Genomic DNA, 69278 nt, shown 5'->3' on the forward strand with positions numbered 1-69278 from the left:
TGCCCCGTGTCCTCCGACGCTGGATGACCGACAGACGAGATGTCATCACTGATCGTTTCGGTTGCAGGGAGACGAACGACCAACTCTCCAACTGCGGGTGGAGCTTCTTCGTTTTCTCCCTCGTGTGAGCCGACCGGTGCGATGCCCAGATCAGCCATCTCCTTAGCTGTCGCCGCCTCTACCTAGGCAGCCTTCAACCTCATCCGCTCAGTGGCCTTGGCACGCCACATGATGTCGGCTGCATAAAAGAAGAACAAATCAGTTAGACCAAAAGGAAGGGGGCGAGGAAAACGCTTACCCATGCTGCTCGGAAGCTTCGTTCGGATTGGGCTCAATCCGAATATGTACAGCACACCCTCACGAAGCAGCTTGTGGATGTTGAATCTCTGCCCGGCCAGCAGATTGGCTGCGTGGAGGTAATCTGGCTGGCTCTTGTATTTACCAAGGTCTGGCGTGGTCGGCACGGTGGTTTTCCATTTAGTTCAAAAAGATGGCTGCTCGGGAAAACGAAGGTAAAAGTAGTTCTCCTTCCAATGTTTGTTTGAGGTTGGCATTTTGTTGAAGAAAACAAGACCGATCCGCGACTGGAAGAGGAAGGTGCCCCACTCGGACTGTTTGGAATAGTAGAAATAGTGGAAAGTCTTAGGGACTAAGGAGATGTCGTGTAGCCTAAAGAGGACAACTACCCCGCACAACAACCGGAAGGAGTTTGGGACGAGTTGGCCGAGCGAGAGGCGGAAGTAGTTGCACACTTCAAGGATGAATGGATGAACAGGAAAACGTAGACCGGCTACAAACTGGTCTCGGAAAAAGCAAATAGTGCCGATCGGAGGGTCATGTGGCCGATCAGATGGGGTAGCTATTATTAGTTCATGGTCAGAAGGAAGTTCGAAGGTTCGGACGAGGCTCAGCGCGTCCCTCTCATCGAACCGGCTTTCCGTGGTGGTATACCAGAGGCCGGGGGCGAGATCGGACTGGCGAGAGGAACTGGCCATTACCAGGACAAGGGACAAAGCAAAAGAAGGCAAGGGTTGACGAGAAGAATGGTTGGAACAGTGTCAAAGGGGCGAATACGGCGAGAATGCAAAGAAAAACGCAAAAGAACTGAAAAGAGAAGGACAAAGGGGCCTTACAGAAAATATGACCGACGGAGGAGGCGAGGGATCGCCGGAACGCAGAGAAACGAGTTCGCCGGAACACTGAACGAGATGAAGCAGAAGCCTTCGGATGCACACACGCAATAACGTGAAGCGGCTGGGGAAGAAGAGACGTCCTTATAAGCGTTGGGCTCGATCGACTGGAGCCGTCCGATCCAGGTCACAGGATCCAAGGAGCAGATCTAACCGCCAAATTCGAAAGGTCAAAGGTCACATCAGCCCTGACAGCTCGAGCGAGCGGTGAAGGCTGCGCGACCACGTGGTGCCCGCTCATGGGTCGCATTTAATGAGCACCATTATGCGGGTGTGGTCGCATGTTCAGCCTTAATGGCGGTGATTTGCATGAATTCCGAGGAGATTTTAGGGATATCAGCGTTGGCCAATGCCGGAGCGGCGGGGCAACCTCTAGCAAACAAAACTTTCCAAGTGCTAGCCTGTGTCGCGCCGATCGGCATCACCCACTTGCGCAGTCCCCGATCAGATAGACATAACATCGGTAGCCGAGCGGCAGGCGTGTCACCAAGCCAATGGTCCAGTCAGTCGGACTTGCCGCCTCCTTTAACTAGACTTGAAGGGAAGACACGTGATCCGGTGGTAAGGATCGGGGGCCCACATAGGAAGGGGTCAATGACACGAGAGAGTCAAAGCTCCGGCTGAGGGGGGAGGAAGTCACCTGGCCGACCGACCGGAGTAGATCCCGGGCCGGCACGAAGTCAGCTCGACCTCGGGTCGAGCTTCCGACGCTCACAAGCTCCCTTATAGAGGAACCGCTATGCCGAGTGGCCAATCTGCTCGGCCAAACTGCAAAACAACTGGCTTGTACCTTGTCCGAGTATGTGACCGAGCGGCCTCCTCGCCCGGTCTGAGGTGCATGTATACCCGAGCACCCTGGAGGCCGAGCGACCAACCCGTCCGACCCGATTAGAGACAAAAGGCTTAGAATAGGACAAAAGGGGCAGCTGGTGATATCATTCTCGAGACACCCGCCGCCGACAAACAGCATGGTCGATGGCCGGGCCGTACCGAGGATCGTACGGGGGAAGTTTTCGCTGCCGTGGCAGAGATATGCTCGGACAGTTGTGGTATGGCGTCAGACACGCTTTTCTGACGCAGCCATTCTGAGGTATGTTTTGAGGAGCGTGCATGCATCGGGAAACATGCACGCGCCTCTACGAGGTCCTATATAAGGACCTCCTGAGTTCAGCGGAGGTATGATTTTTCTCCTCATCTACTATAGTCACAGTCTCTCTATTCTGCCTCTGTTTCTTCTCGCCATCGCCTGACTTGAGCGTCGGAAAGTCGTCACCGGGAACCCCTTCCCGGCCCGGCTTTGTTGCAGGTTCGCCGGAGGTCCACCTCATCCCGGCGTCTACGCGGAGCCAGCAGAGAGCGTCACGCCCCCAACTTTCATCAACTCACAGTTCGGACAGGATCAATATAAATTCCCTTCATACTTAGAGCATTAAATCATTTAATTAACGTTTAATTCTTTAATGACATAATTATTAGTTGTTGTTGTTAATCAAAGGTTAACCCACCAAACAGTCAGTGGCTGCTTCAGTCAATTCTGTAGTTGCTAGAGACAACCACTCATACAAGGCACACAAAGACTGGATTTTTTTTGGGTAGAAAGAATGACATAATTCGAGAACTCAGCCTTTGCCTCTCAGTTACTGATTTTTAAAAAAGCTGTATCATTCATTGTCTTACAACAACTTTTGTGCAGAGCTTCCCTGTTGCTTGATGCAGATTGCATTGGACCACACTTAGATTTGCCATCATTGATTGAATGAGCTTGGCTTGTTGAGCAACTGACTGGTCTGAAACACCAGCTCCACGCCAGTCATCAACTCACGTGAGGAAATCGTGTAGCATCCAACAGTGTTTTTTTTTAAAAAAAAAATAATTGATATTAAACATATAATTTACACGGACTAATTTTAAGGATGATTCATCCCATCCTACCATGAAGGTAAATAAAAAAATACTTACAGTGGACCATTCATTAGCTCAGTATTTTTAGATCCGACCCGTGTGTGGTTATGTTGCATCCGACCCTTGCACGATTTTGTTACATACCTATATAGACGAATACGCTCGCCCCCAACGTCCCCGTCAACCTGTCTGCATGCCGAGAGAGAGAGAGAGAGAGAGAGAGAGAGAGAGAGAGAGGAGTTTATGTTTGTGAATTAGCTTCTGCCACTTCGCAAAATCTAGCCAAAAGTAGTAGTGTCAATGGACTAAACTTGGTGCGACTCACTCCTTTTTGGATCATGCTCATGTCCACCATAAAAGAGCCAAGGTCAGTTCCAGCCTAAGCTCGAGTCTCGGTGTAGCAGGTTGTGCTCAATGGGGCTCAAGCTCATCGAACTTAGTGAATGGATCGAGTCTCGATGTAGTTCCACCCTCAAATTGTGTCATGTACTGTCAAACAGCTCAACTTACTCAATACCTCTAGCCAAACTGAAACAATTGAGGTTTTAGAGGAGTTAATTGAGAGAAGAAAATGAAAGAAAGAACCCATTCATAAGGTCTTAAATGTGAGAAACAAAATCAAACTAGCTAGACAATACATTCATCACTGAAAAAGAAAAAGACATCATTAATCCATGAAACAATTCCACTATTGTGCCTGTGCCTTTGGGCTATGTAGCATTGGAAGTCCCCATGAAGAGGTTGCAGCATTTATCGACTGAATTAATAAAAGAATTATAAGGAAAATAAAACAAAACACAATGATGCAAGTATCAAAAACTAACACTCTTTGAATCAGTAAACGAGTGATCAGACAGAGTTGGCATCATTCGCCTGCCACAGAAGAAGAAAAGAGTTAATAACAACTCATTAGCTCATGAAGCATAATACTTTCAGCTACCTTTAAACTATCACCCTTATTTAGTATTACAAATGAAAAACAATCAATATTCATATGTTCGATAAATTATCGAGTATAAATATTTAATATAAACACCAGGGCCAGTGCCTGCGCCTGCGTGCTTACAGAGAACAATGTTGGGAGCATAATTGAGAATTGAGGTTAAATCTCCTTATCAGAGCTCGGTCTGGCATTACATGTTGGATCATATACCAAAGAATGACCATCTCTAGGCTGCTTCAGAAGAAGGAATACCATGATAGGCGTGTGAGTGTTCTGAACTCACCGGGTTAGCATGATACTGACCATAGAAGGCATACATCACAATTGCGATCAAGCTGACTATGATGAATCTGAACCATGCTTCTTCATGAAGCTGCAGCACCATCAAAAAGAGCATTAGCCACAGTTTGTTGTGACAAACAAATTGCAAAATGGAAAAAATAATATTTAGTCCGCTGAAAGAGGTTTAAATGGAATTGAGAAGCTAACATGAAACATGAAAAGTTCAGGAAGCTAACCTGTGCAAACAAGAACATATTGAAGAAAACAGAAACAATAGGGATAACAGGAACCGCGGGACAAGAGAAGCCAGGGGGATCTGCGTAATCCTGCAAATGCAGAGATGTTGTCAAACACAAGAATTTCAAATACTCGTGGCATGAAATTAAGTTGGAAAGCAACTTTGGTATTTCAATTAAATATGACATGTTCCAATAACAAATGCTTGATCCAGAATTACATCTTGCATTATCTTCCATTTTAATAGATTCAACTTCTATATCTATAAAATCTATTTGCGCAAACTAAGGGGAAAGGCTGTCTACCTATGATTAAAAAAATAAAAATAAAAATCTATTGGCGCCTATGGACATTGTCTTTATTCAACATATTTTCTCTCATTTTATTATCTATTGGAACTATACCTAAATGTTATCATTTTATCATGTAACATTTTATTCAACATATTTGCTATATATCACTCACTTGTCGGAACTGTAGAGCAGCTGCTCCAAGAACTGCTATTATTATAGCAAATATCATAAGAATAATCGAGGCATTGAAGCGGTAGCACAGTCCAGCAATAAAACCACAGAAAGCAATTGCAACAAGACAAATAGTGCCTTCAGATTGAGAAGTAATATATTTTTGAGAAACTTGATTGGTCACTTTGTCCTTCCGTCGAAGTGTTATTACACATGCTGAAACAACTGAATAGCCAGTCTGCTCCATGGGAAAACCAAAGAATGAGAGAAGTATATCTATACTGCCACAGATTCATCTCAAATAGCAATCATATGATAAACTGGATAATGTAAAAAAGAGTTGAATTGTTGGTGGTAAGGACATACCAGGGTACCAACTGAGAGAATGTGAGACAACTGATGAACATTAAACAAACCAGCCATAATAGTGGCAACAATACCAACCCAGACCTGAGAATGGATAGGAGTATGGCGCACTAGATGCACCTTAGAAAAAATAGCTGGGAGCAAGCCATCCCTTGCAAGCCCAAGATACAAGCGGGACTGTTCATTGTAAACAATTATGCATTTAGTTTTTGACTAAAATATTTGAATTGTAGATAAGGTAGTAGCTCAACCACCTGAACATATAAACCAACAAGAAGGGTTGTAGTGAGGCCAGCCACAGCTCCAATGCTGATTAACACAGTAACAAATTTCAAACCTTTAGCAGTAAATGCCTCAGCTAAAGGGGCTTCCTCACCAAGAAATTGGTATGGAACCATTCCGGTTATTACTAAGCAGACGGCAACATAGAGCATTGCACATACTAGAAGGCTTGCTAGAATGCCAATAGGCAAATCCCTCTTCAAGAAAAAAAGGGAAAGTGGTAAAGAATTTAAGATTTAATGATTCTGTAATTACTGCTACTGTTTCTCTGATACAAATAATGAACTACCAAATTTTGAACCAAATTTAAAACCCAACAAACAAAATGGATGCTTAGATGTAAGATACCTGGGGTTTTTTTGATTCTTCAGCAGAGTTGGCCACAGCATCAAATCCAACATAAGAGAAGAATACAACTGTTGCTCCTGTGACAATTGCTTTAAAACCATTTGGGGCAAATGGGGACCAATTTGATATATCCACTTCAAAAGCACCAGCAAATATCACAATAATGACAATGACTACCTGTAATATATCTCACAACATCAATTATCATGGACAATTATATTCTTCTTTTGATGAGCAATACCTTATGCAACCCAAAGAAAATGCTTGATAGTAGCTTGAAGAGTAAGGTAAATAAATTTCTAAGGTTAAGTGAAAATCATAGGGAAATACAATCATTTTCAGAGAAAATGATAACAGCTTATGTACAATATCAGTTGTATTTAACAAAAGAAATGAAACAGCAGAAAAATACCACCAACACCCTGTGAAATTTATAGAAATCATAACTTACTCTTTTTTTTTCCATAAAATTCTGTTTGATTTCCATTAAAATAAAGATAGAACAACAAATTCTAAAATTGTTGATATGCAATATTCATATCTGTACAAGTTTTCATTCTCTGACTATCTAATTAATCCTATTCATTTTTGTTGGAAAAAATAATAAATTCATTACTTGTTTTAATATATGGCATTGTATTTGAACATAATATTTACATATAGTGAAATAGTGATAAATCTAATGAATACAATTACATTTTTTTCTCCCAACTAGGAATCAGAAGCTTCAGAATATCCAACTCTTATATCCTGTCCTCGCTCCCAGCCTCCCACTCTTCCCCTAGTGTTGTTTACCGCCTTGTTATGGCTTTCTCTATCTGTTATGGAAATTCAATTAGATGCAGCTCGCTTGGTGATGGCTGACCTTGTGATTTGATTTTGTTCAAACCTGTGTTTTCGTTCATTTCTTGACCAAGTTGCTATTGACTTACTGAGTTGGCAGTTGGCACATTTCCATTCAAAACCTTCTTTGAACTATTGAGACATTCAACACCTTGTAATTTTTTTAATAAAAGGTACCATTCTTATTAATGAACTTAGTTCTATATTCCATGTTATTTAAATTTGCACAGCACACATTTGGGAACTGAGCTTGATCTCATTCCTATTCTATACCGTGTCCTGCTAAAATTGTGATTCACTGTGATAATCTATGTTTTCTTTTTTGTTATGCTCACTGTGACATGCCATTCATAAACTATTGTTTACATGAAATTCATCAAACATGCACATTCCTTTTGTGGCCAAATTCTGAACAACAATAGCATATGATACAACAAAACCATATAACCATATACCCTAGAAACTGAAAAGAAACTAGTGAAAAAAAAAACTAGAAAGTTCAGCAACTAATTCTGGTGGCTATCAAAGGTATGAAAAGCCAAAGAAAAGACAGTGTATCCCACTGTTTAGCAATTATTCAGTCATAATACACAAGCATTTGCATACACACAGTCACAGAGGATACTAGTTAGTTATGATATACAATTCTCAAGTATCAGCATGAGCTGAGATTGCTTTGAAGGGTACAAAATAAATATCCTAACTATAGAGTACCTTTAAGTGAGAAACAATGGACCTGCTCATAAAAAAGCTTAATGACAACATTTGTACAATGACTACCACTCAAACTAAAAAGTTACCGAGTTGTTAAATGCAAATTCACCAAAATTCAGATTGCAGATTGCCTAACTCATTCTCATCGATTACCAATGAAATGACAAATACATTGCAAGATCTTCATAAAAATAAGATCCATATTGCTTAGAGTATTGTTGAAATAAAATATTTGTAAGAAAGAATAATTAGAATACTTACCTTCGTTGCAGTCATAAAAGAGTTCACCACTGATGATTCCTTGACGCCACAGCTGAGAATTACAGTTAAAATAACCAAAAGGATGGGAGCCAATATGTTAATAGACACAACTCCTCCAAAAAACTCTATTCCCCCATGCCCAATCCAACTAGGAAAATGCCCCTTGAAAAAAGGAAGAAGTTCCAAGAGGGATACAAAGTAACTAGCTAAACTGCGGGCAATACTTGCAGCGCCTATATGATAGTCCAGCATTAGCTGGGTAAAAACTAGAAAGGCAGTGAGTTCGTTAAATGCAGCATATGTGTATAGGTATGCTCCACCAACCACTGCAGGGAAACGGGAGGATAGTTCCGCATAACACAAGGCATTTAGTACACATGCAGCTCCAGCAAGAGCAAAGCTAACTGTAACACCTGTAACAAAGTGTTTGATGGGTCATATAAAAAATTGATAGACGGGTAATGCGAAAAAATTTTAAAAATGGAAAAATGGAAATCAGTTGCAGTAAAGGGAACAACTAAATACAAAGACAAATTTTCAGCTTAAATTTGGTAGTTAATTTTATTAAGACAAAGAAGCCAAACTTGAAGCATTATACAGCAATTCTATCTCATCTGGTATACCAGTAATAGCATAATAACAAGATATATGAAAGGTAAAGGAAAAAAAAGTCTATGATACAGCGATTGAGGTGGGGCCTAGAGTCGGGTTAGAGTCCAGGAAGGGCTGATATGGTTGTCAAAGTCAAGGAAGGGTCAACCCTTGAAGTCAGGGCAGTCAATTGTCGCGGCCAAGAGGTTATCCGATATTAATGAATAACTCAAGACTAAGTCAACATTCTCTGGAGCCAAGACTCTTTTGTCATTTGAAGATAGCACGATTAACTAGCTTAGTCGAGTAGTCCAGCCGATCGGAACTATAGTCCGATCAGACAGAATAAACGCCCGGTCTGATTGAACTCTTTGGTTAAACAAATAGACTGAGTGAGGGACGAGTCCTTGACAACACTCTATAAATCCGATCGGCTTGCCCTTACAAGCGATTGTCGATCGAGTCATAGGAGGAATTTGGTCAGCTTGCCATGTAAGCATATTGTGGGCTCCTCAATCCAATGGCCTCATATTCCTTTTTGGCATCTTGTGCCATAGAGAACAAAGAATATTCTGTATGCTACATTAAATGCTTTCTTTCTGCCAAACACAGAGATTGCGGGTCTATTTTGGGAAAAGTGTTAAACCAAAGATGGTCTGTCCTTTTTTTGGAAACGCTTTGAGATTCGTGCACAAACAAACAATGGTGGCAAAAGGCGAATACGCTCGTCTCCAGCGGCCGCGCCAACCCGTCCCAGGGCCAACATGGAGGAGGCAAATCACAAGCGGCTACTAGCCTTTGGAATAGTGATTAGCACATAAGGGAGACATTTACCTCGGCTTTACTAAGATTTGAACCCCAGACCTCATGGTGGCAACATCTCATGCGCTAGCCACTAAACCGTGAAGACAAACAATAACACTATAGAAGGGGGTCTCCATCTACATGCACGGGTACGCAACGCGATGCGACGCTACACAACTTTAGATACTCATAGCTACTATTCATTTACGGTTCATCATCTTCAATCGGATCACTGACTTCAGCGTCGAAGGGCCTATGCCAGGGACCCCTCTCTGACCCGATTGCTAATGCTCCTTTTGACATGCAGGACCGCTCGGAGTCACTTTTTGCTGAATCAGAGTTTTCAAGCCATCAACATTAGAGTCACCTTCCCAGTCAACCATCTTCTCTGCTTTCGGACAGGATCATATTTGTCGTCTATGGAAACTTCACCTACATCCGAGACGTAAAGATAGACGAGACTAGATGACTCACCGTAGTAACTTTGTCATAGGAAGATTTCGAATTGTTAATAGCCGCCCAAGCAGCTAGATTGGTGCAATAACAGTAAGCAGCGACCGGGTGCCCTCCTAATAACCCGGCTATATCTGTAACCGGCCTGCAAGCCGAGCGCGGGACCACAGTGGAACACCCGACTAGATTCCAACAGATCCACCCTCCCGCGGTCACCATCCCGCTAGCACCTTGCAGCCGACCAACCTTTCGCCCGTGCCTCCATCGCCGATTGCATATCACCGAGCGTTGTTCCGAACGCCCCTTGATGACATGGGTTGAGCGGAAAGGTCTCAACGATCATCTTCTGAAAATGCACCTGCCAATGACTTGAGGAAAGGTAAAGCTCCGATGGCCAACAGCTCTCCCGAACGGGCGAGCATGTTGTTCTCCCAAGAAATCTTAGAAGATAAGTTGTCGAGTCATTTCTGACCCTGTCGATCAGAGAATACGGAGGAGCGACCGACCTGGAAGACTACCTGCTCAAATTTGAAAATGCAGCTATCCTCCATCAATACACAGACGGAGTCAAATGCCGAGTGTTCCTCACCACCCTATTTGGCTTAGTACAAAGTTGGTTCAACCGGCTCCCGACCGAGTCCATATGCTATTTTAAGGATTTCTGCAAGGCATTCCTTCATCACTTCGCCGGCAGCTGCCGCTACCATAAGACAACGTTGAGTCAAACAAGGACCCAAGGAGACGTTGAGGGCTCACATCAAAAAATTCAATCAAGTGGCCATGAACGTCCCCTTGACTATCCCGGAGATTCAAGTGAGCGTCTTCACCCGATGGCTCATATATGATGATTTCTTCTAATCTCTCATTAAGAAGCCTAGAGGGCCTTTGATCATCTGCTCGGACGAGCCACCAAGTACATCAACGTGGAAGAAGCTCAGTCCGCTCGGAAGAAGGAGGTTGCTCCTTCTGCTCCCGCCTCTGCTCCTGAGCGTCGAGCGCCCCCTCTTGCATTGCTTCCTAAAGGACCTCGACGGAGCCAATTGTCACATTACCATGAGCCGAGGCCACCTGCGGTCTAGCATGTAGAAGTCGAGCGAATACGCTCCCCTGAGCCCTGACAATGGACTCCTATGATTTGCACCTACCACCGTCCGGGAACACACAACACTGAAGATTGTTGTCATTATAATCAGGAAATACGTCACGCGGTCGATCAGGGGTTTCACCGACGATCCCCTTCGCCCAATCATCAACGTCATCGACGACCGAGCTGACCCAATGCAGAGTCCGGCAAGGGCCGATCGGAATCAGCAAAGGTCCCAACAAAGAAATAACCAAGCACTAGCATGAGCCTGTGCAGAACAGCCCCGCCAGTTGACTCGGGAAGAAGAAAATCGTGGCAATGTCACTCGGGACGATATTGGTATGATTGTAGGAGGTCCAACCAATGGTGATTCCAATCGGACATGGAAGTCACAAACTCTTCAACAGGAGATGTACGTGGTCGGATATTGCCAAGAGAAGGCACGGGGCCAGGAAATCAGTTTTGATCCCAAAAATTTGGAAGGGGTAGAGATACCTTGTGATGATGCCCTAATTATTAAGGATGTGATAGCTAACTATAACATTCATCGCACTTTTGTTGACACAAACAACTCAGTCAACATCATTTTTAAGAAGACGTTTGAGCAATTTCAGATAGACAAGAGCGAGCTCCATCCAATGACAACACCTTCGTACGGGTTCAATGACAACAAGGTGTAGCCGATCAAACAAGTCTAGTTGGCTATCTTTCTTGGGGAGGAGCCCCTTATGAGGACCCGTCCCTCAAACTTCATTGTGGTGGATGCACTTTCGACTTATAACGTAATTTTGGGCCGACTGGCGCTTAACGAATTTCGAGCCGTCATCTCCACCTTCTGCCAAAAGATAATTCCCGGTCGGTGACTTGGTCGGCGAGGTAAAAGGAGATCAACTGCTGGCACGAAAATGCTATATGGAAGTGGTGAAGACCGAAGCTCGTGCCACTCGGAAAACTCAGTGAGTAGAGGTTAACGTCATTCAAGAAGCTCCCCCGACCTTAGTTTATGAAGAAAAAGAGGAAGAACAGATTCACCCCGACCGACCAGAGGTCATCACACAGATTGCAGCCTATCTGAGCCTTGAGAACAAAGCAGAGTTGATTGCCTATTTGATGCACAATACAACGTCTTCACTTGGGCGCCATATGAACTCACGGGTATCTCACCGACAGTAATGAAGCATGAGCTTCACGTCTGTCTGGACACTCGATCGGTTAAACAGAAAAAGAGAGATTTCGGAGCCGAACAGAACCAAATTATCCGAATATAGGTGGACAAACTACTTGAAGCTAGGCATATCCGTGAAGTACAATTCCCGAGCTAGTTAGCAAATGTGGTGTTGGTGTCCAAGCTAGGGAACAAGTGGCAAGTATGTGTTGATTTCAGAGATTTAAACAAGGTATATCCAAAGATTATTATCCTCTGTCGCGCATCGATTAGGTGATTACTGGTTGCGCGATATGTATGTTAGATGCATATCAAGGCTATCATTAAGTCCCTCTGGCTAAAGAAGATAAAAAAAAAGTTAACTTCATTATTACTGAAGGGCATATTGTTATAATGTCATATTGTTCGGACTAAAGAATGCAGGAGTAACATATATAAACAAGGTGTCCTGAAGGCAGATCGACAGAAATATGGAGGTATATGTAGATGATATACTAATTAAATCCCTTCGAGCTGCTGATTTATGTGCAGATGTAGAAGAGGCATGTCGAACCCTAAGGAGGTATGGACTCAAGCTGAACCCTAATATGCATATTTGGGGTTAAGAGCGGACGCTTTCTCTGCTACATCGTGACCAAGCGGGGAATTGAAGCCAACCCGAGCAAGGTGAAGACTCTCTACGACATGCTCCCGCAGTGCAATTTGAAGTTAGGACGAATCACGACTTTATTCTGATTCATCTCAAAATCGTCCAATCGGATTTTATTATTTTTCAAGATACTTCACCGAGCTACAAAGTTCAAGTGGGATGTCGAGTGTGATAAGGCTCTGGGAGGGCTTAAGAATTATTTATCTTCTCTACTTGTACTTGTAAAGCCCATGGTTGGTGAGTCGCTCTGGGTATACTTATCCGCCAATAAAAGGGTTATCGGATCGGTGTTGGTAGAGAGGTCGGTAAGGAATAACAACATGTGTATTTCTTAAATCATTTATTAAAAGACGTTGAATGTTGTTATACTGCTCTCGAGAAGTTTGCGTATGGGTTGGTCTTAGCCGTTCGGAGGTTACGCCCTTATTTTCTTTCTCATTCTATAATTGTATTAGAAGGGGAGCCTTGGCGCAATGGTAAAGTTGTTGCCATGTGACCAAAAGGTCACGGGTTCGAATCCTGGAAATAGCCTCTTGCAAAAAGCAGGGTAAGGCTGCGTATAATTGATCCTTCCCCAGTACCCCGTATGGCGGGAGCTTCGTGCACCGGATTGCCCTTAAATTTATCCTATAATTGTATTAACGAACAATAATTTGGGCCAAGTGCTCATCAATCCAGAAACATTTGGAAGATTAATCAAATGGATCACGGAACTAAGCGAGTACGACATACAATACCAACCTCGATCGACCATCAAAGCTTAAGCCTTACCCGATTTTGTGACGGATATACAAGGCCCGAGCCGGATGAGATTTGGAAGATTTATGTGGATGGATCGTCCACTCGGCAGGGTAGTGGAGTCAGGATCCTTATGATATCGCCATGAGAAAATAGAATGCAACAATCCGTTCGACTAGAGTATCGGGTCACTAACAACGAAGCGGAGTATGCAGTAAAACATGTGGGAGCTTCCCGAGTCTTGATCTACTCAGATTCTCAACTAGCAACTCAACAACTGTTTGGCAATTTCGAAATAAATAATGATCGATTGAGGTTATATGCAGAGGCATTTGAAAAGTTAAAAGCTGGATTTCAAAAGGTAGTGTTACATAAAATTTCCAGATCAGAAAATCAGTATGCAGACGAGTTAGCCAAGTTGGCTAGTTCCCTAAGCCCCAGGAAGTTGGATAAGTCGGTCGAGCAAACGTTATTGATAGTTGACATTGAGGAACAAGCTGAAGAAGAAACACAAAGTGATTGGCGAACGCCTTTGTTTTCGTTCCTTCAATAAGGAATTTTACCGGCCGATTGAGAGCAAGCACGTATGATGAGGAAAAGAGTTGGTCGGTTCACATTAGTGGGAGATCACTTATACAAGAGAGCCTTCTCTCGTCTGCTACTCAAGTGCGTCGGATCGGGCGATGTACGGTATATTCTACAAGAAGTACATCAAGGTTCATGTCCGGGCGGTCGGTCACTTGCTCGGAAGATCCTACTAGCCAGGTATTTTTGGCCCACTCTGTAGGCGGACTCGGCTCGGCTTATAGCAATTTGTTTATCCTATCAAAAACACCAAAACCTTCTGCATTGACCCACGGAACTATTAAAGATCTCTATCGTCTCCTGCTCGTTCAATCAGTGGGATATGGATATTGTGGGGACCTTTCCAATGGCATTCGGTCGACAAAATTTCCTCCTAGTAGCAGTGGATTATTTTTCCAAATGGGTGGAAGCCGAGATGCTAGACAAGATAACCGAACCCCATGAAGGTGGCAGCTCCTCGGTGTTGGCCGTCGCGTCACTCCTCTCCGCAGCTAGGCTCGTTTCCTCACCGTTGGTCAGCTCCTCAGATGGGCCGATCAACGACAACCCATGGATTTCTAACTTGGCTTCCCCCGAACATCCATCTCTTCATCCACTAACTTTGTCGAGTCACTCAGCAAGGCATTCCACATGGTTTTCACTACAAAATAAAAAAAATAAGTTAGATCCAACAGCAACAAGAGGATGAATTTTGCACCAAAGCTGTCGGGCAGTCTAGTTCAGATGAGACTTAATCCAAATATGTACAACACTCCCTAAGTCAGCAACTTATGAATATGACACTTCAAACCGGCTAACTGAGCGAATGTGAGGTAGAGCGGCTCCCATTTGTACTTGCTTAACTCAGGAGAGTTGGGCAATTCCATTTACCACCCAGTCGGGAAGGTTACAGGATGAGCCGGTAGGAGGAAGAAGTAGTGGGACTTCCAGCCTTTATTAGACAAGGGCATTTTATAAAAGAATATCGCACCCACTTAGGCTTGGAAGATAAAAATGCTCGACTCGAACTTCTTCAGATAGTAGAAGTAGAGGAAGACTCGAGGATACAAGGGGACTCGATATAGGTGGAAAAGTACGATGATCCTGTACAGTAATCTAATGGAGTTAGGCGCTAATTGTTGTAAAGGAATATGAAAATAAGAACAAACTTCGGAGAAAAAAGGGTGCAAGGGAAAACGAAGGTCGGCTATGAGCTGATCCTTGAAAAAGGCCAGAAAGTCGGTCGGAGGAAGATGGGGACGGTCGTAACCAGAAAGGACGACGATTCGATAGTTAGAAGGAATGTGGTAGGAAAGACGCATCTCGTTCACCTCCTTGCCATTAAAATCAGGGGCGATGGAGGTGTACCAGAGCCCATGGACAGCGACAAGAGGGAAGGACGTCATGATGAGAGGACAAAGAAGATCAAAAGTGAGAGAGAAATGGAACTTACTAAGAGAACAAGGAGTTTGAACAATCGTCGGCGACAAGAAGAAGAAGAAGAAGAAGATGATGAAGAGAGGAATGCGAAAATGATGAAGTGGCATCAAAGCGTAAACCTTAAAAACCCTACAGAGGAGCCCTGAGAGTCATTCGATCAAGGGCATAGAAAAGAGAGATTAATCTGGATCATCAAATTTGAATCGGCAGCAGTCACATCGAATCTCAATAGACGCCTGTCACATCATATATTCTCTCCATCAGCGTTTGACACATGGCAACAAAATACCAGCGACATTTATGAGGGATGGGGTCAATAAGCAGGCGTGCTTATCATGTTCAGCATTAATGATAACTTACGTGCCCTGTTTCCAAGGTATTAGAGTGATGTCAGTTCAAGCCGAGTGGCAATATAACGAATGAGCGTCTGATCGGGAAACAGGGAATCCCAGAAACACTAATAGCTAAGTGTAACATCAGTGTTGAGCCGATTGACATTAAAGAGAATGAACGCCCGATCGGAGGACAAAGAACACAAACAGCACAACTATCCAGTTAGTTGGACTTATAGTCTCCTTCGACTAAACTTGAAAGGGAGGCTTGTGATACGACGACTGAGGTGGGGCTCCCCGAGTCAGGTTAGAGTCCAAGAAGCCGGCTGACATGGCGGTCAAAGTCAAGGAAAGGTCAACCCTTGGAGCCAGCACAGTCAGTCGTCACGGCTGAGAGGTTATCTGATCAAACCATCAAGCGGTCGGACATCGAGTCCCTCAATATTGATGAATAACTCAAGACTAAGTCAGCATTCTCTAGAGCCAAGACTGTTTTTCCACTTGAAGATAGCATAATTAACTAGCTTGATCTAGTAGTCCAACCGATCGGACTATCGAAAAGAATGGACGCCGGTCCGATTGAACTCTTTGGTTAAATAGATAGCCGAATGAGGGACAAGTCCCCGACAACACTCTATAAATCCGATCGGTTTGCCCTTACAAGCGATTGTCGATCAGGTCACTGGAGGAACTCGGTTAACTTGCCATGTAAGTGTATTATGGCCCCTCAACCCAACGACGTCATATTCTTTTTTGGCGTCTTGTACCACAGAGGACAGAGAATATTATGCATGTAAGTTGTATATATGAAGCTTCTTCTCAGCCAAACGCAGAGATTGCGGGTCTATTTTGGGAAAAGTGTCAGAGCATCTTTATGGTTTGTCCTATTTTGGAAACGCTTTAAAAATTGTGTACAGACAAATAGTAACACTATAAAAGGGGATCTCCATCTACAAGTGCAGGTACACAACGCGATACGACGCTACACAACTTTAGATACTCAAGTTACTATTCATTTACGGTCCATTTTCTTTAATCGGATCACTGACTTAGCATCGAAGGGCCTACGTCGGGACCCCCTCCCTGGTCCGGTTGTTAACGATCCTTTTGACATGCAGGACCATTCGGAGTCACTTTTTGCTGAATCAAAGTCCTCAAGCAGTCAACATCAAAATCACCTTCCCAACTAGCCATCTTCTCCACTTTCAGACAAGATTAGTCTACAAACTTGATTTTCTTTACCTCTTGTCTGAATACAATATACAAAAAATTGGTGATAAGATAAGGTACAAATTTTGAAATTGTTGAATCCTGTAGCTTTTGGTTTTAGCATTTTTCTCCAATAAGAGCTACCCAGTTCCTCAGATTTCCATCATAGGTAAGTCCTAGTTGCAAATTTATTCCTCAAACACATATTCGATGAATAGATAATTCTATGACAGAGAGAAACTGACATTTACTGGCAACTTGACGAAAGTTACCTTACGAATGAAAAAACGAAATTTTTATACGATTCGAAAGAGATTCGAATACAGAAGATTCGTATCTCCAGATTAGAGACTCACCCGGGCCGGCATCGTGAGCGACCGTCCCAGTGACAACGAAGATCCCGGCGCCGATGGAAGCGCCGATGCCGAGTAGAATAAGATCGAAAAGGCCGAGGCTCCGGACGAGGCCCCCGCTGTTGTCCGATCCATCAGACGGAACCCCTATGGATTTACGGCGTCGAGCGGATGACCAGAAGCCGGCGAAGGAGGATCGCCCACCGGAGGAGGTGGCGGCTACTGGTGATACCATCGCAGCAAAGGGAAGCGTAACGCCACAACCTACCCACTAGCTCTGTCTGTTTACTATCTCTCGCAGAAAATGTGGGACCCAATCCGAATATCAGCCGGTAAGTGAATCGGCAAGTAACCATTGCGGGTACGTTGCGTGGAGTAATTGAAAACGTCTACGAACTAAATCGGACGAGCGAATAATAATTTGCTATATAAATTTACTTCCGCAATTTACCAAATAGCTATTTTCGTATTTATCCAACCGTGTACACATTTTAAGTAGATTTTTTATTCTATTCTTCTTATAAATCTAACCCCTTTTTTTTTCTTTTTCATTTTTTTTTCTTTCTCATTCTCTTTCCCATGCAACTTTTTATTTATTTTTTCTCTCATCTATTCTCTTTCTTCCCTTCCGCATAACTAAGACGGTAAACGAGCTGAACCAAACTTTAAGGTATTCAAACTTATTTGATAAGATAATCAAGCCGAGCCGAGCGAAGCTTAAAATGAACCAAGCTTTTGAAATGAGTGTTCAAGCTTGGCTTGGTTTATTTTTTATGAGCTTGAGCTTGTTTGAAACTTAGCTTGAGTTTGGTTCGTTTAGATGTTATCAAGCTCTCACTTCAAGCTTGGCTTGAGCTTGGCTTGAGCTTGGTTCGAGCTTGATTTGAGTTTGGTTCATTTAAATGTTATCAAACTCTCAATTCAAGATTGTTTGATTGTTTGAAGTTTTTAATTGTTTGATTGGTTATTAAGATTGATAATTTAAATTTATTTATTTAGTTTATTTTATTTTATTGTTTATTTAGCATATTGAAAAGAATTTTATTAATAAATATGGTTCATGAACATTGTTCACGAACGTTGTTCATGAACATTGTTCACGAACGTTGTTCACGAACGTTAATGAGCTGAACACATATGTGTTCAAGCTTGTTTGTTTAGCTTAACGAGCTGTTCAAGCTTGTTTGTTTAATTAATCTTATGTTTATTGAACGAACATAAACAAGCTCTTACCAAGCCGAACACCAAACTTGTTCACGAACACTTGGTTCATTTACAGCCCTACGCATAACGTATAAATAACATTTTATAAAATTTAATTAATTTTTTATAATATTTTAATATATTTGGAGAAGTCGAAATGAACAATGGATAACATATTTAAACTCTTTGTAATTTCAGAAATTCATAGAAACTACAATAAATGTAATTAGAACTCTCTAGATCCATCAATGAATTTCGGTCAAAACTCACTTATGATATTGAAGGTATTAAAATGTAATAAGAAAGAATCATTAAAATTCTCCATGACATTGGGTCTGATATGGAACTATATCAGACCCAATGTGTTAGGTCAAAATTTATTGATAGACCTAAAGATCTCAGATTACATTCATTTCAGTTTCTGTGGATTTCTGAGATTACAAGGAGTTCAAATATGTTATCCATTATTTTGACTTCTCGACGGTGTTACAATATAATAAAAAAAAATCATCGAAAATCTTCATGTTAGACCTGATATGTATCTTATCGGATCCAACATGAACCTGATATAGACTAATAGCAAGTCCACATTAAACTTGATATAATTTTGGCCGACTATGTAAACTGTGCTCAAACAACTGAACATGAATTGATCGCTCTACTCCTGCTGCACTCTATTCCTAATTGCAAGGATGTTTATCGCTCTATGACCTTTGCTAACTGCTGACCTGGAGAAATAGATACCTCCAATTAACTCGGCATGTTGGTAAGCTTAGCCATGTAATACGTGCTCTATTGCAAACTATTCCATCAGAGGGAATGCAATCTTTTAATCCTTCAGCTGTACTAACAATGCGATAAAATTAGTTTCGTCTATGCACTAATTTTATGTAATCTGGTCATTCGACAATTGATGATCAATGCAAAACTGGAACTTTGTTGAATTCATCAATATGTATGATCAAATTATCTAGTTACCTTTGTAAGAGATGATTCTGCTCAATTGATTTTCCTATTTGATGTGGATATGCCCTAAGGGTAGGGGAGCAAATAATAGAAAGGAGAGGGGTATGTTGGTCATTCCAGTGTTGCAGTCCTATTAGGGCACTGTTCACACTGCAAGCAAGGGGGGGGGGTTAGGCTTCTGCCGCCAGAGGAGGAGAGGGCCAACTTCTCTCCCCCGCGTGCAGCTCCTCGTCGGCGCCGCCCGTCGGCTCCTCACACGAGCTCTCCTCTTCCTCCTCCTCGCGACACCGGTGATGACAGCCTCTTCTCCTTCTCTCTCCCCGCGGCCAGCATAGTCGTCGGTCCTCTGTTCTCCTCGCGCCGTCGCCACTGGACCGTCCTTGCCGTCTCCGAGCGCCTCTCACCGTCGGTCGCCATCTCCTTCCTTCTCCTCGCTGACGCTGGCTTCCCCTCCTATTCCTCATCTCCTCTGCCCTTCTCCTCTCGCCTCAGACTTCTCCCGCTGCCGCCTTTGCCAGAGATGTCGGCGTCGCCTCCCTCTCCTTACACGCGATGGCACAGCATACATCTCTCTGTTCCTTTGTCCACAGCCGTCGTCGGCAGTCTTCACGCGCTGCCAGCCCTTCGAGGTAGCATCCACACGTTGCCGGCAGTCCAGGCGCCGACTCCGTCCTGGTTCCGATTTTGTGTCGTTGTAAGCCGACCCTTGTGTCGATCCAATTTGTGTGTCGTGTTCCGGCTTTTGGGTCGTCATTATGTTCCAGCCTGTGATCTGCGGTCGTATGTCGGATTGTGTGTCTTGGGTCTAGTCTTCTTGTTGTCGTTATTTATCGACCGGCGTGTCGGGGTTTTTATCCCAGCCTGTGTGTTGATATTTTATCCCGGCCTGCGTGGCGATGTCTCGTTCTGGCTTGCGTGCCGATATATTATCTCGGCCTGCGTGTTGATGTCTCGTTCTAACTTACGTGCCGATATATTATCCTGGCCTACGTGTCGAAGTCATATCCCGACCTGCAGCTCGTCTTCCGGTTCAGTGTCGCGCCCGGCTCCGCGTCGTCAGATCCGGCTCTTCATCCTGCTTAGAATCATCTACTCTTCCGGATCGCGACAACTCGAGCAACGTCTCACCCGAGGCCCCCCCGGGCCAAGGTATGTTTTTCGTACTCGTCCCTCATTTATTTCATTATTATATTATTAGTAGTTACTTATGTATTCATTGAACCTGCCTCGAGCCTCGGGGTGCCAGAGACCAGGGTGACTCGGTCACTGGTTGCAGGTAGCGTTGATCGGAGGACTTTTGAAGACTTGGTCAACACAGAAGCCATCTCAGCACACCCCCTCCAGGACGTCGCGACTCCGTAAACATTTCATTCACCTCATCCGACAATCCGTCTAACTCAGATTCCGGACAGGATCACTATCCTTTCATCTAAAATATGAGAGGAATATTCAAGATCAGTGTATATATAATATGCAGGTCATTGCAAACTAATTAATTTAAAATTCACATATCACGAAACCTAAATCTGATGATATATTGTTCTCTATTCTTTATTCTAGGAAATGACTGATCTTCTAAATTAGTTATCAAATATCAGGGTCACGATAGACCTAATATGATTCTATATCAGATTCACGTACATATCAGGTCCAATATGAAAATTATTAACAATTCTTTCTTATTACATTTTAACACTTCCGTGAAGTCAAATAAACAATGAATAGTATATTTGAACTACTTGCAATCTCAAAAATCCACATAAACTGAAATTGATATAATATGAGATCTATAGGTCTATCAATGAATTTTGATTGAAATCCACTGATGGACCTAGAGAGCTCCGATTATACTCATTTTAGTTCCTGTGGATTTCTGGGGTTGCAAGGAATTTAAATATACTATTCATTGGTTATTTCTGCTTCTCAGATGTGTTAAAATGTAATAAGAAAGAATCGTCAAAATTCTTCACATTAGCCCTGATATGAAATCATATCAAGCCAACGTGGATCTGATATAATTCCATATCAGGCCCACATTGGGTTTGATATGATACATATCAGGCTCAATGTGAAAACTTTTGGTGATTCTTCTTTATTACATTTTAACACATTCGAGAAGTCAAAATAAACAATGGATGACATATTTGAACTCTTTACAACCACAAAAATCCACAGAAACTGAAATGAGTGCAATTGGAGCTCTTTAGGTGAGTTTCGATTAAAATCCACTTATGACTTAGAGATCTCAGACTGCATTCATTTCAGTTCCTGTAGATTTATGAGGTTGTAAAGAGTTCAAATATATTATCTATTATTTATTTTGACTTCTCCAAATATATTAAAATGTTATAAAAAATAAATTAAACTTTATAAAATGTTATCCCTACATTATGCATGCATACGAAAAAAAAGAAAGAGAAGAAAAGAGAGGAAAAATAAACTAGAAGTTGAATATATATATATATATATATATATATATATATATAAAAGAGAGAAAAGTGATGAGAAAGAGAAAAAATGACAAGAAAAAAAATAGTAAAAGTTAAATTTATGTATGTCCTTTAATAAATAACAAAGTAACATGCAATGTTTGATTAACTTAAAAATTTGGATGCATCATTTGGTAAATTATACTTAAAAGGAATTGGATACATAACATGCGTTAGGATTAAATTAGACCGACTAAAATTAAACAAAGATGAATCGGAAACAATTTTTGTCCTTTGTTCTTGGATTAATACGGACGAGATGATGTCTAAGAATCAAAATAACTTTTAAAAAATATTTAAAGATTAGAGTAAATTTTGATTCACTCTAATTTTCAAACAAACAAAAATAAAAAGGACACTTTCCTTTTTTAAAAAAAAGTTTATTTTAATATGATCCTATCCGAACCAAGAGTCAGCGGACGCTGGGCACGTGGCGCTCTCTGCTGGATCTTCGAGTGCTCCGGCGAACCTGCAACAAACCGGGCCGGGAGAGGTTCCCGGCGACGGTCCTCCGACGCTCAAGTCAGGTATGCTATAGAGAAAGTGGCTGCCAAATCTGTATCATGCGTACCTTTGGCGAAGTAATAGCCTCTTTATATAGGACGGAGAAAGAATTGATGCACGCCCATCGAGATGCGTACGTGTCAGCAACCCATACCACGGTATGCACTTGTCAGAGAGCTTACCTGATCCCATACTGCTACAGTGAGAGAATGTTCTTTGATGGGACGGCAGGACCCCCGTTGTCAGGCTAGAGGTATGGCATAGCTATACGACTTGACGGCTGTCAGAAAATGTTCCCATCTTTTACCCACCACCTGTCTGGGGAGCCCGGCCCACCGGGCGGGCGGTGAAAGTCCGGACGCGGTGAAAGTCGTCCGGACGGCCCTGATTCTTTGCGCCGTCCGGGGGGTGCTTCCTTCCGCTCGGTTATTATGCACTGCTTCATTTGAGCGTCGGAACCCTGGTCCCTACCAGGGTGTCTTTTTACTATCAGGTTTCCCTTTTTTCCGAGTCCGGTCGGCTCGCCCCTTTCGGGTGAGCCACTGGACCCTTTGACCTCCCCTCAGCGTTGACTCCTTGTGGGGTTCCGGCTTTTTACCGTCGGATCACTTGCCTTCCTCTCGAGTCTAGTCGAAGGAGGCAAAGTCCGACTGACTGGACTGCCGATCTGCCGAACAATGATTATTGCATTAGGCCGCTCGGCGTGACATACGGCTGCTCATTCATGCGGCGATATCTGTCCGTTCGGCGATACTTTGTCCATGCCTTGTATTTTCTTGGAATCGACGTCCGTTGTTCTCCCACACCTCCCATCACGTGCTCTGCGCACGGTAAGGGGAGTTCATTAAATGCGGCTAGTAACCGGCTGGCACGTGGCGATCGTGCATTTGTCAAAGTATGGCGGTTGCGTCACTTCCGATGGGATAGCCGCCGTTTGAAACGGACGATCAGATGACAACCTCGATATCGACGACCTGGATCGGACGGTGGAGATCGCTTCCGGGCGGCGATATAAAGCCCTTGACTTCGTTTCCGCCGCATTTCATCTTCTTCATTTCCAGATTCCTGTCGCTCCTCCTTTCGCCGGCGACCTTGTGCTCAGACTTCCCGACGATCACACGGCAACTTCCGATCATCTCCCTCGATTGTAAGATCCTTTTTCTCGCTCGAGACGCGTTCTTCTTTCTGTTAATCATTCTCGTCAGTCGGTTTTCTTCCTTTGCTTGAACCATCCTCTTCTATCCCGCATTCTGGCCTTTCGATCATGACCAGTACCTCGCAGTCAACCGGCGGTGCTCCGGGTCTTTGGTACTCGAACATGGAAAGTCGGTTCGACGAGGAAGACGCCATGCGCCTTATTCGAGCATATGACCTACCGACCGACCACGAAATAGTGTTAGCCATGCCTTCCGATCGGCCTAACGATCCTCCGTCCGGCACTGTTGTCTTCTTCCGTGATCAATTCCTGGCCGGCCTACGTTTTCCTCCTCACAAGTTTTTCTTAGAAGTTTGCAACTATTTCCGCATTCCGCTCGGCCAAGTAGTTCCCAATTCTATTAGATTGCTGAGCGGAGTGATAGTTTTGTTCAAACTGAACGGCATTCCCTTAAACCCGAAAATCTTCCACTACTTCTACTATCCCAAGCAAGCCGAGTGGGGTACCTTTGTTTTCCAATCTAGGATAGGCTTCGTCCTTTTCGATAATATGCCGAGCTCCAACAAACACTGGAAGGAGCATTTTTTCTATATTCGTTTTCCCGAGCGGCCTACTTTCCGCACTAAGTGGCAGACAGCCATGCCTGCGCAACCGGAACTCGGCAAGTTTAGAGGTGACGCAGACTATCTCCATGCAGCCGAACGGCTAGTCGGTCAGCGCTATCACATTGACAAGATGCTTCTCCCAGGAGTAATGCATATATTCGGCTTGTCTTCTGCACCAGCCGATCTGCCTTGTAGCATGAGTAAGCTTCCCTATCTCCTCCTTTATTTTGTTCTAACTGATTTATTCTCTGCTTCTGCAGCTGAGGTCCACCGAGAAGCTCAAACTGAAAGCCGCTCGGATTGAGGCGGTGACGAGCAAGGAGGCCGCCGAACGGGGCCTGGCTCCGGCTGACCCGGCCGGCGAAGAAGGTGAGGGGACGCCAACGGTCCCCCGGACCAGCTCCCTGCTATGGGGGAACAGGAAGTGAAGTGAAGTGGAGGCCCCCTTAGCGCACGCGCGTGTGAGACGCCTGAATTGCGTTACACTTTTCACGCGTGTAGCGCGTACGCGAGATCTATGTACATAGCCCACGTCTCGTAAGTATGTGTGATGTACTTCGTAAGAACTCCAAAGGCGAGGAGAGTTCCGCCGTCCAGCCCTTCGAGGACTCGACGACGTCTCAAGCGTTTAGGCGAGCTACCCTCCTCTTCTGCTGGTGGGCCATCTCAGAGCGGGCCGAGCGGCCAGAATCTACTTAAAACCGTCCTGCGCCTCCCTTCGGAGGCGTACATGGCTGCCGCCGATCGGCCGGTATTTCCCGAGCAGATGATCACCCTGACGGGTCCTCTCGCACAAGCTTAGATAGATGCTCGGAGTCGTATAGCCAAATTGACTCCCGGGCAGCTCGGCGACAGCAACCTTCAATCAGCTACCGGGGTATGGCCTCTTCCCTTCTTTTCTCTCCTATTTGAAGTTTTTAACCTGCTCGTGTTTGCTAGCAGAACTGGGTGGAGCAGATCGCCATTAGCGATCGATTGGCCGAGCTGGAGGAGGAACTTAAGAAACAAAAAACAGCTGGGGACGCCAGGCAGTCGACGGCCGCTCTGGAGAAGGCCAAAAAATCACTAGAAGCTGAGCGGAAACGAGCTGCTGATCTGGCGAGCAAGGTCGTTCGGCTTGAAACCATGATTAAACAACGAGACAAGGAGATCCAGACGGCGACCACTCGGAAGCAACAGGCCATCAATGATATGGACCACATGAAGGTGGAGATCCGGGGGCTGGAGCAACGCATTAAGGACCTGGATGCTCTGCTGGCCACCGAAAAAGAGAGCCGCTCGGCTGATCTCCAAAGATTCGATGGAGACTTGAAGGATCTCCAAGCCGCTAGCGACGCTGCCCATGCCGCGCTCAAGGAATATCAAGAGGGAGAGTCGACCCGCTCGGAGGAAGTGAGGAAGGCGTTCCTCCGCTCGGAAGGCTTCGGAGAGAAGTTTACCGACAAGATATCCCTCACGTTCGAGGAGGCAATCAAGGCGGCGGTGGGCTACTTGAAGACCAAAGGTCACCTGTCTGCCGAGCTGACCATCCCCCCCCGAGGACTTAGCGAGCGTGATGGATGCCATTCCCGACGCTCTTTTTGATTTTGATGTGTGAAGGGCGTTTTTGTAAGCTTTTTTGAATTCCCGCCGTTCGGCCCGGCTTATGTAATGACTTTTTTGACTTGCATATTAGATAATCTTCTGTTCCTCTCTATTTTAGCTTCTATTTTAGCTAGAAATCCTTGTCTCCAAAGGGGTTTTCGCTGGATTTTCGCAAGACCTCCAGCTCAGGCGTTTATAGACGCGGAGCTCGACGGTGCGGTTTTTATAGCCGGTCGGCGCGGCTCGGAGTATTTACAGACGCCGGCTCGTCTCTCGATATTTATCGTCGGAGCTCGACGGCGCGGTTTTTATAGCCGGTCGGCGCGGCTCTTGATTTTTAACGACGGAGCTCGTCGGCGCGTCCGCTCGGATTATTTAAAGACGCCGGCTCGTCTCTCGATATTTATCGTCGGAGCTCGACGGCGCGATTTTTATAGCCGGTCGGCTCGATTTTAACGACGGAGTCGTCGCGTCCGCCCGGATTATTTAAAGACGCCGCTCATCTCTCGATATTTATCGTCGGAGCTCGACGCCGCGGTTTTTATAGTCGGCGCGGCTCTTGATTTTTAACGACGGAGTTCGTCGGCGCGTATATTTATAAAGACGCCGCCTCGCCTCTCGATATTTATCGCCGGAGCTCGACGGCTCGGTTTTATAGCCGGTCGGCGCTCTCGATTTTAACGACGGAGCTCGTCGGCGTGTCCGCTCGGATTATTTAAAGACGCCGGCTCGTCTCTCGATATTTATCGTCGGAGCTCGACGGCGCGGTTTTTATAGCCGGTCGGCGCGGCTCTCGATTTTTAACGACGGAGCTCGTCGGCGTGTCCGCTCGGATTATTTAAAGACGCCGGCTCGTCTCTCGATATTTATCGTCGGAGCTCGACGGCGCGGTTTTTATAGCCGGTCGGCACGGCTCTCGATTTTTAACGACGGAGCTCGTCGGCGTGTCCAGTGAGACTGCACACCCGGCCGAACGGCGCGGCCTTCGTCGTCGAGCGCTTGGCTTGTATATAATCATCCCTGAGGTAGTCTCGGCTAAAATGTACCTAGCCGAACGGCTCAGGCCTTCGCTCCAGGCGATAATCTCCCTCTATCATCCTGATCAGCGCAGGGTTTTGGTTTCCTTCCTGCCACACTAGTATGCAGCCCGGCTGAACAGCTCGGGGTCTTCGAGTTCGAGCTCCCGGTTTGGACATAAACCTCCCTACCGATCGGCTCGGGGGCCTTCGGGTCACGATGATAATGCCTTATATTCACTCTTTTGACTTTTCATCTCTGCATTTCAAGTATTTAGTCGAAAAATGAAGTACACAGGGTGATTTACAGTGATACACCTTTCACCCCGACCGATAAGGTTGGAGGTGGTTCGCGCTCCACGGTCTATCTAGCTGCCTACCGTCCTCGTCTTCCAAATAATACGCGCCCGAGCGGAGCTTTTCGATGACTTTGAAGGGACCTGCCCATGGAGCTTCAAGCTTGCCGACATCGCCGACCGGCTTCACTTTCTTCCAGACAAGATCGCCGACCTGGAACGATCTAGGAATGACGCGCCGGTTGTAGTTTTGCCTCATCCGCTGACGGTATGCCATCAGCCGAACGGACGCCTTTGCCCTCTCCTCTTCTACCAAGTCCAGCTCCATGTTTCTTCGTTCGGCATTGCCATCACCATAGCTCTGGATTCGGGCTGACTCAATGCCGACTTCGACCGGAATGACAGCCTCACCGCCATATACCAAATGGAACGGTGTGACTCCTGTCCCTTCTTTTGGCGTCGTTCGGATGGCCCACAAGACGCCCGGCACTTCATCCGGCCAACTTCCTCCCATATGGTCGAGCCGAGCGCGCAAAATACGAAGAATTTCCCGGTTGGCGACTTCAGCTTGACCGTTGCTCTGAGGATAGGCCACGGACGTGAAATGTTGCTCAATGCCGTAGCTTTTGCACCAATCCTCTAACATCTTCCCTATGAACTGCCGTCCGTTGTCGGACACTAGTCGGCGAGGGATGCCGAACCGACAAATGAGGTGTTGCCGGATGAATTTTTAACCATTTGTTCGATGATCTTTGCCAACGGCTCGGCCTCCACCCACTTGGAGAAATAGTCATCGCCACTAGTAAAATTTCTCTGCCCGGCCGCCATCGGAAATGGACCCACAATATCCATTCCCCATTGATCGAACGGACATGAGATGGTTGATGCCTTCATCTCCTCTGCCGGTCGGTGGGAGAAGTTGTGATACTTCTGGCACGAAAGGCATGTAGATACTGTCCGAGCGGCATCTGTTTGTAAAGTTGGCCAAAAGTATCCGGCCAAGAGAATCTTCTTGGCCAACGAGCGTCCGCCCGGATGACCTCCGCATGATCCTTGATGTACTTCCCGGAGGATGTAAGCTGAGTCCTCCGAGCTTACACATTTCAGCAAAGGGCGCGAGAAAGCTTTCTTGTAAAGTTGATCTCCGATTAGTGTAAACCGACCGGCTCTTCTTCTGAGGAGCCGGGCTGCATATTCATCTGATGGTGTGGTGCCCGAACGGAGGAATTCTATAATAGGTGTCCTCCAGTCATTTGAAAACGCGAGGCCTTGCATCCGGTCGACATGCGCCACCAGCAGCGTTTTTTCAATTGGTTGCTGAACGGCGACCGGCGTTATTGAGCTCGCGAGTTTGGCTAACTCATCGGCCTCCTGGTTCTCCGTTCGGGGAATCTTCTGAATAAGCACCTCTCGGAAAGCAGCTTTGAGTTTTTCAAAAGCCTCAGCGTAGAGTTTGAGCCGAACACTGTTGATTTCAAAGGTGCCGGAAAGTTGCTGAGCGGCCAACTGTGAATCAGAATAGAGTGCCACCCGACCGGCTCCCACATGCCGTGCTGCCTGCAATCCGGCTATGAGGGCCTCATACTCTGCTTCATTGTTAGTAGCTTTGTAGTCTAGCCTGACGGATAGGTGCATCTTTTCTTCCTGAGGTGAGAGTAGTAATATTCCGATCCCACTTCCGAGCCGAGTGGAGGATCCATCCACATATATTCTCCACATAGCTTCCGGCTCTGGTCTTTGCACTTCGGTCACAAAATCAGCCAAAGATTGGGCTTTAATCGCCGAGCGGGGCTGATATTGGATGTCAAATTCACTTAATTCTGTCGTCCACTTGATAAGCCGTCCGGACGCTTCTGGATTCAACAGCACTCTTCCGAGTGGACTGTTCGTCCGGACAATGATGGTGTGAGCCAAGAAATACGGTCGAAGGCGCCGAGCGGCTAAAACCAAAGCTAAAGCCAACTTCTCGAGCCCAGTGTAACGAAATTCAGCATCTTTTAAAATGTGGCTTAGAAAATACACCGGCTGCTCTTCGCCGCTCGCCCTCACAAGTGCTGAGATACATATACAGTGACTCACCCCCGATCGGCTTGGCCAGCACAGGCAGAGAATTTAGATATGTCTTCAATTCTTCAAATGCTCGGTCACACTCTTCATCCCACTGGAACTTAGTAGCCTTGCGCAGGATTTTGAAGAATGGCAGGCTCCGATCGGCGGTTCTGGAGATGAATCTGGATAAAGCAATTATCCGACCGGTCAACCTTTGCACTTCTCTTGTATTTCTTGGGGGCGGCATGTCTTGCAGTGCTTTTACCTTGCTGGGATTTGCTTCGATTCCCCGCTCGGTCACTATGTACCCCAAGAAACGCCCTCCTTTAGCTCCGAACAAGCACTTCGGGATTTAGCTTGACGCAGCGTGCGGAAGGTTTCTTCCATATCCTTGAAAAGATCGGCCGCTCGGACGGATTTGATAAGAATGTCGTCCACATAAACTTCCAGTTCCGCCCGATCTGCTCCTTGAACACTTTGTTCATCAAGCGTTGATAGGTGGCCCCGGCATTCTTCAACCGAACGGCATCACATTGTAGCAATATGTGCCGCCGGCCTTTTCTTGATCTTCCCAGGCGAGCGGGACTTGATGATATCCTTGGTAGGCGCCAAGCATGCAAATTAAGCCCGCCGTAGAGTCCACCAATTGATCTATCCGGAGGATAAAAATCCTTGGGGCATGTTTTGTTTAAGTCTCGAAAGTCGATGCACCCTCCACTTGCCGCCCGGCTTGAGACCAAGACTACGTTGGCCAGCCACTTGAACCGGACCACGCGATGTGGCCGGCCTTGAAGTTTTTCTACCGCCTTGGATAATAGCATTCTACTCGAAATCCTTTTTCCGCTTCACCTACGTCCGGTCGGACATGCATCCATCTGCGCCAGTTCGAAATTCCGTGTAACTCATGTGCGACCAGCAAGACATCATAATTTCGCTGGAGGCACCGGATCGCCTTCTCTTCTTCCTCCCGATCTGAGGCGATGAAAGTGGTGGCCTCCGATCGAGTCGGATGGATCTGAACTTCCTCCTTTTCATCATAAATTAAAGCCGGAGGTTTCTCGGTTATGGCGTGTACCTCGATTCGGGGGGTCTTCCGAGCGGAAGAAGCTTCTGCTCGGATCATCTCTATATAGCATCGCCGAGCTGCTAGCTGATCTCCACGCACTTCTCCTACTTTGTCTTCCACGGGGAACTTTATCTTCTGGTGGAAGGTTGAAACAACCGCTCGGAATTCGCCGAGTGCCGGTCGTCCCAAAATGACATTGTAGGATGATGGGGAGTCTACCACCACGAAATTTATTGTTCTGGTCCTCCTGAGCGGCTCTTCTCCCAGCGAGGTAGCTAGCCGGATCTGTCCGACCGGCTGAACTTCGTTGCCCGTAAACCCGTAGAGCGGGGTCGTCATGGGCAGCAGCTCGGCTCGATCGATTTGTAGTTGATCGAATGCCTTCTTGAAGATGATGTTGACTGAGCTCCCTGTGTCAACAAATATGCGGTGAATGGTATAATTTGCTATTACCGCTTTAATGAGTAGTGCGTCGTCGTGGGGCACTTCTACCCCTTCTAAGTCTCCGGGCCCGAAAGTAATTTCCGGTCCACTCGCCCGCTCTTGGCTACAGCCGACCGCATGGATCTGCAGCTGCCGGACGGCCGCCTTTCTTGCTCGGTTGGAATCTCCTCCGGTCGGCCGATCTCGCCCCGATGTTGCCTCGGTTTTCCTCCTCCCGAGCGGAGTGCCTGATTCGCTCGTGGGCGCCTTGGGCGTGATCTCACGCCTCGCGATGATGGTGTTGCCGCTCGGGTGCCTTCTGGTCGCCTCTCGTCGTCCGATAGTCGACCGCTGTCTCGAGTTTAGGGGAAGGCGATTGGCGACGGTAACTTCTGGGAGCGGTTGAGCGACCGCAGGGAATGCGCGACAATCACGGGTGTTGTGGGTTGGTACGTGAGATTTGGTATGGGGGGGTCGGATTGCATCGGCCCTCGGTCCTCTGGGCGGCTGCTGAGCGGCTTGCTGTTTCCGCTCGGCGTGAGTATGTGCCCGCTCGGCAGGAGCTTCCTTTTTCCGAGCGGCTTGCGCTTCTTCCACATTTATATATTCGTTGGCTCGATGTAGCATGTGATCATAATCTCGGGGCGGCTTTCGGATGAGCGACCGGAAGAAGTCTCCATCCGCTAGGCCTTGCGTGAAGGCGTTCATCATCGTCTCCGAGGTGGCCGTTGGGATGTCCATCGCCACTTGGTTGAACCGCTGAATGTAAGCTCGAAGCGATTCTCTCGGCTCTTGCTTGATGGCGAACAAGCTGACACTTGTCTTTTGATAACGCCGACTACTGGCGAAGTGGTGGAGGAAGGCCGTTCGGAATTCCTTGAAGCTCGTGATGGATCCGTCCGGCAACCTCCGGAACCACCGTTGAGCAGATCCCGAGAGAGTGGTAAGAAAGACTCAGCACTTCACTCCATCGGTGTATTGATGGAGCGTGGCTGTGTTATCAAACTTACCCAGATGATCATCCGGGTCCGTTGTTCCATTGTACTCGCCGATTGTCGGAGGCACGTAGTGCTTGGGCAGAGGGTCCCGTAGTATAGCCTCCGAGAATTGGCGATTGATCTGCTCGGGGGAGGAGTCCGCTCGGGGAGCTTTCCCCTTCCTGTCATCCCGCCTTGGCATTTCATCTGAGGAAGATCCTATATCCCTTCGGACCGGCGTGGCTCGGGTGCGAAATAAGGCCGATGGAATGCGACGGTGGTTGGAGCTTCCGCTCGGCCACCCGACGCAGATGTTGCTTGCTTCCGCCCGCTCGACGGATGCTTTTTGTTTTGCTCCACGAGTTTCCTTCGTTGAAAGCGTCACCGTGTGCTGTCGTCCGGCCTCGTCCATTGTCTCCGTTCGGATGCGAGCGTTCCCACAGACGGCGTCAATTTGATCCTGTCCGAACCAAGAGTCAGCGCGTGGCGCTCTCTGCTGGATCTTCGAGTGCTCCGGCGAACACGCAACAAACCGGCCGGAGAGGTTCCCGCGACGGTCCTCCGACGCCAAGTCGTATGCTATAGAGAAAGTGGAAATCAGATCATGCACCTTTGGCGAAGTAATAGCCTCTTTATATAGGACGGAGAAAGAATTGATGCACGCCCATCGAGATGCGTACGTGTCAGCAACCCATACCACGGTATGCACTTGTCAGAGAGCTTACCTGATCCCATACTGCTACAGTGAGAGAATGTTCTTTGATGGGACGGCAGGACCCCCGTTGTCAGGCTAGAGGTATGGCATAGCTATACGACTTGACGGCTGTCAGAAAATGTTCCCATCTTTTACCCACCACCTGTCTGGGGAGCCCGGCCCACCGGGCGGGCGGTGAAAGTCCGGACGCGGTGAAAGTCGTCCGGACAGCCCTGATTCTTTGCGCCGTCCGGGGGGTGCTTCCTTCCGCTCGGTTATTGTGCACTGCTTCATTTGAGCGTCGGAACCCTGGTCCCTACCAGGGTGTCTTTTTACTATCAGGTTTCCCTTTTTTCCGAGTCCGGTCGGCTCGCCCCTTTCGGGTGAGCCACTGGACCCTTTGAACTCCCCTCAGCGTTGACTCCTTGTGGGGTTCCGGCTTTTTACCGCCGGATCATAATATATTTCTAATCTAAAAATTAGCTTTATTCGACTGGTATAAGTATTATAATATAGACTAAAATTATTTTAATCTGGTAAAAACAATTATTTATGAAAGTTTGCTATATATAAAATACTCTATTAATCAATCACTTATTTAAATTATTTAAATTTGATTAAAATTATTTCAATTTAATTCAATAAATTATAATAGCTATATTATAATTTTTTTTATATCAAATACCCGTTTATACCAACTAATCATGAGTCAATGATCCAACCTCATATTCTAGCCATCAAATAAATCTATGAAACAAGGTAGCTCCTGACGTGGGACTCCATCGTCACTAATTGTTCAAACGTCTTATTTATGCGCGGCCTAGGTTTTGACCTATGATTGCTTAGGAAAAGTACTCTACCTCTTACCATCACATCATGTCCCAGGGGTAATAACTTGCTCTAGTTGTTAATGTAATAACTATTTACCCTAATGACTTCCATACTAATGTGATTAATTTTATAAAATAGTGATATCCTACGCGACTTATGATCCGCCCCTATGCGCGACAAGTACTTGAGTCCCTGGAATTGATCCAGGCACCTCAAGCGTTGTTTAATTTTTTTTTATATATAACTTGTGTTACGTTATTTTTGTTTTTTTAATCAACATTTTCTTAAATCTTAAACCCTAAATATATATAATATATCTCATGAGCATTTAAAAAATTTTAGTGTTAATTTTTTTTTAGTTTGAACACTATAACCTAACCGCTAAATCCTAAAGGTAAATTTAATTGGCTATACCCCATAGCTAAAAAGAAAAAAAATACTATTAGACATCTAAATATATATCACGTGAGCATCTAAAATTTTTTAATGTTAATTTTTTAAAACTTGAACACTATAACTCAACCTCTAAATCCTAAAGGTAAAATCTAATTGGCTTAACCCCGGCCCGGAGTTCAAAAAAAAACAAAAAAAAAAACTACTCATAGAATTCATGCGCTTGAATTCGATTCAGGCGCCTAAATTCAATTTAGGCACTTGAATTCAATTCAGGTGTCTGGATTCAATCCAGACACCCTAGTTATGCATATGCGTGTAAGAATAAGGCACAATATATCAATTTTAATAACTATACTATAATTTTTTTTATATCATATATCATGTTTATATCAATTAATCCTGGGTCGATGATCCGACCTCATATATATTTCAATCATCAAGTAAATCTATAAAATAAGGTAGCTCCTAACATGACACTCGAGCTTTACTAATTGTTCAAACACCGTATTTATGCGCTGCCTAGGTTTTGAACTATGATTGCTTGGGAGAAGTACTCTGTCTCTTACCATCACAGCATGCCCCGAGGGGCAATAACATACTAAAATTGTTATGCTAACATGTGGCAAAAGATAATTCACTCGCCCCTAGTGCCCTACCAACCTATCCCTAGGCCAATACGGAGGAGGTAAATCATGGATGAGTACTAAAAAGGTAGTTCCGCTACCTTAGCGACCCCCCTAGTGCCGACCCCACGGATATGGAGGGAGGTTCATGCAAGTACACAGGCCATAGGCGCATGGCGGGGTAAACCCCAGGTCGTCAGTTCCTAAGAATCGACCCCTGGCCATTACGTCAGAGATACCATGCGCCCACCGTCTGCGCTACGCCCTGGGGCAATCATGGATGACTACTAGCCATTAGTGCAAGTGGCTAAGGTATGAGGAGATAATTATTATTGTAACACCTATTTACCCTAATGATTTCCATATATATTAATTTGATTAATTTTACATGGCACATTACATTTGGGGAGTTTAAAAATTTTATGATGTTGGATTGCTTAATAGAATTTATCTGTGCTTATTGATTTATCCTAATGACCGGTGGAAAACTTCCGTAAGGTCAGACAAATTACTTCTAGTGTTAGTCGGATTGTAAGAGTTTGATACTTGAACTACCAAAAAAAATTAATTTTAAATATTTTTAATCACTATTTTTAAAATAAGTGTTGTGAGTATAATAATTTTGATTAAATTTAATTAATATATTAATTTTAGAATATGAGTATTTTTGAGATAGGAAATATATTATGATGTCGTCTTTATATATATATATATATACACCTAAAAATATTACCCTGCGGCATGAATAGTGCGGTTGAGTCGGTTTGGCGAACCTAGACATGCCATGTTAAAGAGAAAACACGTTAAAGAAAAAAAAAAGTGAAATCCAATTCCGTGAGCTCCAGTTCCTCCATCATAGACATTGATCGCTATTCTTCCTCACGCCTCTCGTCGGTCGCCACTAATCTTCACCGGACACCGTAGGATTGCCTACCTACTAGATTTCGACTGGATCACGACCAGATTTTGGCTGGATTGAGGCCAAAATCTGGCTGTTTTGTGGCTAGAATCGACTGCAACGATAGCGGACGCAACGTTGTCGATTTTGGCTGTGATCCGACCAAAATCTGGTTGCGATCCGGCCGGAATCATGATGGAACCCCCGGGGTTCAAATTCCCCCCAAGGTGTAGTTTCAGTTTGGCAAGCAATTGGAGGTCGCTGGCAGTGGGCAGTGGCCAAGCGTTGAGTGGAAGGCTAGCGGGCACGCGAGCAAGCTACGATCGGTGGTTTTAAAGCTCACGTCTAGGTCAGCGAAGAAGATGAGAAGGAGCCTTTTTTATATAAAAAAATACATGACATTTCCATGAGGGGTGCACCGTACCAAACCACATTTAGAGAACCATATGATAAATGTGCTATATATATAATATGTTTTTTTTTTGTTTTTACTTGTTTTTCTTATTTCTCATCCATTTAATACCATAATACCAATGAATCAACCAATTATTAAACTTTTGACTGTTTAGTTTCTCTTTCGTTTCAACTCTGTTTGCTTGAGTGATTTAGGCTATTCATAATAGGGCTCACTCGAATCCTTTTTTCAGCCTTCTCATCGAAAAAGCTTCCAATTCAGCTTTTCGTCCCTCGAAAATGTTGCGTACTTTCTTTTCGTCTGCTAGCGTACTCTTCTATAGTACCTCGCCCATCAAACACACTGAGTCAGTCAACTCTCTTCTGTGTCATCTTTCTCGCTAGCTACATCTTTCGCTTGACTTCTTGTGCTCCTAAGTTCCTGCACACTTAGATACAAGTCATCAAACATATACAGGACCTAATTTAACTTGATTAACCACACCAAACCACAACGGGGTACTTACACACTATCTCCTCAGTTCAAGGGTAAAACATTGAACCCTTTACGTTCGATTTGCCCAAGGGTCGGTTGACTTTTTTTCACCCAGCTCGAAATCTGACAAAGGCGACTCGATGAGCCTTAGCGCTGGTAGCCAATTGGAGCCAGGTGGGGAGATATTTTTCTTCATTAACTTTGAATGTCACGTTAATGATCGTCATGTTATCTCCTAGATCTACTCATTGTAACAACTATAACATAGATACATTCATAATAAATAATATATTTTTTTTATTTTTCCTAATTTCTCATCCATTTAATACCAATGAATCAACCGTTATTAATTAACTTTCGTATATTGTGAAAATTCCTATAAAATGATAAATCTAACTTATATTACAACTATTAATTATTTAAAAACACAATTCACAAATTTCAAATCAAATTTATAACATTACAAGTTTTTTTTTTAAAAAAAAAAAATCTAAACTCCAACGGACGAATTAAAGAATGAATTAGGAAACCAAATTTCCAATCAACTCAATTACCGGCCTCGATGGAGGTGACCAATCAGCATATTTTGGCAACAAATAAATTAATCCTTCCGGAAATGTTTCATGTTGCCTTCAATTCACTCAATTTGAATAACATAAAAACCAAGAACAGCTCAATCCCTCTCTCAAATCCCTTACTTCAATAGCACCACAAATTGCACGGTCCCTCGAGTTTTCTTCTCCATCCCAAGAAATGCACACATGCATCGTTTGTCCGAGGAGCACCAAAGGCCTCACCAGACTGATCACCCGCCAGGTACGTAATTCCTCACTCATGCATTCGCAGACACACTGAAACTTGTACAAGAACATTATCGCTCGAATTCGATCGTTGCGCCATATCTACAGATCAAAGGCATGTCTTTGCGCCCCGGCCGGCGCCGGAAAAGGCTGCAACGCGAGGCTGAAGAAGCAGCAGCGAAGTCCGGCGAAAGACAGGAAGAAGGAGAAGTCGGAGACGAGGAGGAGCAGAGCGAGTGGGTCTCAGAGCCTGAGCCCGGAGTGTTCATAACTTTGGTGCCACTGCCCGAGGTAGGCAATCGCGTGAAGAAGATACGATTCAGGTGCGATTTCTCTCACTAAAACACTACTAGACTTCGGATCGAAGCTCGGTGTTTAACTCATTGAAATTTAGCAAGGAGCGGTTCGATGATTGGGGAGCGCAGAAATGGTGGAGCGAAAACTACGATAAGGTTATGGAGCTCTACTGCATCGTCTCCCAGCAATCTTCTCCCACGCTCGCTCCATCCGACGATGAAGTATGCGGTTTTTAATTAAGTATTAACACAAGTGCAAGCACCATGATCATGTGTCTGTAATTCAATGCAGAGTAAATTAGTTCATAATCAAGAAGAAGAAGAAGAAGAAGAAGAAGAAGGAGGGAATGAAGCAGCATCACGCTCCTCAAAGAGCACCGCTGGTTCCTCCAAGGCGACCCCAGAGCCGCAACCTCACTGTGAGATGTCAGTGGAGATCGGGAACAGGGTGCTCGAGTGGAACGTGGAAGATGAGACCGGTGTCTTTTTCACTGTGCGATCGATGCCTGATGGCTCTCGGGAGATTCTACGAATTGTATTCAGGTACGATAAGTTTCGCGAAGCTGATCGATCGATCGATCGATCGAACTCAGTATCTGGAAATTTAACTCGTGGAATCGAACTATTAACAATGCAGTGGGGATAGGTTCGGCGAGATGAAAACCAGAGTGTGGTGGGAAAAAAACAAGGCGAGGCTGCAACAGCAGTACAGTCTCAATTTGTAGATCGGAGCAAAATGGAACGAGGCTGCAGTAATCGTTTGTCAATCGTACTGTGTTTGAAGATGGAACAAATAATTTTCTTCATCTCTTTAGTTCATCATCTAGTTAATTATCCAATCGTGTACCACTAAATAATTAATTAAGAATCTCTTTGATGTGATGTTCTAAATCCAAATTCGCAAAAGGGCCTCAATTAACCTCGCGAGGACGTCGTAGCTATTTCAAAGCAATTACGCTTGTATAACCACGAAATTGCTCTGCCACATTGTAGCAAACATATTACAGCGGAGTCAATATAAATAAGAGATAGATTCAAGCAAAGGAAGGAAGGAAGAAATGGGTCGAGAGAAGGTGGTGAAGCTATTCGGCGTGAGCATTCTTGCAGGAGAGCGCGAGGTCGACGGCCTGGCAAAGGAGGCGACGAAGAAGTGCTCCGGCAACGACAATTTGTACTCCTCCTGTGCGGCGGAGATTCCTTCTCCGGCCGCCGGAGGCCGCGCTTACTGCCTGTCCGATAGCGGCTTTCATGACCAGCCCGGAGGGAGGAGGAGAAGCCAGAGAGCCGGTTAAGAAGTGGCTCTTCCTCGTTGCTCTCTGTTTTGTCGAATTGTTTGTGATAATCGATCGTGGGTGGTCGTAGGCATTCCATGGAGTGAGGAAGAGCACAAGGCCTTCTTAGCAGGGCTGGAGAAGCTCGGAAAGGGCGACTGGAAGGGCATCTCGAGGGAGTTCGTGACCACCAGAACCCCAGCGCAGGTGGCCAGCCACGCTCAGAAGTACTTCCTGAGGCAGAAGAAGCCCAGCAAACTGAAACGCAGGTCCAGTGTTTTTGACCTCGCCGCCGCCGTAAACATCTCTCTTGTCTTTCACTCTCATCTTCACCAACTCTTTCCTTCGCTTCTTTTAATTTTATCGTTCGATCTTTAGGGCGAGTCCTCAACTTCATGAGCTGAAAACCACCAGTGATTTGGAGCTGAAGATTCCAGTCCCTCCTCAGGCGGCGGCTGCAGCGGCGGCGGCAACAGCAGCTGGTGCAATAAGAGAAGACTGTGACATGTGTGGCCGATGGCCATTTGGATCCTTGTGCGAGATATTATCAAAGATCAAATCAAGTCAATCATGAGTTGAATAATCACAAAGATACAGACAATTGTTTTTTTTTTTTTTTTTTTTTTTTTTGGAAAAAAAATTATTTAGCTTTCCTTCAAATAGTGCATTCAAACTCACTGTTACGCATGAGGTATTGTCATAATAAGATTTAGAGTTCAAATCTTTGTAAAATTGAGATAAATATTTTTTGTGTGTTAGTCACTATTCTAAAGGTTAGTAGTCGTTCGTGATTTACCTCCTCCGTATTGATCTTGGGACGGATTGACGGGAGCGCTGGGACGAACGTATTCACCTTTTGTCATAATAAAGTCCAACATTGCAACCTTCATATCGATGACTAGATTCAAATTAAAGAGGCGATGATTATAGATATATATAATCTTGTTTCCCAATAAATTCGCTCCGGGGCTGTGGTGCAGTGGTAGAGCATTCAAGTTGTCACTCAGACACACCCTAACTATGACGAATTTATAAGAATTTTTTCTCCAGATGAAATACGCAACTAAAAGATGCTGGACTCTTGGGATGTCTGCTACGAGCGCTTCATGATTTATCATGATGGTCGGTGGAAAATTTTCGTAGGATCGAGTCAGTCACCCCAGTCTCGACGTTACCCAGCCTGATTAATCAATTTTTTTTGTTTCCCAATAAATTCGTCTCCGGGGCTATAGTATCACGGTAGGGCATTCAGGTTGTCATGTAGGCACCCGCGGTTCGAACTCTCGCTATGATGTATTTGAAGAAATTTTTCCTCCAAATGGGAGGCGTAACTAAAGGATGTTGGGCTTCTGGGCTAGCCGCCGTATGCGCTTTCCGATTTATCCTAATAGCCGGTGGGAAACTTCGTGAGGTCGGACCAATCACCCCTAGAGATAGTCAAGGATCATCATTTTTTTGTTTCCCAATAAATTCGCCTCAGGGTTATTGTGCCACGGTAGGACATCCAGATTGTCATCTAGACACCCACGGTTCGATATGTAGCTATGGCGTATTTACAGGAATTTTTCCCCCAAATGAGGAGTGTAATCAAAGGATGCTAGGCTTGTCACCGTGTGTGCTTCTCGATTTACACTAGTGGCCGGTGAAAAATTTCTGTGGGACCGAACCGATCACCCCAGAAAGATAGTCAATGAGGGATTTATCTCCTCACAGATAATTATGGGACCGACCATGTGAGGTCGCTAGGGTGATAAATTCCACTTTTACTATAATTGTTTCTCACAGAAGAACCGCACTAGAAGTGAACCATCTCAAAATTTGTTATAATGGGCAGAGGTCAACTCTTGATAAAGTCGAACAATTTTTTCTTCACAGTGGTTAACTACAACTTCTGAATTTTTCTCCGTAGACCGTAGTGAGTGTAGGTCGACCGTGTGAAGCTGCTAGATAACAGATTCTACCTTTTGTTTTTACTATAATTGTTTGAATTAGTGTAATCACAAGAAGAATAAATATAACAAGATCCACGTCTTTTAAGGATTCACAATCTAAGCATTCGTGGCAAAGTAAAATGATACAGGATTTCCATATTTTCTAACTAAATTGGCAAGCACACTTGGCAATCGCCTTCAACTATCCTCCTTCAGAAGCGGCGTGGAAGCAGAGCCCCCTACACAAAGAAAGAAACAAGATCATACAGCCGCCATCAAACAAACATGAGTGGAAAAGGCAAAACAAAGAGAGAGAGAGAGAGAGAGAGAGAGAGAGAAATGGTGCTTACCAATCAAGGGATTCCTGTGGCGATGAATTATTTGAGATACCTCTTCTCGAACAAGAACCAACAAGAGGGTGCCCGCTACGAATGCTCCGAGCATCAGCATCATGAACACCGAACTCCACCCCTTTGTCGATAGAAATCCTGTGACGAGAGGCCCAACCGCAGCTCCGACCGAGCCTGTGCCATCGATCAGCGCGGTCACAGTCGCCAGTGCCCGTGAATCGCCTTTGAGGGACTTGTGAGTGCCGAGGTCGGCTGAAACAGCAGTGGTTATGAGAGCGTAAGGCCCGTTCACGAACAAGCCAGTGATCATCATCAGCACGATGTTTACTGTCTTCGATATGCCTCCGTACTTGTGGTAGATGTAAAGGGAAGGAATCGCTAGATACACGAACGTCGCTGCCGTAGTGGCCCTGGCATTGAGTTGGTCGGATATGCAACCGGCGAGGATTCCGCCAATGATTCCTCCAACATCAAAGAGAGTCGAAAGGTTTCCGGCAGATTTCACAGACAGGTATTCTCCTCCGATAGCTTCAGCAATAGAAACAACACCAATTGAGAAAGAATGAAAAAAAAGAGTGGAAATTAACCAAAAGCTAATTAAGATTAATTTGGAATGGAAGAATTACCTGTCTGGCTGAGGTAAAATGGCAACCAGTATAAGAATGTGTATGCCACGAGCTTGGAGAAGAAGAGACAGAGTGCAAAAGGAATAACGCCGGGTATCGAGCATGCCTTGCGAATTCCCACCGCGCTTCCTCTGTCCTCTGTTTCTGTCTCCTGCCGCTGCGCGGCTTCCTCGTCAGGAACAACGGAGAAGACGACATCTTCCGGGTAGGCAGCCAAGAAGAAGAAGACCAGAACGCCGCCGACGGCGATCAGGGCCCCCGGAAGGATGAACGACCACCCCCATCCGTACTGCAGCACGCTGGCGGCGAGCAACGACCCGCTGATGTTGCCGACGGAGGTGTGGGCGTTCCATATCCCCATGATGAGACCCCTCTTCCGTTCCCCGAACCAATTCCCCACCACCGCCACCACCGACGGCCACCCGGTCGACTGGAGAAATCCGGCGAGCATTGGCACGGCGAGGTAGAATTCGAAGGCGTGGATGTTCCAGAAGTACCCCATCCCGAACAGGGCGACGAAGGCGCCGCTCCCGATCATTCCGACGGCGAGGAAGAGGCGGAGGTCGAGGCGGTCGCCGAGATGGCCGGCGGCGTACATGCCGACGGAATAACAAGCGAGGAAGGCGACGTCGATCTCGCCTAGCTTGGCCGTGCCGTCCGTGCCGTTGAACGGCGGCCATCCCTGGCCGCTGTGGGAGACGCTGCCGGCCTCGATGAAGATGGGGCCCAGCGGCCAGAGGCGAGGGTCGGCGGAGGGGTGGGCCTTGGGGTCGAGCACGCTCTTGACGATACTGGGCGGCTTGCGGGAGGCGTGGTAGCAGGCGTACGCGACGAAGGTGAGGGCGAGGACGAGGCCACGGTGGGCGTTGCGGCTCCACTCCTTGCCTCCTCCGAGGCGGCGGAGGAGGCTGAGACCCGAAGGCTCCGACCTCATTGGATTCACTTAGTAGTCAAAAATCCGATCTTTTTCAATCATCTGGAGACAAAATCCGATCTTTATCGTCGGACGGCGGTAGGGGATGGATGGCGGAAGGAGAGGAGGAAAGAAAGCCGGTATCAGGGTTGGCGAGCGGGTGTTTGGGAGTTGGAGAAGGGGCGTGGGAGGGAGGGAAAGGCGGCGCCATTGTCGTGCTTGTTGGAGGAGGAAGAAATGGGAATGGACGGACGGACAGGACAACCATGGCAGTGCATGACACGAAGCAGCGGCTGCTGCCGTCGGTTTCCTGTTCGGTTCGCTGCTCAAGCGATATTAAAAATAGCCTGTCCAAAAAAACAAGAGCTGGCAAATCTATTTTTCCAACCATTAAAATCGCATAATCATAAAACTTTTAATATCTAATGAAATTTTGCAAATTTCTGATAAATATTGTTAGTTTGGATATATAGTAAGTGGATTACATTCTCCACCGAGCCTCATTTGGTTGATCGACATATCATTTCTTCAGTTGAATAACCATATACACTAACAAAGTATGACAGAAACGCGACAAGATAGAAAAGCTGAAGGTGCGTTCTGTAACTATGCTCCCCATGACTGAATACAGGCTTTGCTTGGTGGCCAAATAGGTACAATACCTGTGCCATTAAGCTTCTTCCATGTCGCGAGGCTCTCACGCAGATAACCTACCTTGGCTCTCAAAGTTCGACAGCAATTTGCGTGCATCGTGGTCATTTCTTTCAAGTTATTGCTTAACTGACAGAATCCAGTGAAGTGGAGAGTGTCTAGGAACTGAATTCTCATGTCCAACAGATTAAAGACGCCCTGAGATTTCAAGGCTACTAGAACTTCTTGGTCATTCATTCTCGGAAGATTTTTCCTCGCACTGAACCATATGTCAAACAACTTCTTGGTTTTGTGATTTGAGGCAGCATAGAAGAAGCCTGTGTTGATGTTGTTAGCTTCGTCGAACGGCCTGCCATTGAAGTCGTCACAACTTATCATCATGTCTTGCCCATAAAGAGTCAACTTGGGAAATGGATTGCGAAGCCAGATTATGTCCATGTCCTAGTTACAGAAATGGGGAAACTTCAAGCAAGCAAATTCAGAAAAAAAACTATGTTTTAGAGTTCTGAATTGGCTATTTCTATGAGATGAGTATAGACCTACTGTGAAGATGAAGTTGTATCCATGCTTGAGAACTTCTCTGAGAATTGCAATCTTTTGCCACACTAAGTTGACGTAGCCTTCTGACATGTAGACTTGCTCTTTGGAGAAATTGAGATCCCCAACTTTAATATTATAACAATGAAGTTTCAATACATTGCAGCGTTGATACGAGATCTCATCAACTGTAATGAGGAGGAGGTGTTTTCTCAAGAACGCTGTGTCTTCCCCTTCCTTCAGGCTTTGAAGGAAGAGATCAAGCATGCCATTCTCTTCAACATAGGCCTTGTTCAGGTAACTGACGATCACTGTCTTGTTTTTCATGGAAGCACCTTGCAAAATTCTCTTTAGCTGAAGATTCTGCCATAGCCAGTAAAACATGCAAAGACAAACAAAGTAAGAAATAGATATAGCGGTGAATTTCAATTGGCCTCTTGATCTCACCTTCCATGATTGAGTACAAGAAGAGTGAGCAGGAAATGACACATTAGAATTCCCATTTTTGTGTGTCTTCCAAACATCAAGTACGGCTCTGAGACCTTCAAGCTTAGCTTTGACATCGGGGCAACAATTTGCGTGCAGCGCGATGAGCTTTGCAGCATGGAGTTCATCCTGGCAAAGGCTGCTGAAGTATGTTGTGTCTAAGTAACTGACCGTCACGCCGAATTGCTGCCGGAGGTCGACTCCAGACTTCACCAGATAAAGCACATTGTCTTCCTCCTCCTTTCCTTTTTGTCTTGTGAACCAGGTGATAGTCTTCTCATTTGAGGAAACAAAACAAAAGCCATTGTAGATGAATGTGGAATCATCGACAGAAGGACCTCCATTTTCAAGATTGCGACTTATTTGCAAGTCATCTGCACTTTGCTTCAATCTCGGTAGTGGATTTCTCAGCCACATTACATCGACATCCTAACAATAGAAAATATTTCAATAAAAAAATTTAAACCAGTCGCCGCTACAAATTTTCTAACTGACCGTGAAGATGAAGCTGTAGCCACGCTTGAGCACTTCTCCTAAGAATAAGCGATGGAGGGCTGTGCCAGAAGAAATCAGAGCATTCTCGGAGGAAAGCAGTAAGCAGTGAAGCTGCAGAATCTTGCAGTGTTTGTAAGACGCATCGTCAGTTGCAACGAGGAGAAGGTGGTTGATCAGTAACAAGGTGTCCTCCCCTTGGCGCATGGACTGAAGGAAGAGCTGCAGCGTGCTGTCGTCTACGGAGGTTTTGTTGATCATTGCTATCATCAAAGTCTTATCCGCCATGGAAGCTCCTTCTAGCTGTTGCTGAAGCTCATCTTTGGGAACCGTCTGTGGGCATGAACAGAAAATCAGAAGAAAATCAAGTAAAACTGGAATTACAAAGGTCAACAAGGGTGAATTTTAGAAAATCAGATAGAAAACAGTATATCAATAAAATCAAATACAAACACATTTATGATATATCTTTCAAGTCAACTAGTTTGACCGGTTCAACTAATTGAAACACCAAACGAGTAGCTTTGCTGATGCGATCTCCGTTCATGAGAACACTTCCTACGAGAAATAAAGTGGAGCTTCCAATATTACAATAAACTATAATTGTTCAAGGGCCATTAAGCTTGAGTGTTTGGTTTAGTAAGTATTATGAGATACACAAGATCTAATTGAGGTGCTAGGAAGATACGGAATGATGAGATTTTACAGAAAAGATTCATAAAAACAGATTCACAGAAAAGATTTTAAAGAATAATAAAAACACAGCAACTATTTGAAGAGCACAAATATTAACAAGCATCAGGAAATTAACTGGAGCAGAGTGTACCTGCACGCGAAACACAGAGGATATCCAAGGTATATGGGGGAGCCATAAGCAGTCATAAACCAGCACTGAAACCAGAAGAAAGGCTACAAGAATGCGAGGACTGCGGCGACCGATCATGCTCCAAATCTGTGCAAACAGAGGCAGCAGAATTGAGAGGGATGCTGATCAACCTGAAGAGCGTCAGCTTCTTACCAAGCCATCATTTTGCCTTAAAAATGAGCACTTGGATTATTTAAATAACACTAACATTAATGTCAAATCCTTTCAGGGCAAAGTAGTCTGTCAACCTTTACTGGCTTAATTTTTAATTAAAAACATAGATTTGAATCTAATCGTCGAGTACAAGAGGGGAGGAATTGGTAGATATCTCACCTGTTTATGCAGATATCTTCCTGAAGATTGGATCTCTTTCTCCCAAGCTCACTAGACAAAAGTTGACAAGAATCCTTCCACTAATATAATTAATACAATTTACTGAATGCGACATTACAGAAAACATGCAAGAGACAATTATTTACTTTGAGGGCTAAATTGATTTTGGATCCATTTTTTTTAATAGAGAACTTATACTCACACTTCTCCTGATTAAGAAATTAATCTTAATTGTTCTTTTCAGCTCTGCTATTACTTTCAGGAACAATTCAAATTACGCAATGCAAGACTTTTGGAGTATTTTAAACCGGAATATGTAGTGTAGTAAAAGAGGGTTAGGTGGACCGAATCTTTCATTGTGTAAATTTTTTTATCTTTATCTTTGATTCAGTACTTGTTGGAAAAAAGAATTAAAAATTTCTAAGTACAATAGTTTTTTGGAAATATAAAAATCATTTATCATATGCTAAATAATTAGTTCGCCTACTTTAATATATTGCTTATTTCTTGCTCATTTGTTTTGTGCACATAATGAGAATTGTATCATGCAAATATTGTTTATAATGCTTTGTTATAAGGATTATCATTCAAACATAGCCAATGTTTGTATATACTGACTGAAAATAAGCAATTTCTCGTTCTGTGATTGAAACAAATCACTGTCTACCAGAGGCTCTTCTTCTTTAAACAAGTTCAGACAAGTCACCATGGAAGTATGACTGGAAGCCAAACCATATCTCTATTCAGTCTAAGATGGATTTTGATCTAATGTGTTTTCTGGTGCCTGCAAGATCATTCAGGAGATTATCATTATGAATAATGGATCTGACATAGAATGGAAAACATAAGATATAAACACCAAGCAAAATACATCCTTTAAATGAGTAGAGAAGTGAAAAGAAATTAAAGATATCAGAGGATGTTTATGATGTGTTGATGGGCAGTGCTAAATGTTAAAAGCTCTACTCATGAACCATAACTGGCCGAACTCATCTACGTTTTAGCTTGTTCGTGAACTAGACTGAGCTTCAACGAAGTCTGCATGCTTATTTGTTCATCATACTGAACAATCATAGAGGCATGAGCCTTTCATTACTTTGTTAGTTTATAGCACCATCAATGGTCTTATTTGCGAAATGCTATGTTAGTCTTCTCCACTAAAATGCTATTGAATAACATAAAAATTGATCTAGTTAAATACAAGTTCCCGGTACTTGGGAGATCATAATCATACACCTGATTTACGAGAGTTACACAATTAGAAAAAAGAAATTAAACATGCCTAAGATAGGGGAAGAACTTGATGGTTGTAATTATTGAACCAATTGCTCTGACTTTAAATGAATATCATGTTCCTAACATACCTTATCAGCGTCGTAGAAGCTAATGTTCATGGAACACATGAAAAAATCAAAATCAGCCCAGAGCTCATCGATAAATTTCTCGTGATCAGACTTGTCAGCTACTTTTGGTTCGTCGTCCCATGAGAAAAAGTCTGGCTCCTCATTGCAAAGCTCGTTTTTGGGAGACTCAGGAGGAATATCTTTTGTCTTGTTGCATATCATATTAACAAGGAGCTTTGAAATTGAACAGTTTGTGGGTTTTATATCCCTCTTTCTTTTTCCAGATCTGGCACTGTTTGGTGAGGATGATGGTTCATCTTTCTGAGGTTCTGAGAACTTTTTCTTGTTTAATGAAGATGATGGTTCATCGTTGGGAGGTATTGAGATCTTGCTCTTCTCGTTTAATGAAGACAATGGCTCTTCATCATCCAAAGGATGGTCTGTTTTTGACAACATTTTCTTCTTTGACGAAGACAATGGTTCATCTTGCTCTGATCCCTCCTCTTCTGAGAACTTGTTTTTCTGGTTTAATGGAGGCAATGGTTGATCTTCCCAAGGAATGTTAGTTTTTGAGATCATTTTCTTCTTTGATGAAGAAGATGATACATCTTTCAGTAATCCCTCCTCTTCTTCATCATCATCCTCGTCAGAGTCGAGCGTTTCAAAGTATCTACAGTATGAAACTCTTGGCTGATTTCCAATTGATGATCTAGTCCTACTCGCAGGACAAGAATATGCCACTGGATGACAAGTTTTGAAAATGTTCTCATCATCTTCATTCCATTCCTTGTGTTCCTTATCCTCTTCATCATCTTCCTCCACATCTGTCATGATTATCGTCTCAAAGTTATCTTCATCCATCACCTCAACGCTAGAACTGGAAATGTCTGTTGTGCATGTATCATTCATCTGAAAGTTGGAATCGTCCATTGGCTGAGCATCTCGTTCTGAAACCTCTTCAACTTCCAAATCCCCATCAGAGACTTTCTGAGTAGAGCAAGAACCAACTGTGACCTTTTTCGACTTCACATTGCCCTCATTGTCATTTTTATCGCTATTGATTTCAACAATGGGTACCTGTGAGAGTGGAACCGATATCTGTCGTCCTTTTCCTTGACCCTCTACATCCTCCTCTTCATCGGTATCAAAGATGGCAATCACCTCCGGGTCTTTAACTCCGCCGCGGTCAATGGACCCGCTGGTGTCTCCTCCGTGATCTTCTTCAGCGAGGTCCCACGAGGGTTGGCGAATCGGCCTCCGCTTCCGCTTCCGCTTCGAGAAAGGTTCCATCACTTGTGAGTTGTGACTATCTGCGATGAGAGAGAAACAGAGTCCATGAGAGGCAACAGGCGACGGGGCTCGTCCCAGCGCCCCCCGCCAGTCCATCCATCACCATAACACAGAGGAAGTAAATCAAGGCAACTGAATGGGAGGAGGAGGTGAATTATACAGGTGCAGGGATTTACATCCCGTCAACCCGAGGTTCGCCCTCGAACTCAGTGACAAACCTCTATCCACTTATCATCTAAACCCGTGGGGGAAACAGAGTCCATGAGAGCACGAGGAAGAAGAAGATGCTCTGTTTCCAGCGACTGAAAGCGTAGACGTACCTCTAAGGCAGCGGAAGAACCGAAGAAGACCAGAGGGCAGACAGCTTAAGCTTTCACTAACAGATAGTACGCAAACGAGGAATCGCGAAGGGATGCCCTTGGCGAGCGTCTTCAAGGATGTGGACGACTCCACGGGAGGTCGCCGCGTCACATGAAACCGAAGAGACGGTGGAGGCAGCGGGGCCTAGCGAGGCAGCGGGGACGAGCGAGGCGACGAGGCCGAGCGAGGCGGAGGCTGCAAACGTCTCAGGTTTTTTCCTCTTCGAGTGGAGACGAAGAAACAACGGGATGAAAAACAAATCAGTGCAATCCCCTCACACTACAAATCACTTGAAAGGGCAATCTTCATCGTTAAATCGATCAGGATTTAATCTTAACTGCACAACTCGTGGTAGCTGGGTTAAATCTTGCTGCATCCAACGGTTAAAAATCCAATTTTATATGTTTTTTCCACAAGGAGTTGCATGTAATATTTGATCTCATCACCCACCGTACAAGAGACAGTTACTGATTCTAGAATGGAGGCTGACACAGCCAAATGCCTTTTTGTCATACGTTGCAATCTAGAATGACTAAATTACCCCCACGATTAGTTTTGACCCTTCTAGAGTACATAGGGTTATAAATGTATTTTAACAGGGGAGGACATACTTTTTCTTTCTCTAATTCTGATGAAGAAGCACCGAAAATTAATGATTATTAACAAATAAAACAAGTAATTCAAAGAACACATGCGCATAAATATAATGATTTAAATATCCTTTAATCCAAATGACAATATTATTCGATCTATAATTCTGTATTTTTTTTTGTCTGTAGTGCCAATTTATTTTCTGTTTAAATTATACGTTTCACCTGCCGTATATAGTTATAGATCTGTCTCCTCGTACTTTACAATGCAGCAGTAGCTTCTTCTGGTTTCGAGCTCCGGCGACCGCCGCCTTTGATGAAACCGACGTAAAGATCGGAGTGGCTGCGATCGCTCCTCGGAAGCTCACTCTTCCTCCCGCCTTCCGACATCTTCTTCACGAACGCGACGAAGTGGCGCCAGTTCTCGCCTTCGAACAGCCTCTTGTTCATCCTCAAGTACGTGAACGCGCTGAGCCCGACGCCCTCCTCCGCCGCGCCTGCGGCCGTCACCACCACCTGCGCGTAGGCGTTCTCGTCGTACCTCTCCAGCGCGTTCTCCCCCGCCAGCTCCGCCCCGGCCGCCGCCACCGCCTGCCGCACCTGGCGCACCAGCATCTCCGGCGAGCACCCGGCCTGCCCCGGCTGCTGCTCGTCGCGCATCTCCATGCACGTGAAGTTCAGCACCGCGCCCCGCCGCGCCAGCGCCCGCGCGATCGGCACGTAGCCATCGCGCTGCCGCGTGTTGTAGTATCCGGCGGTGAGCTCCGCCGCGTGGGAGCGCGTGCAGTAGTGCCAGTGGATCCCCGCGACCTTGCCGGAGAGCTTCGCGCCGCTGCCGCGGAAGACGCCCTCCGCGGCCGCCAGCACGCGGTCGCCGTGCTCCAGCAGCTTCTCCGAGTACCAGTCGAGGAAAAACTCGCCGTAGCTCGTGCTCCACGTCCCTTCTCGCCGGAAGAAGCCGGTCTCCTCCGGGAACTGCTTGTAGTGGCCGGCGTCGTGCGGCCCGTCCTCGCCCCATTCCTCGTGCCCTGCTGCAACCGCCGCAGCTCGCAGAGAAGCCTTCATGTACTGCAAATCGCATCAAACCCCAAGTCTCGGATTAATCAACGCTCGATTCTCCAAGGAAACAGAACCAAATCTCGAAATTTCAACAAATCAACCTTGTCGTAGCACTGGAATTCCCCAATTCCAGGAAACCTCCACGTTCCATTGCTCTCGGGATAGGACGGATACCTGAGCTCCCCGCAAGGCCCCATTCCCACTTGGATTTCCTGAAACAGAGGAGATTTTGCTATAAAAAAATGCATTTCGTCGAGAACAGAGGTTGAAGAAGAGCGACTGCACGGTCACGGCGCTTACAACGATGACTTCGCCGAGGTAGTCATTGAATCTTTCCTTGAAGCTCCTCATGAAATCAGAGTAGACTTGGATTGGAGTTCTTCCTCTGAGGACTGGCATCATGTCGCAGCCTAACGAGATGTACTCCGGGTTCCTTCTTCCTGATCTGTCAGTGTAGACGATGTCTGGGTTTTCGTCCATTTCTTGAAGCACCCATGGAGGCAACGGAATGCTGCCAAGTGTTTCCGTTAGTCAGAATCGACTAGTTTTAAGCTACGTAACCAGATCAGAGATCTGAGAGGTTCTCTGGAATGAAGTAGAACAAGCTAAAAACGGATGGTTCCACTTGGATTATGACAGACCGAATTATGACGAAAATCGGCATGAAAATCTAGATTTATTGGACTTGAGTGTTCCAACTTGAATCTTTGTGGCAATTGCATCCGAGCAAGTATGTGACGGACAGGATGTAATATAGGGATAGAAGATTTATTCCTCAATTGTGGATGCTCATTGTTCCAACTTAATCTTATTTGTAAGAAAGTGAGAGAGAGAGAGAAAATGTATATTCACCTGCAACAATCACCGACGTTGCCACCGCACTGGTGGAACGACATGACCATCTGAAGCTTCAGGCCGTGGCGCTGCACCATCTGCACCAGCTCGGCATAGGCCTCCCAGTCGTACCGCCGGGGGCTTTCCTTCTCCACCAGCCCCCACCATACGTCCACCATCACCCCCTCCACCCCGGCGCTCCGCAGCGCCATCAGGCTCGCGTTCAGCGCCCGCGGCCGCTGCAGCCGCCCCTCTCTGCTCACCGTGTCCAGCCCCAGCATCACGTACACCGCCACTCCTGCTCGCCCTCCTCCTCCCACCTCTCTCCGGTGCGCCGCCGCCCCGTGCAGCGCCACCGCGACCTCCTCATCCTGGCACCGCCGCTGCGGCTGAGCCGCCCGCGCCGCCGCTTTAGCCACCGCTCGCAGCCGGCCACAAGCGGCCCTGCTGACGGGCACAACAGAGCTGGCGACCGGGAACTCCTCCGCCGACCGGCCGGCCTTGATGCCCGCGTCGAGCCGGCTCATGAACGAGGTCGACGAACGTAGAGTCAAAGCCATGAACAAACTAATTAACTATAATAACACCTACAGATTCTCAATCTCAACAATGCAGAGAGAAACAGATCTATATCTATAAAAGAAAGCGTTAGAACAAACTACGGAGATTGGCTGGCAATTTATAACGCAAATTTGAAGGGCACGGCACGAGATAGACACATGCGGGTGGACCGGCCAAGATATCGCCGACTTGTAAAAAGGAGAAGGAAAAAAAGTGCATAAACAATCACAGAATTCTGTGCACCACAAAAAACAGAGTATCTTCTAACCAGAGGAAAAGAGACGGCTTTTGATAGCCACCTGAAGGAATATATTTCCAACCGTCAGAACACATGGTAATTAACTCTTCTCTTTTTCCAATTTTCTTGTGCCAATTCACCATCTTCCAACAGATGGCAGGTGAAGATGATTCAGATCAAGGGGCAAAAGAACAGAAGAAGAGGTTCATGACTAAACCATGCAAGAAGAACTTAGATTTGGTAAACGTTACAGTGGAAAGATTGCAAGATCTGAAAGTCAATTTGGGATCGAATTCTCCGCAGATATTGTGTGGGCCAGTAGTCCAGGCGTCCCGCCTCTCTGTTTTTCGTGTGCGTTGGGATGAGCATCACACGTCGACAGATATCTTATGGTTACGCAGAGACGGCATGGCTTATTCCTGTGGCTCGGCGGCATGCCAAACTCGTTTCCTTTTATGCCCAAGACAAAAAGATACTTCCACTGTTCCACATCTAGTTTCGAGCATTCTCCAAATCAAATACGGAAAATTGAGTAATCCGTTATAAAAGTTGGAGTACCAGTGAACTAGAGAGCTGGCTTGAAAGTTAATTTAGAAAAAATCGTCTAGTCTCTCTGAAGTAGCATAGCAAAGTACATGCATAACTGGAGCTAATACCCTGGTCTATAGAATTCGATCGGTTGAATTCTTTGAGCAGGCAAAATAAAATACATAGGGAGGAGAGCTAAGGTCCTCTCAGGATCATATAGTGATTGAGACATGAGATTTTGTCGCATAAAATCTTAGAATCGGAATTCGACATATCTAAATATATCTTCCCTGAGAAATAAATAAATCAAATTTTGCCATATGAAAAGGGGAGCTAAGCCCCTAGAATAAATGGAATCCGACCGGCTAGCCAATTAAAAATGACCTCCATAACCAACCATCTCGATTGACCCTAGGACTTTGACATCCACTTATACACGAATATTGATCCTTCCCGTCTACATGGAAGTTTTCCATATTTCCCGCATTCAGGGTATTTACTATGGTATATACGAATTTAAATAAAATATGAATGAAAAATAATGAGTCTTAATCAATAAAAATTAAGTTTTCAATCTTGACTTGGCGCAATGTGTCCGACTTCAAGTGCTAATCAATAATCATGACAGTGTGTTTTATTTAATCTAGAAATGACAAGCCTTTCATATATTTTTGTTCTCTATAAATTATCCTCCAAATCATTATTATTATTTATAAATATCTTGTGGTAGTTTTATTTAGTATGATCAATCAAGTTAAGTTATGTCCTGTTATAGTATGATCCTTATATCTAAATGTATAAAAATTTAGCAGCACAAGAAGTCGAGCAAAAGATGCAGCTAGCGAGAAGGATGACATGGGAGAGAGTCGACGGGCTCGGCGTGTCAAATGAACGAGACACTGCGGAAGAATACGTTGGCAAATAAGAAGGAAAAGCGCGACGTTTCCGATGGACGAGAAATCAGAACGAAAGGTTACTTGAGAATGCCGGAAAAATTTGGGTGAGCCCTATTCCGGATGACCGAAATCATCCAAACAAACGTAGCCGGAGCGAAAGACCCCGACAGAAAGTCAACTTAGTGTTGACCGTGGTCTGGGCGCCCGAAGTTATTCCGGGTGCCAAGAGTCCGGGCACCCGGAGCTACAATGGGCGCTAGGACCATGCTACGTCAGCAACAGTTAGTTTTAACCAATGGACTATAAATAAAACTCTGATCTTCTCCTTTCAATAATGCACACTCTGTACTTCAAGTTTCATTTTGTTTTTCATTTACGAGCGATATTTGTGTGTATGAGACTTTTCCATCTCCAACGTTTTGTTTGAGAAGGAGATGATCTTACTGAGTTGACTTTCCTTATAGTATAATCCTCTGATTGTCAACCAAATAAATCTTTACTTGTCTCATACTTATTTTGATTATTTATTCTTTTAAGTGTGTAATTATTAAGCCTGATTGTTTGAAAAAAGTATTTATTTTTTTTATATTGTGCAGGACAATTCACCCTCCTCTTGTCGGCCACAAGGGACCAACAAGTAGTATCAGAGCCCAACCACTTCAGAAGAACTAACCATCGATCGAAGCATAGAGATGATGATCATACCAAGTACCTATCCGTCTAAGTTCGAGAGGGAGTTCACATTTTGGAAGTGACGAATGGAGATATTTTTTAAGACAGATTTTAATATTTTATTAATAATGAAATATAGTTTTGAAGCACCAAAGAACACAAACGGAGAAGAACTCGGAAAATACCATTGGACCAAAAAGTAGAGCGACGAGTTTATGGCAAATGGTAAGGCTGAATTTCACCTTATAAGTGTACTACCGGTTGAGGAACTCGACAGAATCGGCAACTACAAAAGTGCAAAATAATTTTGGGAAAAGTTCTTGAAACTCTATAAAGAACCAATAGAAGCCGACTCCAATTCCTTGATAGACACCGAGTCGTCATCAGAAGAATCCGAGATCGAGAAAATTGACGAAACAACACTTATAGCCGAATACTTATCTGAAGACAAAGAAAGCTTGTCCGAAATAAGCATCAATGAAGGGAGAGAGTTTTCGGAAGAAAGCAGTGACGAAGGTGAGCATCGAACAACGAAATAATAACAGTAAGTAATGTACGTTCCCAATCCTTCGAAGAATTATATGAGTTCATTAAAATACTTTCTAAAAATATGATTAATTTAAAAAAAGAAAATGCAAGGTTAAAATTAACTTTAGCAAATGCATGCAGACTAGAAGATATGGCCTCTGGAAGATTGTTGTTCATGTATATATTTTTCTAACTCTATATCGTAGAAACAAACGTAGAGCTTCGAATTCTGCATGCGTGGGAACTGACAGAGCTTGATTCCGAGTTTGAAGTCAAAAGATATAGCCTCTGGAAGATTGATGTGTCAAACTAACAGTTGGAGGCGTCTCGGAGCGTTAGAGGCACCTCGGATCAGCCAGATTCGAACAATAATCCATTCCCTTCCTGATTCTTGGGAAACAATGAAACAGAACCTTACCCACAATGAGAGTATTAAGACTTTCACTGATGTCTCACGTCATGTTGAACTTGAGGCGGAGAGGATTGACTCTGTAAGGACTTTTGGTCAAGCTTTTGTAGCTGAAAGTTCTGGTTCCAAGAATAAGAAAAGATTATTTAAGAAAGGAAAGGGAAAAAGAAAGAAAGCTAGTGTCGTTGCTGTTAAAAACCAAATCAAGAAAAAGGAAAAAAATATAGACAAAAACCTAAGAGTAAGTTGACTTGCTTCAACAGTGGCAAGAAGGGTCATTTTACTCGGGATTGTACTAAGCCTAAAAAGGTAGATCCATCTTTAACTTCTTTCCATGAGCATTATGTTACAAGTACAGTATTGTTAGCTAATTCTTATCCTTTATGGATTATAGATTCAGGAGCAACGAACCACGTAGCACGTGATCGAGCTATATATGTGGAGTACCATTTGGTACCAGCTAGCAACAAATGGATATATGTAGGAAACAATGTAAGAATTAAAGTCAAAGTAATTGACACTTGCAAGCTCAACTTATGTGGTGGGCGTATCTGTTGGTTGCTACTCGGAATATCGTACCGGTTCCCTTGTACAAAAATTTTGTACAAGTCCTGAACTATTTCTATCAACCTATTGTGTTCTGTAGAAATTAAATTTGGAATCACAAACAGAACTTAACATTACTTATTCCAAATTCAACTTATCTGTTCTTAGTGGTTTAGATTTGGATCGCAAACAATACTTAACATTATTGATCCAAATCCACCCATGTTACAAATTCAATTAAATATTAATTTCAGAGATTGGCTTCCAGGTTAAACATGGCGAGGCACTAGGCCTTCTTAGGTATGGGAGCATCCACCACTTCCTAGACAAAGCCTTTCAACGAAATTTAATATTTAATTTCCTTATAGTAACCTTAAGTTTAACCAAAAAGAACAATCGAATCACAAGTTCGAAAAACAAAAGAAACACAAAATCGAAAACATAAATTCGATTACCTAGATTCATTATCCTCTTGTGTTTGGTATTTCAAGATCTAAATAAAAGGATGAACTAGTTATGATGCGGAAACTAATAACTAGTTATACCTTTTATAGATTATAGACCTCACGATCTTCTGTCGTATTCCTCTTCTTATCTTGAACGTTGTGTGGGCGACGATCTACCAAGACAAGAATCCACCCAAGCTTCCTTCTTCTTCTTGCAAGTTTCGGCAACCAAGAGTCTTCTAAAGATGAAGAACTTTTGTCACCAACCAAGCTCCAAGGGATGCTAGAAAACAATGCCTCCTATCTCTTCTTCTTCTCCAAGCAAAATCCGGCCACCAAGATCTCTTCAAGATGATGATGCCACCGACCACTTAAGAAGAAGAATAGGGGAAGAGGAAGAAGAGAGGGCTGGCCACCACAAGGAAGAGAAGAATAATAGAAGATAGATTGTTATGAGATGAGACACCTCTACACTCTTTTTTATATTCCTTGGTCTTGGCAAATAAGGAAAGTTTTAATAAAAACTTCCTTATTTTCCTTGCCAATGAAATGAAAATTTAATTGATAAAAAATTTCCTTTTCGTCTATTAATGTGGCCGGCCATATCAAATCCTCAAGGAAGAAAAGTTTTAAATACAAAATTAAAACTTCCTAATTTGTTTCCGAAAATTTTAAAATAAAAAATTCTCTTTTAAAAATTTCCTTTATAAAAGGAAACTTTTATAAATTAAAATCTCTCTATTAAAACATGTGGATAATTTACAAAAAGGAAAGTTTTATCTAAAATTAAAATCTTTCTTTTAACTACCAATAAAGAAATATATCAAATCTTTATCTTAATCTTTTGTAGAAAGCTATAAAAGAAAAAATTTAATTTTAAAACTCTCTTTTAAAATCATGAGAATGATTACAAAAAAAGAAAGTTTTATCAAAAATTAAAATCTTCCTTTTAACTACAAATAAGGAAAGATATCAAACATTTCTCTTAATCTTGTGTAGAAAACTATAAAAGGAAAGATTTAAATTTTAAATTCTCTTTTAAAACCATGGCTTCCACATAAGGAAAGATTTTAAAAAATAAAATTCTTTTAATTTAATTATGGTCGGCCACCTAAGATTGGGTTCAAGCTAGGGTTGGCCACCTACTTGACCCATCTAACATTGGTTTGGCCGACCCTAGCTTGGGCTCCAAGTTAGGCGTGGTCGATCACCTTAAGGTGGGTATGGGTGGGTATAATACTTTATAAATAAGAGGTTACGATAGGGACCAAGAGGAGGAATTGGTTTTGGTCTCCCGATGAACTTGAGCTTCCCGTGTTCGCCCCGAACACCCAACTCAAGTTCATCAATAATATCTCATTTCACTAAAGAGTTATTATTGAACTACTGCACCAATCTCATATTACTATATGAGTTCCTTCTTATCATGAGTGTGTTAGTCTCCCTGTGTTTAAGATATAGAATGCCCACTAATTAAATGAGTTACTGACAACTCACTTAATTAATATCTAGCTCCAAGAGTAGTACTACTTAACCTTATCATCATGTCGGACTAAGTCCACCTGCAAGGTTTACATGACAATCCTTATGAGTTCCTCTTGGGGACATTATCAACCTAGATTTCTTGGACACAGTTTCCTTCTATAATCAACAACACACACTATAAATAATATTATTTCCCAACTTATCGAGCCTATTGATTTATCGAACTAAATCGCACCCTCTGATAAATTAAAGAAATAAATACTAAATATATATGCTTGTTATTATATCAGGATTAAGAGTAAACACTTTGAGTCATAGTGTAATTTGGTTGATCCTGTCTGGAAGCTGAGAAAACGAACCTGCCGGTGTGACGTGTCTGGAATGTGGACCGCATCCTCACGACCCGGGGGTGAGCTGTCCGCTGCGTTGACCAGATCGTCAGAAGTCCTCCTCCGGTCAACTGTACCTGTATCCAGCGACCGGGTTCCCCCCGGTCTCTGGTACCTCGGTGCTCGAGGCGAATCCCACAGACGTATAATTATCCAGATAATAACAGAATAGTAGTAAAATAAACAGATATCGAGTACGAGAACGTACCCTGGCCCAGGGGGGCGCCCTCGGATGGATGAGTGAGCTGGTCGTGAAACTGACCGAGTCGTCGTGACCCGGAAGGGTGGATGCCTCTGAACCGACCGAAGAGGAGCTGGGTCCGGAGGTGACAACGCGGAGCCGAATGTGGCATGGGTCTGAAAGGTGACACACAATCGGAATACAACGGCGACACGACCGGCGTACGACATCGACTCGCAGGCCGGAATGTGACAATGGCGCGTAGGCCGGAACACTAGGCAAAGTCGGCACCAGGACTGCCGATAAGTGCCGGAGGAGGGCGGCTGTGCGCGCGGAGGCTGCCGGCGAGGGGGGCGCTGTGCGCGCGGAGGCTGCCGGCGAGGGGGGCGCTGTGCGCGCGGAGGCTGCCGGCGAGGGGGGAGAGGAGGAGAAGAAGGGAGCGCCGGCGGCTTCGTCGGCGCCGGCGGAGAGCTGGAGAAGGAGAAAAAATCTCCTTGATGGTTGGCGGCGGCCCAAAATCACGAACCCCTCCTCCTCTTCTCTCTCTCTCAACAGTGCTTAAAAGCACTCCAAACCCTTAATGAGCCCAAAAGACCAAAACGCCCTTTGACCTCCCATTAATTCCTCCCATGCCATTCTCATATCCAGAACACAAGCCTCCCCTTCAAGTCTAGTCGAAGGAGGCGTGAGTCCGACTGACTGGACAAGTCTATCGCAAAGGGCGGAACCGCTCACGATATCAAAATCAAATCGCTGAACCCAAAGTATACTGTCTCTCGAGCGGTCGCGATAATAATGGTGTCGCAGGAGATGGTCACGATACCGAGCAAACTAAGTCGGAAACTGGACCAATGCCAAGTGCGCAGCCGCGAAAATACCGACCGGACGATCGAAGTGCTGTCGATCGGATGGATAGATGCTAGGCGAACGCTGTCGTGCGAGCGATCGAAATGATGTCGATCGGATGGATAGATGCCGAGCGGACGATACCGCGCGTGCGACCGGAATGATGGCGATCGGTCGGATAAATGCTGGGCGGACGATACCGCGCGTGCGACTGGAATGAGGTCGATCGATCGGATAAATGCCGGGCGGACGATACCGCGCGTGCGACCGTGGTGACGTCGATCGGTCAGATAGATGCTGGGCGGACGATGCCGCTCGTGCGACCGTGGTGACGTCGATTGGTCAAATAGATGCTGGGCCGCGAGGACTGCTCGACCCCGAACGGGGGAGATAGATGCTCGCGACGGCTACTCGACCCCAAACGGGGGAGATAGATGTATGATATACTGGTTCGATATACTGGTCCTCCAGGCCGAGCGGCTCGGAGGCCTTCGGCTTCGAGCGCTTGGCTCGGATGATAACCTTTCGACCGAACGGCTCGGGGGCCTTCGGTGATAACTCGACCCCGAACGGGGGAGATAGAATATACGATATGCTGGTCCGTGCAGAGGTCTTCAGCCCGGGGGATTCACACCGGTCCGACTGCGGCCCGACTCTTGGTCGGTCGCCCGGGAGGTTTATAGTCGCCGGTCCGACTGCGGCCCGACTCTTGGTCGGTCGCCCGGGAGGTTTATAGTCGCCGGTCCGACTGCGTCCCGACTCTTGGTCGGTCGCCCGGGAGGTTTATAGTCGCCGGTCCGACTGCGGCCCGACTCTTGGTCGGTCGCCCGGGAGGTTTATAGTCGCCGGTCCGACTGCGGCCCGACTCTTGGTCGGTCGCCCGGGAGGTTTATAGTCGCCGGTCCGACTGCGGCCCGACTCTTGGTCGGTCGCCCGGGAGGTTTATAGTCGCCGGTCCGACTCTCGATTTTTAACGACGGTGCTCGTCGGTCTTCAAGTGAGACTATATACCCGGCCGAACGGCTCGGGCCTTCACATCGAGCGCTGGGCTCGGATACCATATACCCGGCCGAACGGCTCGGGCCTTCACATCGAGCGCTGGGCTCGGATACCATATACCCGGCCGAACGGCTCGGGCCTTCACATCGAGCGCTGGGCTCGGATACCATATACCCGGCCGAACGGCTCGGGCCTGGCTCGGATACCATATACCCGGCCGAACAGCTCGGGCCTTCACATCGAGCCCTGGGCTCATATACCCGGCCGAACAGCTCGGGCCTTCACATCGAGCTGGGCTCGGATACCATATACCCGGCCGAGGCTCGGGCCTTCACATCAGCGGGCTCGGGTACCATATACTCCAGGCTCGGGCCTTCATCAGCGCTTGGCTCGGATACCATATACCCTGCCGAACAGCTCGGGCCTTCACATCGAGCGCTGATACCATTCCCGGCCGAACGGCTCGGGCCTTCACATCGAGCGCTGGGCTCGGGTACCATATACCCGGCCGAACGGCTCGGGCCTTCACATCGAGCGCTTGGCTCGCATATAATCCTCCCCGAGGTAGTCTTGGCTATAATGTACCTGGCCGAGCGGCTCAGGCCTTCGCTCCCTGAGGTAGTACTCAGCTATAATGTACCTGGCCGAGCGGCTCAGGCCTTCGCTCCTAGGCAATATCCTCCCTCTATCATCCTGAACAGCGCAGGGTTTTGGTTTCCCATCCTGCCATAATAGTATGCAGCCCGGCCGAACGGCTCGGGGTCTTCGTGTTTGAGCCTGTGGCTCGGATATAAACCTCCCGGCCGAACGGCTCGGGGGCCTTCGGCTTCGAGCCCGTGGCTCGGATATAAACCTCCCGGCCGATCGGCACAGGGGCCTTCGTCTTCGAGCCTGTGGCTCGGATATAAACCTCCCGGCCGAACGGCTCGGGGGCCTTCGGGACTAATACAGATCATATAACTGCCAGGATAAATACCAGAAAAACTGATCGTGATCATGAGGATGGCAGAACTATCCGGCGTCGTTCATCTTCACGTTCCAGATCAGGCGCGTTCCCACAGACGGCGCCAATTTGATCCTGTCTGGAAGCTGAGAAAACGAACCTGCCGGTGTGACGTGTCTGGAATGTGGACTGCATCCTCACGACCCGGGGGTGAGCTGTCCGCTGCGTTGACCAGATCGTCAGAAGTCCTCCTCCGGTCAACTGTACCTGTATCCAGCGACCGGGTTCCCCCCGGTCTCTGGTACCTCGGTGCTCGAGGCGAATCCCACAGACGTATAATTATCCAGATAATAACAGAATAGTAGTAAAATAAACAGATATCGAGTACGAGAACGTACCCTGGCCCAGGGGGGCGCCCTCGGATGGATGAGTGAGCTGGTCGTGAAACTGACCGAGTCGTCGTGACCCGGAAGGGTGGATGCCTCTGAACCGACCGAAGAGGAGCTGGGTCCGGAGGTGACAACGCGGAGCCGAATGTGGCATGGGTCTGAAAGGTGACACACAATCGGAATACAACGGCGACACGACCGGCGTACGACATCGACTCGCAGGTCGGAATGTGACAATGGCGCGTAGGCCGGAACACTAGGCAAAGTCGGCACCAGGACTGCCGATAAGTGCCGGAGGAGGGCGGCTGTGCGCGCGGAGGCTGCAGGCGAGGGGGGCGCTGTGCGCGCGGAGGCTGCCGGCGAGGGGGGCGCTGTGCGCGCGGAGGGCGCCGGCGAGGGGGGAGAGGAGGAGAAGAAGGGAGCGCCGGCGGCTTCGTCGGCGTCGGCGGAGAGCTGGAGAAGGAGAAAAAATCTCCTTGATGGTTGGCGGCGGCCCAAAATCACGAACCCCTCCTCCCCTTCTCTCTCTGTGAACAGTGCTTAAAAGCACTCCAAACCCTTAATGAGCCCAAAAGACCAAAACGCCCTTTGACCTCCCATTAATTCCTCCCATGCCATTCTCATATCCGGAACATTGGTATTAGTTTATCTTAACTATAAAATTATACTAGTACACTTTGAGTGTATTGAGCATGATCATTTAAGGTAAATTCTTTTTATACTGATTGCATAAAAGAACAAGACCTTTGTTATTATGGAAGTGTGTGTTCTTAATCCTGATATAATAACAAGCGTATATATTTAGTATTTATTTCTTTAATTTATCAAAGGGTGGGATTTGGTTCGATAAATCAATAGGCCCGATAAGTTGGGAAATAATATTATTTATAGTGTGCGTTGTTAATTATAGAAGGAAACTGTGTCCTAGGAATCTAGGTTGATGATGTCCCCAAGAGGAGCTCATAAGGATTGTCATGTAAATCCTGCAGGTGGACTTAGTCCGACATGACGATAAGGTTGAGTGGTACTACTCTTGGAGTTAGATATTAATTAAGTGAGTTGTCAGTAACTCATTTAATTAGTGGACATTCTATATCTTAAACACAGGGAGACTAACACACTCATGATAAGAAGGAGCCCATATAGTAATATGGGATTGGTGTGGTAGTTCAATAATAACTCTTTAGTGTAATGAGATATTATTGATGAACTCGAGTTGGGTGTTCGGGGTGAACACGTGAAGCTCAAGTGCATTGGGAGACCAAAACCAATTCCTCCTCTCTGTCCCTGTCGTAGCCTCTTAATTATAAAGTGTTATACTCACTCATACCCACCTTCTTACCCACCTTAAGGTGGCCGACCAAGCTTAGCTTGGAGCCCAAGTTAGGGCCAGCCAAACCAGGGTTAGATGGGTCAAGTAGGTGGCTGACCCTAGCTTGAACCCAAGCTTAGGTGGTTGACCATAATTAAATTAAAAGGACTTTAATTTTTAAAATCTTTCCTTATGTGAAAACCATGTTTTAAAAGAAAGTTTAAAATTTAAATATTTTCTTTTATAGCTTTTTACAAAAGATTAAGAGAAAGGTATGATATCTTTCCTTATTTGTAGTTAAAAGGAAGATTTTAATTTTTGATAAAACTTTCCTTTTTGTAACCATCCTCATGGTTTTAAAACAAAATTTAAAATTTAAATATTTCCTTTTATAGCTTTCTACAAAAGATTAAGAGAAATGTTTGATATCTTTTCTTATTTGTAGTTAAAAGGAATATTTTAATTTTTGATAAAACTTTCCTTTTTAGTAACCATCCTCATGATTTTAAAAGAGAGTTTTAAAATTAAATCTTTCCTTTTATAGCTTTCTACAAAAGATTAAGAGAAAGATTTAATATCTTTCCTTATTTGTAGTTAAAAGCAAGATTTTAATTTTAGAGAAAACTTTTTTTTTGTAAATCATCCACATGTTTTAATAGAGATATTTTAATTTATAAAAGTTTCCTTTTATAACCAACCATGAAGGGAATTTTTAAAGAGAAAATTTTATTTTAAAAAATTCCGGAAACAAATTAGGAAATTTTAATTTTGTGTTTAAAACTTTCCTTACTTGGAGGATTTGATATGACCGGTCATTAAGGGTTTACAAGGAAATTTTTAATTAAATTTTCCTTCTTAAACATTGGCAAGAAATATAAGGGAATTTTATTTATAAAACTTTCCTTATTTGCCAAGACAAAGGAATATAAAAGAGAGGGTAGAGGTGCCTCACCTCATAACAATAATACTTCATCAAGTATTCCTCTCTTCTCTTCCTTGTGGTGGTCGACCCTCATCTTCTTCCTCTCCTCCTTTTCTTCTTTTTTGGTGGTTGGCGGTAACTCAAGGAGCTTGTTGGTGGCCGGACTTTGCTTGGAGAAGAAGTAGAGAAAGGAGGTTTTGTTTTTTAGCATCCCTTGGAGCTTGGTTGGTGGCCGAAAGTTCTTCATCTCTTGAAGATTGGTGGTGGCCGAAACTTGCTTGGAGAAGAAGGAAACTTGGGTGGATTCTCGTCTCAATAGATCGTCGCCCACACGAAGTCCGAGATAAGAAGAGGAATACGACAGAAGATCATGAGGTCTATAAGCTATAAAAGGTATAACTAGTTATTAGTTTCCGCATCATAACTAGTTTATCCTTTTGTTTAGATCTTGAAATACCAAACACAAGAGGCTAATGAATCTAGGCTATCGAATTTATGTTTTCAATTTTGTGTTTCTTTTATTTTTCGAACTTGTGATTTGATTGCTCTTTTTGGTTAAACCTAGGATTACTATAAGAAAATTAAATATTAAATTTTGTTGAAAGACATTGTCTAGGAAGTGGTGGATGCTCCCATACCCAAGAAGGTCTAATGCCTCGCCATGTTTAACCTGCAAGTCAATCTCTGAAATTAATATTTAATTTAATTTGTAACATGGGTGGATTTGGCCACTCAACCTTATTGTCGTGTCGGACTAAGTCCACCTGCAGGGTTTACATGACAATCCTTATGAGCTCATCTTGGGGGCATTATCAACCTAGATTTCTAGGACACAGTTTCCTTCTATAATCAGCAACACACACTATAAATAATATTATTTCCCAACTTATCAGGTCTATTGATTTATCAAGCTAAATCACACCCTCTGATAAATTAAAGAAATAAATATTAAATATATGCGCTTGTTATTATATCAGGATTAAGAGCAAACACTTTTATAATAACAAAGGTCTTGTTCTTTTATACAGTCAGTATAAAAAGAACTTACCTTAAATGGTCCTGCTCAATACACTCTGAGTGTACTAGTGTAATTTTATAGTTAAAATAAACTAATACCAAATTACACTACGACTATTCCAATGGTTTGTTCATATCCATCTTAATCGTGAGCTACTGTTTATAATTTATAAGGAATTGATAACATGATTTTTTGTGTGTGACACCACATGTCATGTTATCTACAATATAAATTAATTGAATAACTACACTTAGCATATAAATGTAGACATTTGACCAATGTGATTCTTTATTTCAAAATAAATGTTTATAAAAAGCTAGGCTTTTAGTATACACTCTAACAGTATCTTGTTTTTACATGATATCTTGTATGTTCCTGAGATTCGACAGAATCTGGTTTCCGTCATTTGTCTTCTTGATTTAGGTTGTTAAGTAAATTTTTACAGCCGTTGTGTGGAACTTCGAATTAACTCTGTGTTAATTGGGCATAGTTATGTAACAAATAATTTTATAATTCTTGATGTAGAACTAAATAATAATGATGGTTGTTTTTAAAACATTGCTCTTACTAGTAATGCTGATATTAATGATGAAATTTGACATGCTAAACTAGGACATATAGGAGAAGAATGAATGAATAGATTAGCTAAGAAGAGTCTTTTAGGTACTCATGCTAAGATTAACTTGTCTATATGTAAGTATTGTCTTGTTGGAAAGACAACTAGGAAATCATTTGGTAAGACTATTAGGGTTGAATCACCATTTTAAGTAATTCATTTGGATATTTGTGGTCTAATGAATCTGAAGGCTAGAAATGAGAGTTCTTATTTCATTATATTTATTGATAACTTCACACATTTTGTTCATGTGTATCTGATTTCTCACAAATCTGAAGCATTAGATTGCTTCATTCGTTACTTGAATGAAGTTGAGAATCAATTGGAACATAAGGTTAAAACCTTGTGCGCTGATCGTGGAGGTGAATATTTGTCTGATCAGTTCAAGACAATGTGTAATGAGAAAGGGATTATTAGACAGTTAGCTACCCTTAGAACTCCACAACAAAATGGGGTTGCTGAAAGAAGAAATAGGACTCTTCTTGAAATAGTTAGGTCTATGATGGCGTAGGCTAATTTGTCAATCTTCTATTGGGGAGATGCATAATTAGTTCCGGCTTACATAACTTAACAAAGTGTCTTCAAAATCAGTTCCATCTACCCCACATAAACATTGGACAGGCAGAAAGTCGAATTTAAATAATCTGAGACCTTGGGGGTCAGCTGCCTACATTCATGATAAGACTCACGAACATGAAAAATTATGACCCAGAGGTAAAAAGTGTATCTTTATAAGATATTCTGAGACTTCTAAGGGTTATGTTTTTATTGTGAGCAACAAGATGGAACCATATCTGAAATAGAGTCAAGAGATACTACTTTTCTTAAAATTGAGTTCCCAACACGAGGTGAAGTTGATAAGATAATTTCTCTATATGAGATAGAGGAGTAGGATAATGTTCCTTTATCAACAAATCAAGAGATGTCAGGATCTAGTCAACCTAGTGGGAGTAATTTACCACTGAATGAGTCAGTTTCTCAACAGTCTAACTTACGAAGAAGTAGTCGTCAGATTATTCCTCGGAGAAGATTTGATATTGAGAATGAGGCATTGATGATTCTCTTAGTTGACGATGAGGAAGCACGAACAGTTGAGGAAACTTTGAGATGCTCAGTTAGAAAAGTATGGAAAGTTGCAATGGATGAAGAAATGGAGTCAATGAGAAAGAAACAAGTTTGGGATTTAGTCGATCTTCCTCCAGGCCGAAGGGGTATTGGGAATAAGTGGATTCTCAAAATAAAGAGAAAAGCAGATAGATCGATTAATCGATACAAATTCACCCACCATTTACTGAATCTGCTTAAGACCAAATTGAAATTCATATGTTAAATTCAGGATTAGATATTAGGTATGTCTAGATCGAAATCTGTATGATATTAAATTTTGAGAAAAATATACGCTCTTTTTAATAAAGAGAATAACATCGTAACATGTGATTCATACCATATGTGCTATGACGACAAGAATGGTAGTAGGAGAATGGATCCCTACTTCTCTACTATGTAAGACCCTTGAGATTATAAGTTAATCTCAATCTTACTCTAAGTAACTATTTAGTCGTCTACTTGAAGTTCTGATGAGTGTTTGCTACTTTAACATGTTTTCTATTGGCTATGGATGATTCAGTCTATGGAGCATAACTAGGAAAGTGACTGATTAGAATAATATATTCTAGCTAAAAAGGAAGATTAAGATTGCTTTACATCTGTGATATTTATTCACTTGTACCAGTTACATTTTTAGTTCAATACATAAAATGTAATTATGAATAATATGTTTGATTGGAGATGATGAACATGCTCTTGACATAATAGTCAATATGAGGGATTAGATATGTTTATATTGACGTAAATAGTTTAATCTGGGGTAAAGACAAGTTTTGATGTCTCTGATTCATTCTATTGAGTAGCTAAGTAAGGTGTGACAATCTTCTTAGCAATTGAATGCTCAGTGTGCTTGTTGTCGCATGAATCATTTTCCCTAATGTATGGAATGTATGTTCTTATTTGATTTTTGTGACTAATTAATTTTGCTCTGGTTTTTGTAACTTGATCGTCAAATAGTCTATATGACTTAATCGGTCTGTGTGACCAATTAATGTTTGGCTTTGGCATTGTGACATTATTACCTTGTAGTTTATGTGACCAGATAATATTTTTGAATTGACTTGGACGAGTGGGAGATGTAGGACGTTGCATCAGTTGCAACGTTAGGAAGATGAAAGGGTGTCCATTCACCTTCATCTTCCTCCAATGAATGTCATTAAAGCATTGATTTGTAACTGATTCTTGCTTCCTATTTATACTGGCGTCCAAGAGCAATTAGTGTATGAGTGCGACGGTGAGCAAAAGAGAACGTCTTGTGGTCGGGATTTGGTTCATGAAAAATCTGAAGAGGTTCGAAATGGTGATCTTCTCGACCACAGCAGCAGCGTCTTCACCGGCACCTTCTTCGATTTCTTCTTGGGAGATCACTGTGAGTGTTTACAATTTTATTTCCAATTTATTTCATACATATAATAGGCAACAAAAGCATCGTCGATAAGTTCATCGTTCAGTGGAGAAGAAAGTGTCGTTGTCCCTTTTTCAAACATGAAAAAAAATGATGAGCAAATAAGGTTTAATGAAATAATAAACAGACAGTTGAAAATAAAAATTATGGAATACAAAGATTTAATCTTTACAAGTTTTTTTATAAAAAAATTACTAACTATTCCTGTCGGGAAGCTGAGAAGATGAACCTGTCGGTATGACGTGTCTGGAAGGTTGATCGCATCCTCTTGACCCGGTGGTGAGCTGTCCTCTACGTTGACCAGATCGTCAGAAGTCCTCCTCCGGTCAACTGTACCTGCATCTCTGGTACCTCGGTGCTCGAGGCGAATCCCGCAGATATATAAGTAACCGCATAATAGTATAGCAATAAAATGAACAGATACTGAGTACGAGAACTTACCCTGGCCCAGGGGGGCGCCCTCGGATGGATGGATGAGCTAGTCGTGTCACCAATCGAGTCGTAGCGGCCCGGAACAATACAGCGGCTCACAGGCCGGCACACGGCACGCAGGCCGGATAACAACAATGGTACGAAGAATGAAGTACAACGGCACGATGGCCGGATCCACATCGGCTCACAAGCCGAACATAATCTTGGCGCGAAGGCCTAAATACGCAAACCTGAGCCCGTCGTATGACGGCTGCTTGTAGGGTTATGACGGCTGCCTGGAGGTGTCGGTGGCTGCGGCAGGAGCTGCCGGAGGTGACGGCGCTAGACGCCGGAGGCGCTGGCTGCCGAAGACGCGGGCTGCCAAAGGCGCTGTGGCGCTGCGAGGAGGTGTAGCAGCGGAGATGTTGCTGTCAGCAACAAGGTAGGCTACATCCAGAGCCCTTCGCCGGCAGCAGTGGCGCTGGCACTCGCAACATCTCGGCAGAGGAAGGGACAGAGGCTAAGATCGGAGTGGCGAAACCCGTGATGTGGGCGGCGGCAAGGAAAGGCCGCGTGTGGGGAGCTTCAACCGGTGGCAGCGGCGGCGACGACATCCGGAGGGGAATGATGGCGACGGCACAGCGCCTACGTCGCGAGGAGGAGGAGAGCAACGGAAGCAGTTGCCGGCGAAGGCCGGTGATGACCCCGGCAAACAGTGCGAGATGGAGAGGAGAGCTCCCCCTCCGTTTCTCTCTCTGGCGGCGGAAACTCCCCAAAACACGAGCCCCCTTTTTCTTTTTCCTCCCTTCTCGAACACGAGCCGCCGCCCTTTCAAGCCCAACAACCCTAAAGGCCCTAGACAAAAATGCCCTCCCTTCTCCTCTTATTTCCCCCTCCGTTTCTCCCTATATCCGGATCACTAACAAAAAAAAAAAAAAAAAGGGACTCCGTCGTAGGTGAGACCCCAGACAATGACCTCATCTTGACAACGTGACTTTAGATTAACCCAAGGTGTGTGGGAGATCAGACCCTGCTAGGACTGGCCGACTTTAGCATAGTTTATTAATGACCGGAAGAATTTGTTACATTGTCACTCTTTTTATACTAAAATGTGTCATTTTTTTTAATAGTAGAAGATGATTATATTTATTACGTGTACTTTTCATAATTTGTCCTCATATTATATAAACAAAATGTAAATCATAAGGTGAATTTATAATTGTCTGTCAAATTGATAGGAGTGGGATGGATTTTTTTTTCCAGGGCATAAAAGTGTCACTCCTGCTGCTACAAAACGAAGGTATATATCGAGGTAGAGACGTAGACAGCGATGGCAGCCTTGAAAAAGTGCTAAAGAACTCAACTTGGAAACTTTCACTATGTGAAAAACAACTTTTTACTTCGTTGATTACCTGAAGTAAAAGATCTGTTTTTACCGAAGTAGACACGCGTGTAGTAAAAAGATTCATTTTACTTCGGATAAACTCCGAAGTCATAGGCCCGAAAAAAATGAAGTCGTATTGGG

General features: G+C 44.5%; 7 protein-coding genes across 12 annotated transcripts; 2 read left to right on the top strand and 5 right to left on the bottom strand.

Moving 5' to 3' along the window:
* Window positions 1-3664: 3664 nt before the first annotated feature.
* Window positions 3665-17496, bottom strand: LOC122020672 (cationic amino acid transporter 9, chloroplastic-like). The gene is made up of 8 exons (XM_042578680.1): window positions 17218-17496; window positions 7833-8245; window positions 6015-6191; window positions 5639-5863; window positions 5385-5561; window positions 5020-5256; window positions 4554-4643; window positions 3665-4408 (listed from the first exon to the last, which is right to left on the bottom strand). The coding sequence occupies exons 1-8, from the start codon at window positions 17447-17449 to the stop codon at window positions 4262-4264; spliced, it is 1698 nt and encodes a 565-aa protein (XP_042434614.1). The 5' UTR covers window positions 17450-17496; the 3' UTR covers window positions 3665-4261.
* A 19136-nt stretch (window positions 17497-36632) lies between these two features.
* LOC122021488 (protein Brevis radix-like 1) lies at window positions 36633-37700 on the top strand. The gene is made up of 5 exons (XM_042579609.1): window positions 36633-36695; window positions 36788-37002; window positions 37074-37197; window positions 37268-37518; window positions 37613-37700. Exons 1-5 carry the CDS (start codon window positions 36633-36635, stop codon window positions 37698-37700), a joined length of 741 nt encoding a protein of 246 aa, XP_042435543.1.
* Window positions 37701-37922: 222 nt separating this feature from the next.
* Window positions 37923-38951, top strand: LOC122020984 (transcription factor MYBS2-like). Of its 3 annotated transcripts, none has more exons than XM_042579050.1 (3): window positions 37923-38262; window positions 38338-38515; window positions 38625-38914. In XM_042579050.1, the coding sequence occupies exons 1-3, from the start codon at window positions 38034-38036 to the stop codon at window positions 38818-38820; spliced, it is 603 nt and encodes a 200-aa protein (XP_042434984.1). In that variant the 5' UTR covers window positions 37923-38033; the 3' UTR covers window positions 38821-38914. The 3 variants fall into 3 exon arrangements, 2 of the variants coding, with proteins under 2 accessions (XP_042434984.1, XP_042434985.1); XM_042579051.1 differs by having other exon boundaries at window positions 37930-38262; window positions 38338-38543; window positions 38625-38897; XR_006122398.1 differs by having other exon boundaries at window positions 38120-38270; window positions 38625-38951.
* A 1327-nt stretch (window positions 38952-40278) lies between these two features.
* On the bottom strand, window positions 40279-42444 carry LOC122021329 (putative glycerol-3-phosphate transporter 4). Its single transcript, XM_042579449.1, has 3 exons — window positions 41154-42444; window positions 40528-41055; window positions 40279-40416 (listed from the first exon to the last, which is right to left on the bottom strand). The coding sequence occupies exons 1-3, from the start codon at window positions 42085-42087 to the stop codon at window positions 40376-40378; spliced, it is 1503 nt and encodes a 500-aa protein (XP_042435383.1). The 5' UTR covers window positions 42088-42444; the 3' UTR covers window positions 40279-40375.
* A 76-nt stretch (window positions 42445-42520) lies between these two features.
* On the bottom strand, window positions 42521-45890 carry LOC122021328 (uncharacterized protein At1g28695-like). 2 transcript variants are annotated; one of them, XM_042579447.1, is made up of 6 exons: window positions 45431-45890; window positions 45059-45184; window positions 44236-44565; window positions 43702-44169; window positions 43261-43617; window positions 42521-43158 (listed from the first exon to the last, which is right to left on the bottom strand). In XM_042579447.1, exons 2-6 carry the CDS (start codon window positions 45173-45175, stop codon window positions 42673-42675), a joined length of 1758 nt encoding a protein of 585 aa, XP_042435381.1. In that variant the 5' UTR covers window positions 45176-45184; window positions 45431-45890; the 3' UTR covers window positions 42521-42672. The 2 variants fall into 2 exon arrangements, with proteins under 2 accessions (XP_042435381.1, XP_042435382.1); XM_042579448.1 differs by lacking the exon at window positions 45431-45890 and having other exon boundaries at window positions 42940-43158; window positions 43257-43617; window positions 45059-45408.
* Window positions 45891-46009: 119 nt separating this feature from the next.
* Window positions 46010-48645, bottom strand: LOC122021330 (probable serine/threonine-protein kinase kinX). Of its 3 annotated transcripts, none has more exons than XM_042579451.1 (3): window positions 47851-48645; window positions 46795-47760; window positions 46010-46214 (listed from the first exon to the last, which is right to left on the bottom strand). In XM_042579451.1, exons 1-3 carry the CDS (start codon window positions 48157-48159, stop codon window positions 46179-46181), a joined length of 1311 nt encoding a protein of 436 aa, XP_042435385.1. In that variant the 5' UTR covers window positions 48160-48645; the 3' UTR covers window positions 46010-46178. The 3 variants fall into 3 exon arrangements, with proteins under 3 accessions (XP_042435385.1, XP_042435386.1, XP_042435384.1); XM_042579452.1 differs by having other exon boundaries at window positions 46795-48083; window positions 48384-48644; XM_042579450.1 differs by having other exon boundaries at window positions 46795-48645.
* Window positions 48646-49195: 550 nt separating this feature from the next.
* LOC122021004 (beta-amylase 3, chloroplastic-like) lies at window positions 49196-51466 on the bottom strand. Its single transcript, XM_042579072.1, has 4 exons — window positions 50925-51466; window positions 50373-50583; window positions 50174-50284; window positions 49196-50081 (listed from the first exon to the last, which is right to left on the bottom strand). Exons 1-4 carry the CDS (start codon window positions 51464-51466, stop codon window positions 49275-49277), a joined length of 1671 nt encoding a protein of 556 aa, XP_042435006.1. The 3' UTR covers window positions 49196-49274.
* Between the last annotated feature and the right edge of the window lie 17812 nt (window positions 51467-69278).

This window comes from Zingiber officinale, chromosome 9A (assembly GCF_018446385.1).
Source record: "Zingiber officinale cultivar Zhangliang chromosome 9A, Zo_v1.1, whole genome shotgun sequence".
Lineage (NCBI taxonomy): Eukaryota > Viridiplantae > Streptophyta > Magnoliopsida > Zingiberales > Zingiberaceae > Zingiber > Zingiber officinale.

Bases quoted from the DNA above. Each gene is read 5' to 3' on its own strand.
- LOC122020672 (XM_042578680.1), bottom strand. From the start codon at position 17,449: ATGGTATCACCAGTAGCCGCCACCTCCTCCGGTGGGCGATCCTCCTTC. The intron at 6,192-7,832 runs GTAAGTATTCTA...GATATATTACAG, and splicing joins CTTTTATGACTGCAACGAAG to GTAGTCATTGTCATTATTGT. The intron at 5,257-5,384 runs GTATGTCCTTAC...CCCATGGAGCAG, and splicing joins TTCTCTCAGTTGGTACCCTG to ACTGGCTATTCAGTTGTTTC.
- LOC122021488 (XM_042579609.1), top strand. From the start codon at position 36,633: ATGCACACATGCATCGTTTGTCCGAGGAGCACCAAAGGCCTCACCAGA. The intron at 37,003-37,073 runs GTGCGATTTCTC...ATTGAAATTTAG, and splicing joins GTGAAGAAGATACGATTCAG to CAAGGAGCGGTTCGATGATT. The intron at 37,198-37,267 runs GTATGCGGTTTT...AATTCAATGCAG, and splicing joins TCGCTCCATCCGACGATGAA to AGTAAATTAGTTCATAATCA.
- LOC122020984 (XM_042579050.1), top strand. From the start codon at position 38,034: ATGGGTCGAGAGAAGGTGGTGAAGCTATTCGGCGTGAGCATTCTTGCA. The intron at 38,263-38,337 runs GTTAAGAAGTGG...GGGTGGTCGTAG, and splicing joins GAGGAGAAGCCAGAGAGCCG to GCATTCCATGGAGTGAGGAA. The intron at 38,516-38,624 runs GTCCAGTGTTTT...TTCGATCTTTAG, and splicing joins CCCAGCAAACTGAAACGCAG to GGCGAGTCCTCAACTTCATG.
- LOC122021329 (XM_042579449.1), bottom strand. From the start codon at position 42,087: ATGAGGTCGGAGCCTTCGGGTCTCAGCCTCCTCCGCCGCCTCGGAGGA. The intron at 41,056-41,153 runs GTAATTCTTCCA...CTATTGCTGAAG, and splicing joins ATTTTACCTCAGCCAGACAG to CTATCGGAGGAGAATACCTG. The intron at 40,417-40,527 runs GTAAGCACCATT...TTCTTTGTGTAG, and splicing joins CCACAGGAATCCCTTGATTG to GGGGCTCTGCTTCCACGCCG.
- LOC122021328 (XM_042579447.1), bottom strand. From the start codon at position 45,175: ATGATCGGTCGCCGCAGTCCTCGCATTCTTGTAGCCTTTCTTCTGGTT. The intron at 44,170-44,235 runs GTCAGTTAGAAA...TTCTATTGTTAG, and splicing joins GCTACAGCTTCATCTTCACG to GATGTCGATGTAATGTGGCT. The intron at 43,159-43,260 runs GTAGGTCTATAC...TTCTGTAACTAG, and splicing joins GATACAACTTCATCTTCACA to GACATGGACATAATCTGGCT.
- LOC122021330 (XM_042579450.1), bottom strand. From the start codon at position 48,159: ATGGACTGGCGGGGGGCGCTGGGACGAGCCCCGTCGCCTGTTGCCTCT. The intron at 46,215-46,794 runs GTATGTTAGGAA...ATGATCTTGCAG, and splicing joins GCTTCTACGACGCTGATAAG to GCACCAGAAAACACATTAGA.
- LOC122021004 (XM_042579072.1), bottom strand. From the start codon at position 51,466: ATGGCTTTGACTCTACGTTCGTCGACCTCGTTCATGAGCCGGCTCGAC. The intron at 50,285-50,372 runs GTAAGCGCCGTG...CCTCTGTTTCAG, and splicing joins ACCTCGGCGAAGTCATCGTT to GAAATCCAAGTGGGAATGGG. The intron at 50,082-50,173 runs GTTGATTTGTTG...TGCGATTTGCAG, and splicing joins AATTCCAGTGCTACGACAAG to TACATGAAGGCTTCTCTGCG.